The following is a 63,366-nucleotide window of genomic DNA, read 5'->3' on the forward strand; positions in this document are numbered from 1 at the left end:
GTTAGGGATTTTAGAGATGAGGCCAGAAACAGTAGAGTCTGATACTGGTTAATTGGTCGCAAAAAACTCAGGGAGTTTATCGGTTGAACTGTTATGTTAAATTTGTCAAAATTGTTTAGGTGTTAAAAGGCTTAAAATCTGTGCAGTTGTAAATATAAGACGTCTTTGTAATATATAAAAAAAAAAGAGAACTTGGTGTGAGAGGAGGCTGTGTGTCGAGTCAGCAATGCACTGACTGCCTGCTGCTATTTTTAGATGGAGAGTGTGTGTGCATGCAAATGAGGCAGCTGATGCGGAGTGCATGAGAGGATTGTGCTTTCGGTTTTGTGTGTTATTGAGCTCGATAACTATTGTTTGCAATTGTGGTTAAATGTCTGTGATTAAAATGCTGGCTTAGTACATAACAATACTGTGAATAGAGTTTGAATAACTGTTGTAAATATATGAATGGTGACGGCGTCTCTGAGTAGAGTATAAGAATTGTTTGTGTTTAGAACTAGCGTTTAAGCCAGAAGATTTAAGGTGGATTTGAAGGTTTAAAATAATAATAATAAAAAAGGCGTGATGTTAGCAAAAAGGGTTACAGCCTGAAAGTGCTGTTAATTTATGAGCTGTCTGGATGCAGAGTAAATGGAGTGGTCCTTCTGAAAGGATTGAATGATGCTCCAACTCTGTGGTCAAGTCAGACATAGGCTTTAAGCAACCATGAGCCACTAATAAGCGTGACAGATTAATGAGTATGTGTAAATTGAACTTGTTAAATAGCCTTAATAGAAGTAACTCAATGAACACGCAATAAAGTGGACTTTTTAGGGGTAGTTTACCACTGATACCATACAAAGCAACTTAATTAGTAGTTCAATAACAAATTTTAAAGATAACCTTTGTTATTTGATAAGAGAGAGAAAAATTCAGGTTACATATAGTAAATAAATAAGGGAATGTTAATCTCTGCGTCATTTCACACTGAAATTTCAATTGTAGGGGATCATTTGGAGGTGAATTGTGTAGGACACGGGGAGACAGAAGAATCTCCCCATGATTTTTCGGTGTGCATAGAAATTGAGGAGGCTGAACTGGAAGCCTGCCTGAGTCGTTGTTTTCGTTTATTTGAGGGTCTGCTGGAAATTTGTGAGAACGACCACCTTGATATGTGGGAGCCTTCTCGGGCAGCGATTTTTTTGTTAAACATGTGGCAGGCTGTGCAAAACGGAGAAAGCTTTGACATAATGACATAAAGGTGATTTCTTGGTTTTAGATTTATTAGTACGGGATAAGTTGAGGGACGCTTGAGGGTGTGTTGCTGTAAAGTGTATAAGGGACGCGCAGCGCCGTTAATGGGTTTAAAATAAATGAAAAAAAAAAACGAAAAAAAACACTAATCAGAGGAACTATTGGAGAGGTAAGTATACGGAGGTGAGCGCGTTGCGCATAAGGGTTGCTGGTGTCATATATTAACACTTTGAGGGCGAATAATTTTGATTGAGTGTCAACGCTTGAGAACGCGAGGACAGCGTCTAAAGTGCTGGGTTAAACTTTGTGTGTCACCGAGCAGGGGAAGAGGAGCCAGTGGTTGCGAGAACAGCGAGACGAAGACTGAAACCGAAAGTTAAGCGTCTCTGGGTGACCTAGACCTAGAAGGTGGAGTCGACCAACGTCATTGGAAGAGGTAAGTCTGTGTTTCAGAGAATGGCTGACAGCTCGGGTGCGACACCTAGTGGGAAAAGGGGATACAAACCTCTGAAAGATCAGCTTGAACAGCTTAAGAAAGCTATTCGTTTGGCTTCCCCTGGAGTATTAAAATCAGCAGAGAAGGAGTGCCAAGCGATGGAGGTTGAGGTAAGCAAACTTATTACATCCCAACAGAAAGGGCTGGGTGACAAAATAGCTCTGAGCTTGGTGTTAAAAACTGAAGGAGAGAGATGTGAACAGAAATTGAAACAATTAGAAGAGGAGTCCAAGGGACATTCAGTGAACAGGAAAGCCAGAGGAGAAATTAAGGACCTAAAAGAAACTCATGCCAAGTGCTGTAAGTGGCTGTTCCTGTGGAGGGCAGCCTCTTCCTGGATGACTGAGGAGGAGGATGACACAGGAAAATCAGGAGACATGGTGAGTATAATGGAGTCTTTGAAACATCTGAAGGAGGAAAATAAAAAGCTAGAGGACCAAGTGAAGGACTTGACTCCGAAGGTAGAAGAGGCTAACAGGTATTACACACCGAAACTATATCCTTGGGCCGAATTGACACGTAGTGCACCACCACCACCATATGTCATGCCTGTAATGACCCTTGGAGGGGGACAAGTTCGTGGTCCTGACGGACAGACTGGAGTTGTCCTTGGCGGAATAGCAGACGTTGAATATACTACTACTCCCCTAAATATCCCCGAAGAAGGGATAAGGGCAGTGGAATGTCAGTCCCAAAATATGGGAGGGAGAATGATAGCCTCAGCTGCAGATGAAGGCTCGACCTCGCCTCCCAGTTTGTTGGATAGTGGAAACATCATACGAGCCGAAGTGTCTACAGTGGAACAGCCAAAGCAGGACGGGGAGGCCAAAAGGACCCCTAGAATGAAGGACAAAATACCACAAGGAGTGATAACCAAGGGAGAACATTGGGAAGGAGAAGTGTATGGACAAATGCATGAGGCCCCACGTGCGTTAATAGAGGCATTAACGGCATTGGAGGTTATAAAGCAGAGAGTAATGAAGGGAGGGCCAGAAGAGGAGAATGAAGACCGTGCGAGGTCATCAGAAGAAGAGGACGATGAGGAGGACGAAGATGGAGGAGCTGAGCCCCAACCAAGTACAAGCCTAATTTTGAGGAAAAGAAGTGTGAAGAGAGACCAAGCACAGAGACGGCCCATATTTAAGAGCTCAAAGGGAAAAGGAAAGTTGAGGAAGAGTAGAAAAGTGAGTTTTGAACAAGGAGCTCCTGACCCTGGTTTAAATCTGCCTCTAATAGCAGGTCCAAAGAACGAACCAGTTTATCGCGCCTATAAGGTGAGAGATTTGGAAGCATTGGTTAAACAACTTCCACCAATAACTGAGGGAGGAGCTAGCTGGTTGAGAAGGCTGGGCGCGCTGACCGAAGGAGAAGAATTAGCGCTGGGCGATTTTCGCGCTTTGGCCGGACGTTGTATGCTGGGTGGTGGGTTAGCAGATGTAGAGCAGATAGCCCAAACAACCAGATATGCAAATGACCTGCCATACCATGAGGTGCAGAGTGACTTAGCAGATGCAGTTCGGGAGAAGTACCCAACTCCTAATACTGGAGCCATTCCAAAAATTATTTGGGATCCCAAAAATACACCCAGAGAGTTTTTAGCTAAAGCAAAGGAACAATGGTTGTTAGAAACAGGAATACATCCGGGGAAGGAGGGAGAAAGTAGAGCGTGGTTTCGTTCGGCAGTGCTGGCAGGGCTGCCCAACCAGGTTGCAGTTGACTTGGAAAAGAACCCAGATTTTGCCGTTGCAGACTCGGTGCAGTGGGAGAGACATGTGACCCACAGACTTCAGCAGGAACAGGATTTGACGAACAAACAAAAGAAAGAGTTAGATGAAGTACAGGCGCAGCTGCTTAGGCTGCAGCTGGGTGAGGCTCGCGAAAAATATAATGCGAAGAAAAAAGAACCGAAAGAACTAAATAAGACTATAATGGTGGCAAGGCCCCAGCCTGATCCTGTGCCTGACTGGCCAGATCAGGATCCGGGTCTCTACCCTGATGATCGTTGGCCCGCCAATGCACCAAGGCAGCGTCAACCAGTAGGGAATTGGGGGACCGGTGGACCGCAGAGAGGGCGTGGTGGATCCATGAGGGGAGGACAAAGGGCTCGGAATCCAGGGAATCCTAACAATGTGTCTTGGACTGGTTGTTACAGCTGTGGAGCAGAAGGACACTGGTCCCGAGAATGCCCTGAATCGCCGCGAAATTATCAGAGGCGAGGCTATCAACCCCAGGCACGAGGAGGCCCAAGACAAAGAGCTGCTTACAGGGGAGCACATCAAGCTCCAAACCCGAATGCAGCACCAGTCGCCCAGTACCCAGTAGCTGACTGGGGCTGGGAGGGGGAGCAATACTGACGGAGCCCGGAGAGACCGAACAGCGTGGGGATGGCAGAACCCATGCTGTCAATGACCGTGGAAGGCACTGAATTGCCCTTCCTGGTGGATACTGGAGCAACATACTCAACACTGAGAGACACACCAGACAGTGCAACACTCTCCTGTCACACAGTTAATGTGGTAGGCTTTTCCGGGGTTCCAATGACACTGCCACTGACAGATCCAGCATTGACAAAGCTGGGAAAACAGACTTTGAAACACCAATATGTGGTGTCCTCACAGGTGCCTGCAAATCTCATGGGCAGGGACCTGCTTGTGAAACTGGGAGCCACAATCATGTGCTCACCAGATGGACTGACTGTTACTCTGCCTGGAGGAAAAGAATTCCCGTGCCTGGGATCACCTTCAAAGACTCAATATCTAGTCCAGAACTCTGAACAACCCACTGCCGAAATCTACTGGGGGAGGCTGGTGGAAGAAGGCATTTTGAGACATTATCAGCTGTGGAAACCCTGGATAATGAGCCTGGCCGTCTATTCCCCCCCGCGAGATCCTTTCCACGTTACACTCTTTTATGATAGGGAAGATAACGATATCTATCGGGAACAGTTCCAGTCTGATCTTGAGGGACAGACGTGGAATGTGCGAACACATAACATTTATGTTGGACCAGAAGGTGTGGCCGCGGCTGTGAAATTTACTGATGAACAACTGCCTTGGTACAATGTGGGAGAGGATTCAGCCCCTCACATTACATTGGCGGTCCACGAGGGTCATGGGCCAAGAGATCTGGGACCGATGGTCAAGCGGGCGCTGGACAACGCCAGCTGGCAAAGCACCCAAATTCCAAATGTCTGGTATGCACCAAAATGTAAAATATATCGCATAACTTGTTTGTCCAACGATGCAGTGATCTTAGAACATAAAGAAATCTCCAGAATACATGGCAGGGAAAGAATGGATCATCCTGATGCAGTAGCTGAGCTCTCAAAATTGCCTGATACTTTGTGGTCCGCAGGGCCCACAGATGTAGGTTTAGCTAACTGTTTGCCTGTCCTGTTCCAGCTGAAGTCTGACACACCAATTAACAGACCACAATATAAGCACAAAACTGAAGCAGAGGAAGGTATGGCTGAAACCATTGAAGGGCTTTGGAAGGCAGGAGTGCTTGAGCCCTCATGGTCATTTTGGAACACACCTATTTTGCCAGTGGAAAAACATGGGACAGGGAAGTACCGTATGGCACATGATTTGAGAGCAATAAATGCCATACTGAGGACTGACACTGTGCCTGTACCAAATCCCTACACAGCTCTGACCGAAATTACTGGGGACCGAAAGTGGTTCACATGTATTGACCTAGCGAATGCATTCTTTTGTCTCCCACTGCACGAGTCACTAAGAGACATTTTCTCATTCACATACAGAGGCCGGAAATTTAGGTACACACGCCTACCACAAGGCTTTGCACTCTCACCAGGAATTTTCAATCAGGTGTTGAAAGAGGCATTGTCCCCATGTCAACTGCCAGAGGGCTGTACATTAATACAGTATGTTGATGATCTTCTTATTGCAGCCCCGTCAGCAGCGGCCTGTACGGCAGCATCGCTCGTGGTGTTGAACAGATTGGCGGAGTGTGGCTTCAAAGTGAGTAAAGAAAAACTGCAGTTGGTCCGGCCAGAGGTAACATTCCTGGGCCGGGTGATCGCACACAGATCAGTGGGGTTAATGAACACACACAGAGATCAAATTCTGACACATCCAAAACCAAGAACTGTGAAGGAGTTGCTTTCCTTTCTTGGCTTGACAGGTTACAGCAGGCAGTTCATTCCGAACTATGCGGGTAAAACTGCCCCTTTAAGGGACCTGATCAAGAAAGTTGGTGTTCGAAATCTGAAGGCTGAATTGCCTTGGACGCCGGACACAGTGACAGCGTTCATTTCGCTAAAACAGGATTTGTCAAGAGCCACAGATCTGGCCACACCTAACTATGATGAGGCATTTTATCTTGATGTTTCAGAAACAAAGGGAGTTGTGAATGGTGTGTTGTTTCAGAAAAAAGGGGGAGGTAGAGATGTACTTATGTATGTCAGCATAAGATTAAATTCAACAGAAGCAAGGCATCCCACATGCACACAACACGCAGCAGGAGTAGCAAAGATAATTCAGAAAACAGCACACATAGTGAGGGAACACCCACTGAAAGTGCTTACCACACACAGTGTAGTGGCCTATGTGAACTCACAGGTATTCACAATGACTCCACTGACGCAACAAAGGTTGAGCAAAATTTTAGAGGCGCCAAATTTGACATTCACACATGAAGGAATAAATATGGCAGACCTAATGGGGTCAGGAGAACCACATGACTGTATTAAGAAAGCCCAAGTTGAAGCAAAAATCAGGGAAGACCTGAAGGCAGAGCCCATACATGGAGCTGAGGACTGGTTCACGGATGGATGCTGCCACAGAGATGAAGAAGGATTGAAAGCGGGCTATGCTGTAGTCTGTAGAGTAGGAACTGAGTTTCAGGTGAAAGAAGCAGGAAAAATTGAGGGACAACAGTCGGCCCAGAGAGCTGAAGTGATAGCCCTAACTCGAGCCCTGAGGTTGGCTAAAAACATGAGAGTGAACATCTACACTGACTCAGCATATGCGTTTGGAGCAGCTCATGTGGAACTGGCTCAGTGGAAGAGAGCCGGGTTCAGAACGGCCACTAATGCACCCATCTGTCACAAAAAGGAAATGGAGGAACTGGAAAAGGCCCTGGAGGACCCAGACGAGGTAAGTATTATAAAATGCAAAGGCCACTCACAAGCAGACAGTATGGTGGCAAAAGGAAATCAGAAAGCTGATGAAGCCGCAAAGGAAGCAGCAGGCTACAAAGGACAGAGACAAATGGTGCAGGTAACCCCAGAAGAGGAGGTTAGCACTAACAGCATGGAAGAAGTTAGACAAGCGCAGGAGGAGACATCCCAAGAGGAAAAGGGGGTGTGGGAAAACAAAGGAGCCTGGCAAGATGGTGGTTTGTGGAGGGGGCCAGATGGGCGTCCCGCTTTAACGGCCAAAATGGCGGAACAAAAGGTGAATGAGGCTCACGGGCTTGGTCACGTGGGAGTGAAACAGATGGAGAGAAATTTGTGCCGATGGTGGCATCCTGATTTGAGAAGGATGATATTAGAAAAGGCCAGAACGTGCCTAATTTGTGGGGCACACAACCCAAAGCCAGCAGTAAAACCTGAAGCTGGTAAGTTTCTCATGCCAGAAAGGCCAGGAGAAGAGGTCGTGATTGATTATACCGACATGATTGATACAGGCCCAGGTGGGGTGAGGTATTTGTTGGTGTGTGTGGATGTTCTGACTGGATGGCCCGAAGCATGGGCGACCAAACGTGAAGACGCGAAAAGCGTGATTAAGTGCTTAATCAATCATTACATTCCAAGGCATGGGTTTCCCAAGAGAATTAGATCAGACAATGGTACTCACTTCAAGAACAAAGATTTGCAAGAGGTAGAGAGGATGTTGGGAGTGCAACATAAGTTCGGGACGGTCTATCATCCTCAATCTCAAGGAAAGGTAGAGAGGATGAACCTAAATTTGAAAAACAAGTTGGCTAAAATCTGTGCGCAGACAGGGCTAAATTGGGTCGCAGCCCTGCCCATTGCTTTGATGACCATAAGATGTTCTGTTGACCAATCCACAGGTTTCACCCCTTACGAGCTGCTGACTGGGAGACAGTTTCCAGCACCCTGGACAGTGGTCCCGGTGGAGCAGCCCAGGACAAGCAACAGGTCTCATGCAGAATATTTTAATGAGTTGAAAGCTCTTGTGTCCAGCTTTACAAAACAGGTCACTTGTGAGAGACCCACGGGGAACGGAGAGGTCCCGGACGCAAAGGCAGTGTGGCTAAAGGTCATTAAGCGAAAGTGGAAGGAGCCCCGCTGGACTGGTCCGTATGAGGTGACCGCCCGGACGGCTACAGCAGTCCAGCTGAAAGGGAAAGGCGACACCTGGTACCACTGGTCGCAGTGTGCACCCGCACACGAGAGCTTGGTGGAGGAAAATTCGTCTTCAAAGAACGCAAGTGTCAAGGAACAGAGGCAGAATAAACCTCTTCACCTGTGCAACGGGCCGACCAGTAGTCCACCTGGAAGGCCGAAGAAAGAAGAGCAGCCTAGGAGGAAATCGCCGCGCCTACAGAAAGGAGTGGTAACAAACTGAGAGTTTGAAAAGGGGTGGTTTAAATAAAAAGAGTAAAAGGGAAAGAGGAAAACAGAAACAAAGTTTTAAAATTTATGCTAAGTACAAATATACATAACACAATGCCATCCCGCGAACCGGAGACTCGTGAGGAGAGAGGACTGATTAAAATGTTGCTTGTGATTGTTAGTTTGATGACTGTAATGATATTGATAATGGCCCTATGTTTGCTTGTTTATATTTTGCAGGGAGGCCCCCGCGAACTGTCTGAACACAGGGGCCAGTTGAATCCAGCACCAAAAGAGAAACCGTTTATTGAAACAGGGCTAAAAAGGAGATCAAAACGCGAGGTTTCGGGAAAAAGGGATGAGTGCCTCAGTACATATGGTGGTTTAGAGTTGAACTATGTTAATGGGTCCACAACTTCATTCACCTTTGATTTATGCGATGTTTTAAAGTGTGAAGGAGCAGATAGTAGTTGGAGGGGATATAATGTGTGGGTTTGTTGGGATTATGCAGTAAGTACACATTGTGAAAGAGGGAGTAGGCCCTTTGCAAACTGGTGTCGGAACTGGAATCAGGTAAAGGGTTACACTGGGGAAAATGGGGAAACGTCAGGACAAGGGTCAGAGAACGTGTTAAAACTCCAAAGAGATTATAGTCCATCTAAGAATCCTTTGACTATGTCACTGGGCAACTGGCGGCGTAAAAACTCTTTGTATTTAGTCTTGGGTGTGGAGACTGTGGGAACTGACCCGAAGGGGTTAATTAAAATTAACTTTCTTGAAAAGGCCAATCCCGTAAATCCCGTAGAGCCAGTTAGAGAAGAAAAGGAAATACACATGATTAACAACCCAATAAACGCTGTTGTAAATTCTACAGGAAAAAGGGGAAATGGGTCGTCATATGTGGTACCAGAGGAACAGGAACTAAAGGATAGACGAGTCCTGGCGGTGGACTACACTAGACTGAAGCCTCAGGATTTAATTGAGCGCGCCACGGGGTTCAGTGACAGTAATCTCTGGCTGGACTGGATAGCTCTAAATGCTAGGGAACAAGAGGTATCCAATTGTGTTGCTTGTGCCTCTGCTAGACCACGGTTGTTCACAGAGCCCGCTCCACTCCATCCGGAGGACAAGTGGGGTTATGATTGCATGTTGCGTATGACTAGAGGAGCGGTGAGTACTGGAGACTGCACTGTGTTGTCCAGTTTGTTTCCTCCAGTTGACAAGCGGACAAAGGCAGGACCGTTTTTGCCGAAAAAAGGTAATTATACGTGTTTTAAGTTCTCCACAGATAAAGTAATATATAACGTGGGAGAAATCGACCCAAGTTGGTGCGCTGTTACCCAGACGGGAAGAACCACAAACAATGTAAGTGATCCCAACACTTTAATTGGGACTTGGGCTAGAAGTGGACTTTATTATTATTGTGGGCACAAGACTCTTTTGGCTCGTGTTCCTCTGGGAAGTGTGGGGACGTGCGCGATGGTGAGACTAGGAGCACCTCTTATGCTAATTGGAAATCAGGTAAAAAGCATTCTACAGCACGACACACGCACATTGGCAGCTAGGCGGAAAAGACATATCCTGTCCAAAAGCGGGATTGAGGGAACACACGCTTATGACCCTAGGCTGAACTCGCCAACCTGGATTGACTCAATAGGGGTCCCCAGAGGAGTTCCAAGTGAATATAAACTCGTAGACCAAATAGCTGCGGGTTTTGAGAATCTTCCAATAATTTCTGCTCTTTTTCCAGTGACCCCGAACAAAAATGTAGACAGAATCAATTATGTTCACTATAATTTGCTGAGGCTCTCTAACCTTATCAGAGACGGGATGGAAGGGTTAGCGGAGCAGATGGGTCCGACCTCATTAGTAGGGGTCCAAAATAGAATGGCCCTTGATATGTTGTTGGCGGAAAAAGGGGGTGTATGCTCGATGTTCGGAGATCAGTGTTGTACTTATATCCCGAATAACACAGCTCCAGATGGCTCAGTGACGCGAGCTTTGGAGGGGCTAAAGAGTCTCTCTAGAACAGGGGTGCTCAATCCCAGTCCTCGAGAGCTACTGTCCTGCAGCTTTTAGATGCATCCTTGTTCCGACACAGCTGAATCAAATGAATGGCTTGTTATCAGGCCTTCTCCAAACTTGATGGCATGCTGAAGAGGTGATCAAACATTTGATTCAGCTGTGTTGGAGTAGGGATGCATCTAAAAGCTGCAGGACAGTAGCTCTCGAGGACTGGGATTGAGCACCCCTGCTCTAGAACCATGCATGACCACTCGGGAATTGACAACTCGCTGGAGAGCTGGATGACCTCAGTGTTCGGACGGTGGAAGGGGCTTGCTCTGTCAATTATGTTTTCTCTATCTGTATTGGTGGGTATTTTGGTGACCTGTGGTTGTTGTCTCATTCCTTGTGCCCGAAGGTTGGTAGAGAAGGTGATTGTAAAGGCAGTGGACCCTGGGGCGGTGGCCCCTATGTCCATGATGCCAATGATGGATATGGAAGCAGTTGAGTGGACTGAGGAGTGAACAACAACATATGTATCAACCTCTGGTGTGCCAGAGGTTGAAAGGGGGATTGTGGGGATGAACAAAAAGTATTTTACCAGCATAATATAATCTGCAGTATGATCATTGCTTTAACAATGTAACAGATAGCTTTAAGATGGCCTTAAGATGTTTATGCATACAAGTTATTATATTAATTTTGTATTCCAGGTGCAGTTATAACTATTTTATACATATTGCATATCTGTGCTTATTTGAGTTGATGTTCAGGTTCATTAATGGTCTAAAGCTTCACCTAGTGAGAGTGTCTAGATGATCCATGCTGAGGGAAAATTAGAACATAGAAGGAATTGCAATACATGCTTACAAAACACTTATATCAGTTTATTTTAATATCTTTTATATGTTCATATTCTTGTATTAAGCTTTTAGTAGGGGTTCTTGATTAAAACATTTATTTAGCAGATGACATATACATAGTCTCAGTGAGCCTCTGGTCTGGTAAAAGGTCAGAAGTGCGAGAGGTGACATCGAGGCTGAGTGAGGTCGTGACACACACACTTTTAGTTAGATTTATTTAGAGGAGAGGTTAGTCATGTCTGGCTGTAACTGCAAAATTGTCTCGGTAAAAGAGGAACCGTTTCTTGGTGTCTCGGCAAGAAAGAGGAATAAGACAAGAACTGAAAGGTACACAGGAAGTGCCAGCCATGAAAATAGAAGATGATGTTCTGTGTAAAAGGTCATTGTGGTGTTGATTTGACGTATGTATAAAATGTATCTGTGACGCATGAAGGGGCGTCAGTAAACAAACCCTGATGTTATAAAATAATTGTTTGTGCTTTAGTAAGTCGAAGATCAATTGCTGTTTCCAGTGATCTTCCCACGTGTGAATTAAAATCTTCGTTTGACTTCACCCGGCCGGACCAGTGTGGTTATTTTTCGATCACCTCTTGTACCCTTCCTCAATTTTTGAACCTTAACACCACATACAGACGCACCCATACATGCAATGAAGAAACAGCTTACATACATGTGCACGTACATGCAAGGTTAAAGTAGCGACACTTAACATACACCTGTTTTTAAATGATATAGTTTATACACTACTGACAACTAAACTCTCTGGGTTGCAGGACAACAACTTAACTTCAAAAGAAAAGATACTGGTCTGATGATTAAGTGAGGACACGACAAATTTAGTGGTTAAAAGGGTCGAATTGGGACATGTTTTTGTTGATTGTTTAAGACAAATGACTACTCAATGGTAGAAAATTCCTTTTTAGGTTTCTAAACAGGATCTTAAGAATTTTAACACGTACCTGTGTTGTCCTGTCAACTTGAGGGGTTATGAGTTGATTATATGGTGAGAAAAAACAAAAAAAGGGGGGAGAGGAGACCCCGTTGTTTCTCCCCTCTCTGGATAACACAGCCAACACAACACAGCCAACACAACATCATTTTCCTGTTCGCCTGTTTTGTTTTGTTTTTGTTTTTTCTGAAAGCCGAAGCTGACCTGGACTCCTACCCTCCCCTCTACCATCGTTGCCCTCTCCGCGACCATCTTTGACCCTTTGACCCCTGAAGGCCACAGCAGCTGGACTCACAACAACAACTTGAGGATGTCAACAAACTGCAGAAAACAATCTCATACAGCGGAGATGGAGAACGCTAAAGCTTCAGCTGACAGAGCTGTGACGAGACGCGCATTAAGCCCGGAGGAAAAGGGAAGGTGAGCAAAAGAATGCTGACCTCTGAGAAGAGCCGAACAGCAGAGCTGCAGAAGGCCGTGGAGCAAAGTAAGGACAACATAAATAGACTCTGATCTGACGTGGAAGGAAAAGACTCTGAGGTTTTTGCCCTCAGTAAGAGCTCAAGGCATGAGAACAGAAATTGAGCATGGCTCCGGAGGAGCTGGCTGCTAATTGAACTCATCAGTCAGACTTGGAGTTTCACGTACAGGACTTGAAATCAGGCGGAAGCTTGCTGGAGCGGGAGGTCGTCAGACCTGACGCAAAGCTCCAACAGCAGGAGTAAACCCTGAAAGAGCTACAGAAGCAAAAGGGTCAAGTTACAAGGAGAAGATGCAGGCAGCTGCAACAACGGATGCAAACAGACCCAAAGAGGAGGGCAGGACCCCAGGGCATGCTTCAGGCCGCTGGTTTACCTAAACTACAGAACAGGAAGGTGATGAACACAAACATACACCAACACACAAACACACACTTCTGCATGCGCCGACTTAGAATGAAGAGAAACACACACATGAACACTTATGCACTCGTTGAGGGAGTGAAAACTGATACATACCCATGCACCAAAATCAAAATGTTGATTTAATTCACTAAGAAGTGACACACAATGCTCCAGCTGCTGCAATGAAGAATGCTTTACTGACAAAGGCTCAATGCTGCACACAACAAATTCAAAGACAGAATCTGTTACAATAATAAGCCCAGAGGGCATTTGTGTGGTCTGGTGTCATGGTCCCTGTGCCTCCCCGGCCAGCCCAGTGTGGCCACAAGTGTTTGTTGTTTTTCTCTCACTCTGTCTCTCCTACCTGTCTGCCTGGGCGGAGCTCTGATTGGGCTCCTGCCCTTGGCCCACGCACCTGCAGCTGATCTCGAGCGGATTGCAGTTCTCTGGCTCTTAAGGCTGGGGCTCTGAGCTGTTCGTCGCTGGAATATTGAGTAACTCTCGTTAGTATTGCCTGGCTTCCTTGCGATTCTACTGTTCCCGTGTTTGCCTTCGACTTACCCTCGTCTGTGTAAACAGGTTTACCTGGATCAGCCCTTTTGTGACCCCTGGACCCCGTGAGTAGGAGAGTGAGCTGAGCTGCTTGTGTGGAGACTGTTTGGACGAGGAGCAGAGCGAGTGCGAAGAAGTGTGTCTCCCCAGCCAAGTGATCCCCGGGACCCTGGTGTTTCCCCCCCCTTCACGTGTATATAGTGCACCAGTGTGATTAATAAAGTGTCGTTGAACTGTGCTACCTCAGTCTGCGCCTGAGTCCGTTCCACTCCCGTGACATCTGGGGAGCAGGGTCCGGAGCGGTTTGGTTATGAAAACGATGCCTGTGCGAGATATCTGGGGCTTAAGGCCTCGACTCAATTGTTTACTGTACACTAAAAAGAAAAGAAAACAGCCTGAGCAGTGGTGCAGAGTGAAAATGATGAATTAACAGTGTGAGTCTTATTTCAGAGCGCCACATCATTGTGATGGAGATTTAATAAAAGGAGGAACACACGGACAAAGAAGAAGAGAAAGGGGGGGCAGCCCTTGAACACGATTGCCTGAGGTATTAAAGTTCTGTACTAAATTCTGGTTTCCAGTGTGAGAAAAGTCACGCAGTGCCAGTAGTAGAGCTAGGTTGAGTGATGATTCTAAATTACTGTAAGTAAATCATCGTACACCCGTTCAAGTTTCATGATAACGGGGATCTAGACTTTGTTGAACTCTAGGCAATTTGAACAGCTAAGATTTGAGTGACCAAGTAGCAGTTGAATAAAAGTCATTGAATAAGTGTTGAAATAAACTGGCAGACTTAAGAGAATTAAAACATTTCAAGAGCTCAAATTACTTAATATGGAAACGGTTCTATTTTGTTTCACGAACGCAAAACATATAGGTTTATGAATATGAAAAGGTTGAGGTGGTGTTGATTTGACTCTGTGTAGGTTTAGGTTGGTATTTTTATTGAAGGGAGGAATATTCAGTGACAAGTCCTAAGACCCGGGCGTCTGCATTTTGTTTTTGTTATTTTTCATTTTATTTTGTTTTATATTTTGAACAGTGCACTGATTTTTGTTTGTGAATCTTTTCTTTAAGCAGATCTGCACATCGGAAATTACAAGCATTACACGTCGGCGAGAAAATTGTTGTAAGTGAGTTTCTCCGCATTGAAATGGGTTCTGGAGGAAACACTTATGGGGACAATTAGAAACGAGAGTCCCTGTCTAAAAAAGGATTCAGCGAGGTAATCCGATCTCAAGTTCTTGTTTTCTTTTTGAGATGACGTCATTTTGCTGAGGGCGGAAATCTAAATGTGGCGATGGTTTCCACAATCAGCAAAGAAAGAAAGAATGGAGGAATGGAAGAATGAATGGATGAAAGACTGGAAATAAAAACAAACGGACTGACTGGTAAAAGATGACAAGACTTGACCATGACTCAAGGTTAACCACCTCCACCTAGATAGGATAAAAGGGTGGATGAATTTATGTGTGTTTCTTTTTACAGGAGTAGAAGGATGACAAAATATTCGAGGATGAGTGAACCTGTAAATGCCATTTTTGTGTCTTGTGTTGCTTACAGAGGTAACTGCGCAGCGTTAACATTTACACTCCTCCTCTGACAGGAAATCTTTTTATAGCACCTCTGGAATGTGGATGCCTGACTGCGGTCAATGTGCTGCTAATGTTTGCTTTGCTTTGTTAAGAATGCGTGAGAAGGGTGCAGTAGAAAACAGACAAGTGACATGAAAACAAGTAATAATAACAAATAACTAATTTGGGGACAGTTTGACAGAGCTCACTAACTGGCCACTAGGGAGCTCTTGGTAGTGATACACAAGTGGAGTAACATTGCCCAAAGGGTGAATAAAACAAATTGTGGCAATAATAGTGATTTAATGATCAGAGAAATCCTAAACATGATACTTGTCTGTTGTGCTGAATCTTTTATTACTCTTATGATTTGCAGGTGGTTGTAAATAAGCTGTTTGCTTTAACAGGTTTGCTTTTTAGCTGAATTGCAAAATACAACTAGAACGATTAATTGAGACTAATCGCAACTAACCTGAAACTGAGGAGGTTCTATATAAGGAAGAATTAAAACAGGTATAAAGTGCATTTGATCTTTAATTGCAGGTGTGACCATGAAGATTTTTGGTACAGATTGCAGGTTGTTGCTCATTATTGAAGTGTGCTCATAAAGGCAAAAGCTATATAGGGGGTCTATGATTTGGTTTGTGTTTTAATAATTTAGGTATGGCAAAATTAAAGGTTTTTAGACAATTTAGGGGACCAGTGAGAAGCATAATTAGATGATCAGAAACTGAGTACTACACTTAAGTTGGAATTAAGAATGCCCAATTTGTTTTGAGGTCTGTTGTTCATTTTTATACACACATTGCAAATGTGCTTATAAGGAGCTGGCACTTAGTCTATGAAGGTCAAAAGCTTCATCCGACAACGGATCGGATTGATATATTGGAGCTATTGACTTCACGTGCAGAGGGTTAAATGCATGCACGCTTACACACATAGGCATAGCATAGGATTGGAATAAACAAAGTTAACAACATTAGGTTAGGAGAGCCAGCGCAGGAGAGGTGTTGGCTTTCTGTCTCTTGCAGAGAAGGGAACAGACACCAGACGGGGACACGGAGATATGGGGACCCTTCACAGCAACTGGGGTCAAGTGTCATGGCCTTGGGGCTCCTTGAGAAGATGGATCCCATAACCACAACAATAACCAAGAAGGGGTTGGTGAAAACTAGGAACACCAGAGACCAACGAGGTTCGAGAGGCTTTTGGCAAAAAGGGGGACACGGCGGTGACAACGGACAACAAACACACAGATCTTTGTTTGAAAGTGGGGCAGAATAATCCCCAGATCTGTGTAACGACTGAAGGGTGGTCTAACCCCGGAAGTCGAAGAAAGAAGCTGAGAATCACCCGACTGGAAGATACTGGTAGTTGCACCAATAAAATAAAGGTTAAAAGCCCGTTAGACAGAGGGGCTATTCTAAGTACATTTGAAGGGTATAAGTGGTAAAAAGGGGGTGAAAAACCGGAGCCCCAAAAATAAAGCTGTGGGAGAATTGGGGACTGATGGGAGTGTCATCTGTAACTGCTGTCATGGGTGTAAATCTAACTTTGCTTGTATCTGAACTGCGTAAAGGCAGAGGTCATCCCCCATACGGTCCACCCGTTAAAGGGGGACAGAGGGTCTCGGGACCAAGGAGATGTGGACATTGCAACATTAGAGTGTACGATGTAAGGAATCTCTTTGGGAGAAGAGATTAAAGGGGGAAATGTGAGATTATTTTGTTATCATATGTTACCTTATATGTGAGATCAAAGTAGTTGCATTATGATACTGTTCTAGATCATATTATACTCTTAATATAGAGGGGGTGATCAGTATGTAGTTTTAGTTTGCCTTAGACCTCTGACTTTAAAGAGTGTGAAAATCATTAGATCTGTTGGATTGACCTGTATTATTCTTTCTATTTGCTTTCTTTCTTTCTATTTTGCCTCATAACTTTTGCACTGTCCACTTCCTGCTGTGACAAAACAAATTTCCCACGTGTGGGACTAATAAAGGTTATCTTATCTTATCTTATCTTATAGGCTGTTGCAACATCACCACTCCACTCGAGCTAGACTGTTACATTCAGTTTTGCACGTAGTCAGGCCTCACTAACGTGCACATATATACAGACTTATGAAAGACACGCACGTTCCCTCACATACACACTTATTAACAAAGGGAGGTCGTCTCAGGACATCTCCTCTAGTTGGACTCACAGTTTCACAAAATGCACAACAGATCACACACTTGTTTTTCTCTAAAAGTACCATCTGATGTCTATATAAGGAGAACTTTTGGGATTGTGGGGACTTGATATCATTTCCAGTAAGGTCTGTGTGACGTCATCATGAATAATATAAAAGATATGGAGAGCCGCCGCCCGGCGGAGATCTGTGGCTGTACACTTGTCTTCCCATGCTTCTGTCTTAGAAGTGTGTAATAAAGATCACTATTCTGGCATCTACTGAGACCATGCAGTCGTTTGTCTTCTCCTCAAAACTCGAATCATGACACGTCACTGAAACCTCAGGTGAGAATGTGGGTGTGACACAGGATCCAAGGATGGACATGTCAGCTTTGCCGTTTTAGCAGTGCTTTTATTGACAGTAGTGATTAGTACGGTTTCGGGCTTCTGTCCAGGACACAGGCACTACTCTGACTGTCACTCTCCCGCTCCGTCTATCTGCAAGACATCAAAAGAGAGTTTCCATTCATCGATCCAGTTCAGCACACCTGCTCTTTCCCACCTCTGCTCCGCCCTGTGAGCTCACTGCGTCACCCCTCCTCTGCAGCAGGCCAAAGACCACACTTGCACAACAGTGGGAAAATGTGTACATTTTTTATCGTGCTGTCCACCTCATCTACTCCTCCATTCATCTTACATAGCATTATTTTTTTTAAACACACTTAAAATAGATATAAATCACAGATTCTTTAATGTTTTGGAAATCTTGTTCAACTCGATCCAGCTCTTCTATCTCAGAATGTGATGAAAGATATCAATGTTGGTCTGAAGCCCTGAATTCAACAGTTTTCTCTGTTGTTTAAGTTGTTGTTTTTCCCTCCGTTGGTTCTCAGCACCAACTTACTGAACAGCATCAAAACGGGAAACTTCAAATCTGGTTTATCATCAGGATGTTATGAAGCGTTTCTATTCACAGTCTGAGATGAGATGCTAATAGTCATGAACCTGAACGAGGTCCAGAAAGTCTTCATCAAGAACTTGTGGTTTTGCGTGAGGAAGCCCTCCTCTGTTTAAAATTGAAAGAAAATTGAAAGATTCACTGAGTTATACTGAATATGACAAGTTTAAGAAACTTTTAAACTGTGACAGAGCAAATGATTCTGACACATACTGTAAAAATGTCACGGTTAGGTGTCCTCACCGATTACCTTGCCACTTTTTGGGGGTGTTTGTGTGTACTGCGTCGTGTTCTCCTCTCCATCTTGTGCATGTGTTTTGCTGCGGAGACATGTACCTCCGGAAGCCGTGGCACGGCACGGCAGCTGGAAGCGTCGCACCTGTACGTAATTACTTCGCCGGCTACAACTGATCTGAAGCAGCCCTATCGAGTCACAACCAACGCTGGAACGTTGAACTAAACCGGGTAGCGTAATCGTGGCTAGTATACTCAGCTTGTGAAAGAGAGAACGGTTGAGTTACAGTGCGTGTGTTTTTCTCATCTGCCCCCAGGATACAGATATCGGAGGAGGAGCCGGCACAAGGAGCGGTTTTGGATTATTACAAGCACTGTCACTGCGGGGAGAAGTCAAGGAGCGGTTTTGGATTATTACAGCACTGTCACTGAGGGGAGAAGTCATAGGAGCGGTTTTGGATTATTATTGCACTGCTCTTTCTGGATTACAGACTCGAACTATTGACTCACCTTTTCACTGTGAATAAATTCACTGTCACTCTGCAAGAAGTCTCGCACCTGAGTCCTTTACTTCCATTTCACCATGACAGAACGTTCCAGCCAAGCGGACTCAGCGGACTCGTCATCCTGGCGGCGCGAGCTGTCGCTCCAGGCGGGGCAATTAGAACGCCACGAGAAGATGTTACACCATGTCTCCAGGGAGCAATCAGCGCTAATCCAGGTTGTGACGGAGCTAAAAGGTATGCTGCTATCTCCGTCTGGAGCTGCGGGGGGCCCTTCACCAGCGCCACCCCCGATCAGCGTCGCTGTTGCTTGCCCACTGCCTCCCTCCCCTCCTCCGCCACCACGGGAACATTCATTGCCTGTCCCAGAAAAATTTTCTGGGGAATTGGACAAGAGTAGGGGATTTTTGACGCAGTGTGCCCTCATCTTTAGGCAGCAGGCTCAGGCCTACGCCACTGATGGTTCTAAAATAGCCTTGATGGTGGAGCTGTTGACGGGCCGAGCCTTGCAGTGGGCACAAGCGGTCCTGAACTCCCAGCCTCAGATTTCTTACACTGAGTTTTTGAGCAAATTTCGTAGCGTTTTTGATAAAGGAACTAACCCTGACAGTGCTGCGCATAGGATGTTTACCTTGAAGCAGGGCCGGAGGAGCGTCGCTGACTTCTCGGTGGACTTCTGGATCCTCGCTGAGGAGACTGGTTGGGAGGAAACGGCGCTGCGGGGCGCCTTCTTGAACAGTCTGAATGAGGGACTGAAGCGTGAGTTGGCTACAAAAGACTTGCCTAACACTTTGAGTGCGTTGATTGATTTATGTATTAGGTTGGACGACCACCTGCGGGAGTTCGGCAGGCGGACACCGGGAGGCGCTAGGTGGCGGGCGGAATTGCCGGCTCTGGAATGGAGAGGGACGGACCCGCGACCTACGGAGGCGGAGGAGCCTATGCAGCTAGGCAGAGCACGATTGAGCTCCACAGATTGGAGGAGGAGACGCCAGACGGGTGAGTGTTTTGCATGTGGGAAGAAGGGACATTTTGCTGACGCATGCCCCTCTCGGGGAAACGACCAAGCCCGTCAGTAGCGGTGGGAATACTGACGGGTGCGACCATGAACACTGCCTCCCATCTGAGTTGTCCTGCTAAGTTGGTTTTTCAATCTCACCCCCATCTGTGCAGTGCGTTAGTGGATTCTGGGGCCGAACAGAGTTTTCTGGACGAATCGCTCGCTAGACGGTTGGGTTTTCCTGCAATTCCTCTCCAGGAGCCTCTTCAAGTCTCGGCTCTTAACGGCAGCCCGTTAGCGGAAATAACTCATCGCACAGCCGATCTGACCTTAGTTCTTTCTGGTAACCATGTCGAGAAAGTTTCCCTGTTTCTGTTTAGAGCCCCCGGCACACCATTGGTCTTGGGGTTCCCATGGCTCACACAACACAACCCGCAGATCGACTGGGCTCAGGGACACGTGACAGGATGGAGCGAGTGGTGCCATGAACATTGTTTACGTGCAGCGGTGCCCAGTTTATTGCCCCTAACTCCAGCGGCTCAAGTGAAGGCGCCTGATCTTTCAGCCGTCCCTCCGGAGTACCACGATTTGGCTCAGGTATTCAGCAAAGACCTGGCAGTGTCCCTCCCGCCTCATCGCCCTTACGATTGCGGGATAGATCTGCACCCCGGCGCCCCATTACCCACCAGCCGGCTTTACAGCATCTCTAAACCCGAACGTGAGACGATGGAGCGTTACATCACGGACTCCCTTGCTGCCGGTCTAATTCGCCCGTCCATGTCCCCGCTGGGGGCTGGATTCTTTTTTGTACAGAAAAAGGACAAGTCTCTCCGCCCCTGTATAGATTTTCGGGGCCTGAATAAGATTACAGTCAAGAACAGATATCCCCTCCCTCTTCTGGCCTCAGCGTTCGAACTACTCCAGGGGGCGACCATCTTTTCCAAACTCGACCTCCGTAATGCATACCATCTGGTTCGTGTTCGCGAAGGGGATGAATGGAAGACGGCGTTTAACACTCATCTGGGGCACTTCGAATATTTGGTTATGCCTTTCGGACTCACCAACGCCCCCGCTGTTTTCCAAGCTATGGTTAATGATGTGCTGCGTGACTTTATTAACCACTTTGTGTTTGTCTATTTAGACGACATCCTCATTTTCTCTAGGACCCGAGCCGAACACGTGAAACAGGTGAGACTGGTGCTGCAGCGTCTGCTGGAGAATCGGCTTTTCGTCAAGGGTGAGAAGTGCCAGTTTCATGTTCAGTCTGTGCCGTTTTTGGGGTTTATTGTGGAGAAGGGGCAGTTGCGAGCCGACCCTGCCAAAGTGAGGGCAGTGGTAGAGTGGCCCGAGCCCAAGACACGTCGGGAACTGCAAAGGTTTATCGGGTTCGCCAACTTTTACAGGAAGTTCATCAGAAACTTTAGTGCGGTGGTCACTCCTCTCACACGGCTCACCTCTCCCAAGCAGCCTTTTCTCTGGTCTAGTTCAGCACAGCGGGCGTTTGCCCATTTGAAACGTCTGTTTTCCTCTGCTCCCATTTTGATCCAGGCTGACCTCACCCGACCATTCGTGGTGGAGGTGGACGCATCGGACTCAGGGGTGGGGGCCGTTCTCTCCCAGTGGGTGGAGGGCAGGCTGCACCCATGTGCCTTTTTCTCTCGACGGCTGACACCAGCGGAACGAAATTATGACGTGGGCGATCGGGAGCTCCTCGCCATCAAACTGGCCCTGGAGGAATGGCGGCACTGGTTGGAGGGAGGAGAACACCCCGTTGTGATTTGGACAGACCATAAGAACTTGGCATATATCCAGGCAGCTAAGCGTCTCAACGCTCGTCAAGCCAGGTGGGCCCTGTTCTTTACACGTTTCCATATCTCTATAACCTACAGACCGGGATCACGCAACACGAAGCCCGATGCTCTGTCACACCAATTTTCGCCCCACATGGATGACGAAGAGAGGCAGAGACCCGTTCTGCCCGCCTCATGCATCGTGGGGGCCATCACATGGGAGATTGAGAGGACGGTCAGAGAGGCCCAGCAGCAGGAGCCAGACCCAGGGACGGGCCCTGATGGACGGTTGTTCGTCCCCACAACGGTCCGGGGCAGAGTTATACACTGGGCCCACACCGCAAAGTTCTCCTGCCACCCTGGTAAGAACCGCACCATTAGTTTTTTGCAACGTTTGTTTTGGTGGCCCTCTCTCCTCAGGGATGTTCGGGACTATGTGGCGGCCTGTCCTACCTGTGCTCGGAATAAGACCCCCAGTGCTCCCCAGGCCGGTCTCTTGCACCCTCTGCCCGTCCCCAAGCGCCCCTGGTCGCACATCGCTTGGGATTTTGTCACCGGTCTACCGCCGTCGTCAGGTAACACGACCATACTCACTGTGATAGACCGTTTTTCCAAGGCTGCGCACTTTGTGGCATTGCCTAAGCTCCCGACGGCCTTGGAGACTGCTCGGCTCCTCACTGATCATGTTTTTCGATTGCATGGACTGCCACGGGACATTGTTTCTGATCGGGGTCCCCAGTTTACTTCTCGGGTGTGGAGGGCGTTTTGTTCGGAACTGGGGGCCGGAGTGAGTTTGTCTTCAGGTTTTCATCCTCAGACGAATGGTCAGGCGGAGCGGGCGAACCAGGAGTTGGAGTCTATGTTGCGCTGTGTGGTTTCCTTGAATCAATCCACCTGGAGTGGCCAATTAGCTTGGGTCGAGTACGCTCACAATTCCAGCATGTCAGCGGCCACTTGGGTGTCTCCGTTTGAGGCGTCGCTGGGGTACCAGCCGCCTCTACTCACCATCACTGAAGGCGAGCTGGCATCATATGAGACGCTGCAGGCGAGCGTGGCGCGCCACCCGGGCGGCTCTGTTGAGGACGGCGGAACAGAATAAGAGGCTGGCTGATCGTCGCCGCACCCCTGCCCCTGCCTATCGTGTTGGGCAGCAAGTGTGGCTCTCTTCCAGGTATGTTCCTTTGCGGACTGAATCCAGGAAGTTGGCCCCGCGTTTCATTGGGCCCTTTTCGATCCAGGCTGTTCTGAACCCAGTGACTGTTCGCTTGGCCCTTCCTCGTGCCATGAGGATTCATAATGTGTTTCATGTTTCCCAGGTGAAACCGGTCCGGACCAGCCCTTTGTGCCCGCCCTCCGGGCCCCCGCCACCCGCCCGGATTATCGACCGCGTCCCGGCGTATTCCATCACCCGCATTATGGATGCCCGGCGCCGCGGTAGGGGCTTTCAGTTCTTGGTGGATTGGGCCGGGTATGGTCCGGAGGAGCGTTCCTGGGTGCCGCGGTCTGCGATTCTCGATGACGCCATGGTGAGAGAGTTCCGCCGCCAGCACCCTGACAAGTTTGGTCGGTCGCCGGGAGGCTCCCGTTAATGGGGGGGTACTGTCACGGTTAGGTGTCCTCACCGATTACCTTGCCACTTTTTGGGGGTGTTTGTGTGTACTGCGTCGTGTTCTCCTCTCCATCTTGTGCATGTGTTTTGCTGCGGAGACATGTACCTCCGGAAGCCGTGGCACGGCACGGCAGCTGACCGGAGGGGAGGGTCCGGAGCTGGAAGCGTCGCACCTGTACGTAATTACTTCGCCGGCTACAACTGATCTGAAGCAGCCCTATTTAACGGTGCAGTCGAGTCACAACCAACGCTGGAACGTTGAACTAAACCGGGTAGCGTAATCGTGGCTAGTATACTCAGCTTGTGAAAGAGAGAACGGTTGAGTTACAGTGCGTGTGTTTTTCTCATCTGCCCCCAGGATACAGAGATCGGAGGAGGAGCCGGCACAAGGAGCGGTTTTGGATTATTACAGCACTGTCACTGAGGGGAGAAGTCATAGGAGCGGTTTTGGATTATTATTGCACTGCTCTTTCTGGATTACAGACTCGAACTATTGACTCACCTTTTCACTGTGAATAAATTCACTGTCACTCTGCAAGAAGTCTCGCACCTGAGTCCTTTACTTCCATTTCACCATGACAAAAAATCTGTTAAATGTTCTGGTATTTTTACATTTACAGCTCTTACAAGAAAATCACAGACTTACGTGTTCTCTACAATTCTGATAAAACATAAATCCCCACGGGAACACAGAGATACAGATGAATACAGTCATGACGATTCTTCCCTGGCCTACAAAGACAATCCACAGTTACAAACACAGTACAAACATAATTCAGTGTTAATGATGTAAATGAGCACATTTTAAAGACAATAAGTGGAATTAGGTAATAACCAGTATTATTCTGAGAGGTGAACACCAGACTTTATTTACATGTTTCATTTAATTTATCTCCACTTAGGAGGAGGTGGATTGTCTGGCTGAGTGGTGCGACACAAACAACCTGCTGCTTAACACCGAGAAGACCAAGGAGCTCATCGTGGACTACAGGAGGAATGCTGACCCACATCCACCCATCCACATTAAGGGGACGGCTGTGGAGCGTGTGAGCAGCTTCAAGTTCCTGGGAGTCCACATCTCCGAGGATCTCACCTGGACGACCAACTGCTCCAAGCTGGTCAAGAAGGCTCACCAGCGCCTCTTCTTCTTGAGGACTCTGAGGAAGAACCACCTGTCCTCAGACATCCTGGTGAACTTCTATCACTGCACCATCGAGAGCATCCTGACCAACTGTATAACAGTCTGGTACGGGAACTGCTCTGCCTCGGACCGGAAGGCGTTGCAGAGGGTCGTGAAAACTGCCCAGCGCATCGCCGGAGCACCACTTCCTGCCATAAAAGACATCTACAGGAAGCGGTGTCTGAAAAGGACTGGGAAAATCATCAAAGACCCCAGTCACCCATCACATGGACTCTTCACCCTCCTGCCCTCTGGGAGGCGCCACAGGAGCCTCCGGACTAAGACCACCAGGTACCGGAACAGCTTCTTCCCCACAGCTGTCAGACTCCTGAACTCTGCCTCCTGACATCTGACCCACGTTAAACTCATGGACTGAACATACACACACCCACAATGGACAACTGTACCCTCAAACACACAATAATAACATGGAGTGAACCACCACTCACAACCACTAGCACTTTATATAGCCTCTGTAGAAACTATCTACACCCTCACTTATCTTAACTGCACTACTGTATAGCTCTGTGTAAATAATCATTCTGTACATTCAATAATCTTTAATCCTACAACTGTTTACAACTTGCATAGTTCCCATTTCTGTATAGCTGTATATCTCAGATTTCTGTAAAGTTATTTATTTCATATTCTGTATAGTTTTTCATATTTATATCCTGTTCATAGCCTGTACATAGCTTGTACTCACTACAGCCTGTACATACTTATAGTTATAGAATATTCACAACATACTTCATACCGTGTACATTATAACATACCATAATAGACCCATTTCTGTAATATACTTACATATCTATACTATTGCTAATATATATTGTAATATACCTATATCACTAAAGCACTTCTGGATGGATGCAAACTGCATTTCGTTGCCCTGTACCTGTGCATGTGCAATGACAATAAAGTTGAATTCTATTCTATTCTATTCTATTCTATTCTATTCTATTCTATTCTATTCTTACAGTCTGGTGACCTCCAGGTTACATCAGGCCTTTTGCCCCAGGAAAGACTCGAGGCCCCAAAACCCAGAACTGGATAAAACTGATATTTGACATTTTGAATCAGAACCTCAGTATGTTTACCTGAAAGAGCTGCAGGTTTATGGGAGGATTTTACTTTGTTGTTTTCCAGATTTTCAAAGATGATCTAAGATGAAAACTGTTTGTATTGTTAGCCTGATGTTTCATTACCTCCCTACCATTACCAGTGTTGGGAAGGTTACTCCGAACCATAGTAAAGGGACATCTGGCTAATGCGTCGGGTTCTGTGTCGGCTCGTAGCCAAAAACTAGCTTTACTTTGTTGTCTGGGTCAACTTTGCTAGCGAGAGACAGAGAGAGGCGTTGAAAGGCTGCTCCAACGGAACTTATTGTGTCGGAGGAAAACACAAACACAGTGTACAGTCGAGTCTTAATAGCTTACTTACAACTGGGCTCATCAGGCACTCTTCTTGGCTGCAGTGGTTATTATTATATTTACATGCTTCCAGCTCCCGTTTCTGCTCGATGACAACTCGTACTTTCCTACATTCTTTAGGGCTATGCCTGTAGCATTCTGCCTATTAGCTTAGCACAACAACAACAACAACAAAAAAGCGCAGAGAGAGAGCGTCACCCTGTAACCATGGCAACCGTAACGCTGCCGCCTGGAACAACAGAACATAGCTGTCAAACAAAACTCAAACAGTCCTGACCCGCCACAATATGAAACAGGAAAGTACCGCCGTGTAATCCATTTATTTCAACAAAGTAACTGTATTCTAAATACCACCTTTTTAAATGATAACTGTAACGGAATACAGTTACTCATATTTTGTATTTTAAATACGTAACGGCGGTACATGTATTCCATTACTACCCAACATTGACCATTACCTTTCATTAAGCCAACACTACACAGACTCAGTTTCACTTCTATAGAACGAGCCTAGTCTTGGACTCCTTTTAGTCTGAGACTGAACGAAATCCATTTCTAGAAAACTGCGTTTTCTGTTCTGGTAAATTAACTCAGTTCTCAGATTTGGCCCATATCTCCTGACTGTACTGTGTATAAGCAATACAATGAAAGAATGATTTCGTAAACTGTAAAGATTTACGTCTGGTCTCGTCGTTCAGATTTGGTGGTTGGAGACTTCCAGGTTGCTGAGTTGTTTCATTCTTCTCAGGCTTTGATTCTAAAATAAAGTAAAATAAAATATTGTTTAATAAATTGTTGAAATTGATGTAATGTAGCAGTGAATTAAGCTGCTCTCGGCTCTGTACACAGTTTTATTGCTACCAAGTGGAAACTGAACACTGAAACAAAACTGAAACATGAAACTAACAATGAAGAACCCAAAAACAAACAAACTGTTGTGATGAGAGAAACAGTTTGTAGCTCTTCAGTGTTGGTTTCATCACATGTCCTGATGAAGCTGCTCAGTAACAGTGTCACTGAGGTTGGACACTGTGGATTTCTGTGGTCGACTCAGACTCTGAGGCCTCCTTCAGGGATGTTACCTGGACCAGCAGCTCCATGAAGAATTAGCCTCACGTGTGTGTAAGCCACAAAGACTCTTGTGTTAAAAAGTCCAACTTAAAGCAGAAATGATCATGTTTACAGTCTTCTACATGAACCAGTGTTGGTCTCCATGGATAGTTTTACCATCATATCATCTCTGTGTAGACTTCCTATATGTCTGTTACTGTACTCAGCACTAATTAGCAGGTGTGTGTCTGTGTGATGCAGTTTATGGATGTAATTTTCTAACTACACAGTTTTTCTGGTCATTTTTGTCTGGAATCGGAAACTTCATCAATCAAACAGGATATTTATAAATACACAGTTTTTTGAAGGGGGAAACTATCTTAAGATAGCTTTTTTTCTTTTTCTCTCTTCAAAAAATCAAATGTTAGGTTTACAAAAACCAATCTCACGATCCAACCTTGATCCACTTTAACAGCTCACAGTGATCACATGTGTATAAATCAATCGTCTGACCAGATACGGTGACTCTGCAGCTGTTGTAGCCGCGGCCATAACCTGTGTCCACCTCACACAGGTACAGACCCGAGTCCTCAGTCCTGAGTCTGGACAGCTGGAGTCTGATTCGTCCTTCTCTGAGGGCGTCTTTGTCACTCTGGACTCGTCCTGAAAACTCTTCATCCTGAACCTCTGATAACTCGACACCACCATGAAGATAATACAGAGTTGAGTATGTTTGATCAGTATTCAGGTAACAGGAGATCTTCAGTGTTGGGATGGACGTGTCTGGTTTGGTGGTGAACGTCCACTCCAGTGTGATGTTGTGGTTCTCCTCTGCCTGATAGGAGCTCTGTGTCACATCCACTACAAATGATCCTGTTGAGGAGACAGAGAGGAGCAGACACACTCAAAACTTTAGACAACATCAGACAGTAAAACACAGGAATAAACAAAGCATAATTTCTGTTATAATCCAAAGAGCTTCAAGGCCCCCACAACACAGCCTGCTATATTCATTCATTCACAACTCCACAATCTGGTCCTGGTAGTTCTGGTTCATCCTAAAGATACTAGATGTTTCCAACAATCATGATGTAAAGAATCACATCACAAAATACTTCATAGAGTGCACTATACAGGTCATCGGATGTTCAAGATGGGCTTTACATCTTCCAACAACTGCTCACACTGTCAAGGCAATACACCAGACAATTACATCCACGCTCTTTGGTTCTGTCCACCAGTGCAAAAGTTTTGGCGCGAGATATGTGAAGACTTATCAAAATGTCTGAAATGTAACATTCCAACCTCCCCCTTAGTGTGTTTGTTGGGCAGCTTAGATAATGTCACTTCAGAAAAGAATATAGCCCATATGATCTTCACTGCCCTATGCATAGCCAAGAAAACAGTCCTCATGAACTGGAAAAATAAAAATAATCTTAATTCTAACCAATATAGAAATTATCTATTAGATTACATTAGTCTTGACACAGCCTCTGCCACCACATCAGATCAATTGCTCTGGGCCCCTTTTATCAGCTCCATCACCTAGTGGGGGTGGGGGGTCATAGTTTGGTCCCGCCTTCACTGTTGTGATTGGTGAGGGGGTAGGGACAGGCTTAGGGCGTCGGGGGGTTCCCCGGAGGCATCTTCCTTGGGGGGCTCAACCCGGGGTAGCGGTCACGTCCGGTTGAGGGCTCTGTTGGCTCTCAGGTGACTGTTTCCTCGCGGCTGCGTGCAGCGGGGCTAGGGGAGGGTCTGTGCTGACGGACGTGGGTTACTGACCTGGCAACCTGGCTGCCCCTGGGTGGGTCCGGGATGGGCGTGAGGTTCTGGGGGTGCTCCGTCTCTGGGCGGGGGCCCGGGCCGGGCCTCGGGGGCTCGGGTCCTGGTTGGTGTGTTGCCGGGGTTGTGGGCGGGTGGGTGCATGGGGGCCCGGCCCTGGAGCAGGGTGCCGCCGGTGCATCGAGCCGCCTGGGGGGCTCTTCAACTGGTGGGGGGGATGGTCACATCTGGCAGGAGCTTTCTTCTCTCAGGAACTCTCTGCAGGAGGGGGAGATACAGGAGAGGTGGAGGAAGATCTCAGCCTGGGCGTTTACCGTCTTATGTAGTCTGGAAGATGTGTGGTTGGTGGGGTGGGTGCAGTTTTCTCTGTGGTGGGGTTGGGTGGACTGTCCAGGGCTCTGTGGAGCCGGGGGGCGCTACTGCACTGGGCCCCGGTCTGATGGGCCTGGGCCCCCCTTCCCTGGCGGGTCGCGGAGGGTGGGAGTGCCTACTGGGGTCAGCGGGGGAGCTGGCCCCAGGGAGGGGTTACCTGCCCCTCCCTTCCTTCCCTCCCCATCTCCAGCTGCCTCCCTCTTCCCGCTCCTCCACAACCACCCACACATGCAGGGCCTTGGAGTGGGGGTATGTCACCAGGGTGCAGAGGAGGCTACCCCCCCCCCCCCTGTCCCCTTCTGGCTGCCTCTGCCTCAATTTTATCCCACATCTTAGACATTCACATTATTCACACTCTCATTACACATACATATAGGATCTTGGGGGTGGGCACAATCACGGAGTCCAAATCACCATCAGGGTGTATACCTCACCCCTGACGTCGTTGCCCACCTCTCAATTTTAAATACACTTAGTCATTGAGGGTTAGCAGGAGGGACTATGCGCTTACCTGCTGCTCCTTGGCAGGTAGCTCCATGCCCTCCTGGGTTTTAATTGCACCTTAGAACACATATGCATCAACACTACAATGAGCGGGTGGAGGGAGGTTTGGAGTCTTCTCCCACCCCCATTCTCTGCGGCCTGCTGGAGCGGGAGGGCTAGTAGGAGGAGTTGGCCGTCCGACTGCGGTCTGGGGTGTGGGGCCTCCCTGCTGCTGCGGAGTCGGGGTGGTCTGCCTCTCCCCACCGCAGGGAAAAGGGTAACACCACCTGGGTCTGGGTGCAATTCCCCCCTCCAGGGGCAAGGGTACCTAGACCCGGATTGTAGAGTACGCTTGGGGAGTGTGATTGTGTGTACAGCGTCTCTTTATGTCTGTCTCCACGTTGGTTGAGTGTGGAGTGAGTGCATATGAGAGCATGAGGGTGGGAATGGATGTTTGTGTCTGTGTGTGCCTGTATGTCTGTGTCTATATGTCAGGTTGGGTATCAGACGCCACCTCTCTGGGGACACCTCAGGCCCTCCAAGGTTTGGAGGCCTATCTCCACCCACCACCACTTCCCCTGCCGGTGGCGGACTCCCTCAGGTGTCGGTGTGTTGGTGGTTCTTTGTGTCTGGGGGTGGGCGTCCGGGTACACACCGGCTCACTCCTTGGCGGCCGCTTGTCGGGGCCTGGGGCCTGGGGCTCGCTCGGGCCCCCTTTGGAGGTGGGGTGCCCCCGGCCTCTCGGCCTAGGGCTCGGTCACTCAGGCGCAGCTGGGGGCCGGCGGAGCTCACGGGCGCGTCACTGCAACCCCCCCTGGCTTCTGCTCCGCGGCTGCTGAGTGAGCCCTCATCTGGGACTCTCCTCAGCTCTTACTGGAACAGTGGCGCGGCTGCCCCTCTGTTGGTCTTCCATGGTCTTTTGTGTTCTGGGGGCCTCTGGATGTCTGGAGTTTTGATCTCCTCCATACCCGCTTCACACCCTGGAGGACGGGGCTGAGGCCCCCCCACACTCCCTGGCAGATCATTACATGGAGAAACCTTTGGAATGCAAGCATGCTGATCCACACAGGTATGCACACATGGGTATTCACAGACGCGGACTAAAGCTTTCTTGGCTGCTGCCTCAAAGCACACTGTGCGCTGTCTATCTTGCGTGCTGCACAATATTGTTTATTACTTAGTAAATACTGATATCTATGACTAGCTAGTTTATTGTGATGGTGCTTTGTTTTCTCTATTATTATGTTGCTCTTTGTTGTTTGCTGTCTCCTCTGTTTGTTTGTTTGTTTGTTTGTTTTTTTTTTCTCCATACAGGTGACCCAGGAGTTTTTTTTTTTTTTGTCTCTCTTCCCCCCCCTTCTCACCGTCTCTTCTCCCCTTTGGTTTTCTTTCTTTCTCTCCCCCTCTCTCTCTCATTCATTCCCCCTGTCCTATTTATTAAAAAAAAAAAAAAAAAAAAAAAAAAAAAAAAAAAATGACAAAGGATGAACTGAAGCTCTGCCATCACGTAATGTCGCATACTGCTGTTTCTGATGTCATAAAAAAAAAAAAAAAAAAAAAAAAAAAAGAAAATCTTTATATATAACTCCTCATCCTAATTCCTTTTTCAAAATGTCCAGTCTAGATCTACGCTGCGAAACATAAACAACCCCCACAAACCTCTAAAACCCAGAAACAACTACTATCTGTATCACATTCTGTGTTTAACCTGTTGATTTGAAATTGTGGTGAAGTTGCCATGTTGGGTTATACTCAGCTCTTTATGCAATAAAAACTGTCCTTATACTCTGCAAATCCCTCAGCTGTATAAGTCCCCAAATCATGCTGCATGATTCTGGCTTCAACATATCACGCTTGGGAGTTTGGCAATTGTTACACTGCTGAGAAAAGGAAAAGAGTGATGTAGAGGTGAGGGCAGGTTGGAGAAGGGGCGTGAGACGGACGTCAGAAATCAAAGGGACCCTGCTGCCATGTCTGGTTGCAGCAGTGGCTGCGCAGTGAGAAGAGAAAAGGAGGGAGGGAGAGAGAGAGGGGGAGGACAGAGCCGTGTCTTTCTGGCTGCGGTGCTCTGTGCAGTCGGGTCTAGGTCCCCGACTGACAGCCCAAGATTGATGGATAGAGCTTTGTATTGCACATAACATCAATTCTGTCCTGCTTTCTCTTTCATTTGGAATCTCACTCCCTCATCACTCCTCCCTTCCCCTGTCTTTTTCTCTCCTGCTCCCCTCTCTTCCCCCTCCCTCTCCTCCTCCCTCCCGCTGCTGCTCCAGGTCCGTCGCCGGTCCCTCTCTTCCGTATTAGTTTCCATGAGGCATCCTTAATGCTGACAGAGAGCGCACCGTGAGGCAGCAAGAAAGCGGGGTGAGAGGATTGCTATCTTTGTGACAGCTTCTCTGCTTGGAAGGCTGCGTGTGAGCCGGGGAACTGGACTGGACTGTGGTGTTTCGTGGAGGAGGTGGGAGAAGAGGTGGAGGAGCACGAGGGAGAACTGTGGGGCAAGCTGGACAGATGGAGGACGGCACGCAGCACCTGGGACACTGCATGGTTGACATGAAGGAGCTGAGTGCGAGTCCTGAAGGACTGAGCGCTGCTGGTCACGTGCTTAAGAAATAGCAAAGACTTGACTGAGAGATGCTGGTCCATCTGCTGTTCGCTGAAGGGTCATTTCTGATGAAGGGTGGCTGCCAAGAAGCAATTCTTAAGGAAGGAAAACAGGGAGAAAAGGCTGAGGTTTGCCAAATTACACGAGAATTGGACTGAAAATCAGTGGCAACAGGTCTTGCACGGAGAGATGGATGGATCCGACTTTGGTTCAAAGTACTGGCAGTATTTTTGATGGAGATCAGAGAGAGGTAAAACAGTGAGCAAAACATGGTGGAGGCTCACATGGTTTGGCCCTGCATTTCACCTAGTGGTCTTGGAGATCTTGTCAAGGTTGATGGAAGTATACGAACACAGAAAAGACTTATCTTGATCAGATTTTGATCCATTAAGAAATACTATCAAGAAAGGGGCTGGCTGGCAATGGCTTCATTTTTCAGCATGGCAATGATCCCAAACACACTACAAACCCCTTAAAAAGGGATATCTGGATATAAAAACACACAAGGGAACATGATCATTCACGGATCAGAGCCTGGATCCTAACAATGTGGGATCATCTTGACAGAGAACAGAACAAAAGGCAGCCAACATCCAAAGAAGAGTTCTGAATGTCCTTCAAGAAGCCTGGAGAACGATTCGTGAAGACTACTGTACTTATAGAGATTACAATAAAGCTGCTTAAGAGAGTTCAGGCTGTATTAAAGAACAGAGGCGATCATGCTGAATACTGACTTTCAAGCTTTTATATACACTGTATAGACTTTTAATGCGTGTAAAAAAAAAAAAGAAAAAAAAAAAAAAAAAAAAAAAAGAATCACATTTTCTCGACTCATTTGTTTACACAAAACAACAAAAAGTAAACAGTACAAAATATAAATAATCATAAGTCATATACCCTGATCTGTGTCTGCTCTGAGCATAGATGAGTTTAAATGCTCAGCAGTTTCTGCTCACCTCTGCAGAGGACGAGTGTTAGAAGCAGCACAGCAGCAGAGAAGGCCGAGGGTCTGTGTGTGAAGATCACACTGATCTTCTGAAGAGCCATCACTCATTACTCTGAAAATCAACAAGCAAAACAAGCTTCCTGTTGCTCTCTGCATCTCACAGCAAGCAGCCCAGCAGACTAATATAACATCATGTGTTTTATTCTAAATGTTAATGTTTCTAATTCTTAAACAACATTAAAGAAATCTTACCTCAAATAAATATTTTAGTCAGCACTGGAAGTAAGTGCTGCATTCTTAAAAAACTTTCAATTACAAACAAACAAAAGAGAAAATATCGTCGGGGATTTCAAGTTCAGAGCTTCTCTGTGGCACGTTTCTTCATTTGTCTACTCTGAACAACATCTCCAGACTGCAGATCCTGTACTGTTGATCAATGAGTTCCTCCACTCTGTAACAATAACAGGAAAACAGGTTCAGTGCCAGTGAAGTCACATTCAAGAAGCTGTTTCAGTGTTGAGCAATTATGCATTTTTTAAAAATAGTTACTATGAAACTTTAGATCGTTACTTATTAAATAACAGAGTAATGATTTTAGATATATTCAGGTCGGGCTTGGACTGGGACAAAAAAAATCAGCCTGGAGGCTTTGGTCCAAGCAGGTCACCATTATTAGTCTAAATAAATAAATAAATAATATATCTAATTATTAATATCTAATTAAAAACTGCCTCTGCTTTCAATGAGAAGTGACGCCATCCTCACTATAACCCATCAGTGAACCTGCTGCTGCTGCTGCTGTGCTGAAGTCTCACACACAACCTGTCGAAAGGGGAGGGGCAGGCTGCTTCCAAATAAAGCACATTTCATTCATAATATTGTCAGTCCAAGCCCATTAGGGGGTGGCTGTGGCTCAGGTGGCAGAGCAGGTCAGCCACTAATCAGAAGGTCAGTGGTTCAATCCCAGGCTGCATCCTGGCTGCATGCCAAATATCCTTGGGCAAGATACTAACCCCATGTTGCCTACTGGTGGTGGTCAGAGGGCCTGGTGGTGCCAGTGTCCGGCAGCCTCGCCTCTGTCAGTGCGCCCCAGGGCAGCTGTGGCTACAATGTAGCTTGCCATCGTGAATGTGTGTGTGAATGGGTGAATGACTGAATGTAGTGTGAAGCGCTTTGGGGTCCTTAGGGACTAGAAAAGTGCTTTACAAATGCAGGCCATTTACCATTATGTATTCATTATTTTTTTCCTGGGTTGTGCAAAATCCCAGAAAAAAAAGTATACAAACCGAATCTGTGCACTAAGGTGTAGGTTTGTTGGGTTATGTTGTGGTGATTCTTGGGTTGGGGGATGGGTGCAAAATTGAAACCAGTGGAAGATGGGCAAGAAAAGCATAAAGCCATCAGGGATAAACCTGCAGGCCTGACAGAAGGTGTTTCACTGCGCCTGTTTCCCACCTGGATAAAGTGTTTACATTGTAGTCTGCCTTTGTGACATTCATTAGTACCCCCACTGACACACAAAACAGTACAACGAATACACTACCCACTAACTACACAAGACAACACCACACACAAAGTATACACTCCACGATAAATGTCTCTCTTGTTCGTTCGCTCTGTCTTGCTGCCGTCACTCCCAAAACTTAAACGTGAAAAGTTTAAGAAGCGCTGCACTGTGCAATATATTCAATTTTAGAATTTATATTCAGTGTTAACTGTAGCTAAGCTCAACGTGGTAATGCGCTTTAAGCTAATGCTATTCTTATATTAATAAACTACACTGTCATATGCAAAAAGGTGGTACTAGGGGTGGCAAGAGATGCCACCCTTCTAGACCCTGTGCAGAACAAACCTGATGACTTGTTGATGAATGTAACCATAATCGTCTTAACTAAAAAACCTAAAATAAAATTGTGTAACTGATGATTGTCACAATTCAGCACAGACAGGTCCATACTCAGTTAATCTTAGAATTATGTTTCATAAATTCAGTAAACCTGCTTCATCTTCTGTCGTTTCAGACAGCTGGGCTCCTGAGTTTGTGTCAATGAGTCTTTTTTAATGTAGCCATCGTGACAGGAAGAAAATCTGGAAAAAAAAACCCTTGCTGCTGCGGTCAGCTGTGTTTTATCTGTGTTTGATGGTGAATAATGAAACACTTACCAGGAACATCAATCAGCTCATACACCACTAAACACCAGCATCCAAAATAATTAGGTTGCACTTCTTTTTCTAAAGAAGCATCAGATACGATGTTCAGTTGTTTGAATGATGATCGTGAGATTAGTCAGCAGGGTTAGAGTGATGTTATGATCTTTTATTTTGAAATTACAATCCTCCATGTCAGTGTGACTTAAGCACATAACTGAAACTGAAAGCTCAGAGTTTCTTTTAAGTCACCTCAATGAGACAAAGTCCTGCATGTCTCTGCATGATTCCAAGAACAGTTCTTTATAAACATAAATATAGATTTTTCTCACACTTTGCTGCTACATTTGGAGCTTTGTGGGAGAATTAAATGACCCCCCCCCCCCCCCCCCCAAATAAATAAAAAGAGGTCTTACCACAGATAAAGAGCCCATATTCCGACACAGTGATCCAAACTTTTGTTATCAAAGTGAAATGTGTCACTGGAGCTGAGCAGGTAAACTGAAACAAGGATTAACGAGTCACTGCAGGTTTCTAACATTCCATGATCTATTTATCAGGTAAACACTGAGCATGAGGGATGCAGGAACGGCTGACCTTGATTGCATCACAGCAAACACATTAATGTGTCTTTACCTTCTCAACCACACAAACACCACTTTAATGCATCATGATTTTGCAGTATTTTATATATTGTATTTTTGTCATTCTCCAGCTCTGACTTGCCATTTCTGTCTTTCTGTCCTCCTCAAGCTGTCCCTCTCTCCCTTCACTATCTGTGTGTCTTTCTGTGTGTGTGTGTGTGTGTGTGTGTGTGTGTGTGTGTGTGTGTGTGTGTGTGTGTGTGTGTGTGTGTGTGTGTGTGTGTGTGTGCACATTCCGGTGTTCTCGTCTTTGAGGACTTTGAGCTTCAGTTTCTGGGCTGCACGTTCCTGCCTTTGATGATCTGGTTAAGAGCCAATATTCAGGAGAGTATCTAAGTTGTAGTCAGCGCTGGGTTGTTGTATAACAAACAGACAGTCTTGTTATGTGAGAATTACTTACCTGTGTTCTCCTATGGAGTGGAGATGGAGAAAGCTCAGAGACTCGTTGTAAATTGGAGGAGCTGTGGATGGAGTGTTTTTGTACGTGGAGCATCGCACTGAGAGCTGGGATTACACTGCTGTGAATGTCAAATTTTTGGAACGGTTGTTTTTGCACCATTTTCACAGTAAATAATTCACTGTCTCTGCTGAAGAAGTCCTGCAATTGAGTCCTGCTTTTCTGCAAAGTGGCAAACCCTTTAGTGCGCTTATCTGTTTTTTGTGACTGAAGCCAGACAAACGACACTTGCACCAACACAAAGTCATCTTAAACATCACACCACTGCAACAAGAATGCACTGATGTTTGCATAGGTGACATTACTATCATTGCTTTTAGCTCACAGACACATACTCAGTAGCACATGTTCATTATGCAACACTACTTGACTCTCAGTGACTCAATACTTCTGACCAGAGCTCATCAACTGGCACAGCAGTCTCAGTCATGGTGGACATTGTTAGTCACACTCAGTACCACACAAATCATATTACAAATGAACAATAAGTGTTATAACACTGTAACTCTACACATGAAGGTCAGAGTGAACCACGAGTCTAGCGCCCTCTGCCCTTCAGCAGCTACAAGATTTTCCTTTGACTAGAAAAAGCTAGCTCTCTGGCTCTGATTGACAGAGTGCAGAACAAACCCGATGACTCTGAAGCTTAAAATCAACCAAACACCTCCAAAAGTAGTTTATACCTTTTTTTCCCTAAAGAATCAGAAAATACAATGTTCAGTAAATTAAATGATCATCTTTAACTAAGATTTGATTGGTCAGTAAGATTAAGTTATGATCTTTCATTTTGAAGTTAACTTAATACTGAAAGTTCAGAGTTTCAAGTCAAGTCTTGCTCCAAAAACAGTTCCTTACAAAAATAGATGCAGCTTTTCTCACGCTTTGCTTCTAAATTTGGTGCTTTCTGGGAACTTTGTGACGACTAACAGAGACATTTGTTTCACCACATTTTTTAGTGCTTTGTTAGAAGGTTCGTGTCTGTTGGGTTCTCTGACACAAAAACAAAAATACAAACAAATAAAAGAAGACTCACCACAGATGAAGATCCCAGACTGACACAGTGATCCAAACTGTCACTGTCAAAGTGAAGTTAGACGCTGGAGCTGAGCAGGTAAGACTGAGACAAGGATTAATGTGTCACTGCAAAAGAGAAATTCTGGTCTGATGAGTTTCTAATGGTCATTGCTGCACATTTATTGGTTTATCAGTAAACACTGAGCACTACAAACACAGGGACAGCTTCACCTTATTGCATCAGGTCAGGACAGATCATGTGTAAACCAAAGAGGAGCTCAAAATGGTTTCAACAGAAAAACATTAAAACTTAAAAATGAGGATTCCTACAAGTGTGCTGTGTAAGGTCAACATTTAGAAAGTACGGTAACAAGATTTAAAATATCATGTCACATTAGACCTCTGACTTTGCCCTAAGGTCAATAGTTCAACCTGTAAGTCAAAGTGATGATAAGTCTCATGTCGCTATACATTCATTACAGAATAATGATAGAAGAAAAGACAATCACTGATTATGATACACATGTTGTCCAACATGATGGATGTACTGACATACTGTCACAGTCAGGCTCAACCTGAAGAGCAACGAGAGACGGGAAGAGGCTCAAACTCAGAAAACAACAATTTATTTACAGAAACAGAAACATCTGTTTATGAATTAGTCAGCCGTCTGATTCAGCTGAAAGGCAAACATCATCTCTCAGAATTAAGTTATCCGTTGGTGAGTCGGTCCTCATCAACATCAGCAGCTGAAGTTCATTCAGCAGACAGATGTGACAGAACAGCTGAACATAATCAGCAGCTGTTTTTAAACAGGTGAAAAATAAAATCATAATTCTGAAATGATACAGACATCATGAACATCTCTTCAGTATATTATGAACACACGGTTACCATAAAACAATCTACAGCAAAAAATATAAATAATCAAAGTGCTGATGTGTGAAGCAGATCTTGGTTTAGGAGATCGCTGCCATCTACTGGCTGATCTGCAGTAATGCTGTTTGATGAGACCTTTTTTATGTGCTGTCAGTTTCTGCTGCACCACCCACAGGAAGTGTTTCATCCATCAGTGGTATCAACATTGGTCTCCTTCAGACTCAGAGAAACATTTCATTTGTTCTTGATCACATGATGTAAAGTCTTCCTGACACAGGATCTATAAATTGGATTACTTCATAAAAACATAGTTTAGAATATAGTATATATTTAAACATTGTAGTACAAAACAAATACATTCACCAATAAAACATCATTTTTCAAAACACTAATTGAAACTCGAGTGTATTGTTATTGACTGTGTGCCCATGTGCAATGTTCATGCTCTGACCCTGGATCAGAGCCTATCATTCAGTAGTTAGCAACCTGTGTTGAGTTTGATGAGCAGCTCACAGCTGGAGCTCTGTGTGTTCAGTCTGAAGGTTTCAGGTAAACCAGCCTGTAGCTCCAGGTCGGCTGCACAGTTTGTGACAAACATCAGAGCTCCGTCTGTTCACATCAGGCTGCTCTCGTCCTTCCTTCTACTCCCACATTTATACTGTGAGCAGCTCTGACTGACAACATGCTGTCACACTGAAAACTTCACATTTGCTTCTTCCTCCTCAACAATTAATCTTTACAGTCTGATCTGCAGCTTCAAGGACCTCTCTGCTCCTGACTCTGTGCTGGTTTCATTCACATTTAGACCTTCTTCATCAAACCCGCAACACTTCTGTGTGTGAGGAGGAGTCACTCTGTTTAAACACAGAAAGACAATTTAAAGATTCACTAAGTTATTCTGAAAATTACAAGTTTAACAAACTACAAAACTGTGGCTGAAAAAAATATGTTAAAAGTGCTCTGAAAGTTTTATATTTGCAGCAGTTATAAAACTTAATGAAGAAAATAAGCTTTCTGTCTCTGATAAACTAACTCGTTCTTTGTGCTTCTTCATAAACAAACATCCACCTACTCCAACCAGGATGAACAAGATGAACACCACACCAGCGATCACTCCTCCTCCAACTTACAGTTAAAAAAAAGAAAGAAAACGTTACAGCAACAAGAATAAAAATGTGTTGTAAAGTATCTTCATGATATTTCACAGACAGAAGCAGGAATGAGATTAAATGTCTTCAAACTGAGTTTGTAGACATTTGAATATTATGAGCCTTTAAGTTTCTCTGTTCAGACTTCTACATGTTTCTCACAATATAAATCCACACTCAGCTCTGAAGTCACGAAGAAGAAATGCATAAAATCAATCAATTTATTATTCAATTAAATTATCATTAATTATAACGTGCTTGGAATAAACTTAATTTATATCAGTCAAGCACATTTCATTTTACATTTATATATATATATTTAGTTAAAGTCACAATTTTAGGTTTATTTCTTTATTTGGTTTTGTTGTGTTTTTTCTTTTTTTTGTTTCTTTTTTGAGTGAAGGACTGAAACAGAACCAAAAGTGAAACCAAGAACTGAACTTAGTGTCACTATTAGTCAAACTAAAACTTAAAAATAGAAATGCAAAGAAACAGGGCCATGCTGTTATTAGACAAATGAAAACAAACATAAAAATCATGACAATTTGAACTTCAGCTAAATCATAATCATTTTTATAACATATTATTCAATCAACTGTTTTTTTTTTTGTTTGCTTTTGTGTTGATACACAATAGTACACCATAAAACAATCTGTAATGTAATAATCACAGTTTGGCCATAACGAACACCCTGTTCGAACATAAGAGTGTCCATAAGTGCACGTGGCACCAGGACGCTCTAGGCCGTAGGTCGATGATCGATTTTGTAATCGTATCACCAGACCTGCGACCATATGTTCTGGACACTCGGGTAAAGAGAGGGGCTGAGCTGTCAACTGATCACCACCTGGTGGTGAGTTGGATCAGGTGGCGGGGGAGGACGCTGGACAGACCTGGTGCACCTAAACTCGTAGTGAGGGTGTGCTGGGAATGTCTAGCAGAGGCCCCAGTCCGCGAGATCTTCAACGCACACCTCCGGCAGAGCTTCAACAGCATTCCGAGGGAGACTGAGGACATTGAGTCCGAATGGACCATGTTCAGCATCTCCATTGCCGAAGCTGCTGCATTGAGCTGCAGCCACAGGGTGGTTGGTGCCTGCCGTGGTGGTAATCCCCGAACCAAATGGTGGACACCAGAGGTGAAGGGAGCCACCAGGCTGAAGAAGGAATCCTATCGGGCTTGGTTAGCCTGTGGGACTCCGGAGGCAGCCGACAGGTATCGACAGGCCAAGCGGAATGCGGCTCGGGCAGTGGCTGAAGCAAAAACTCGGGTGTAGGAGGAGTTCGGAGAGGCCATGGAAAAAGACTGTCGGACTGCCTCGAAGAGATTCTGGCAAACCGTCAGGCGTCTCAGGAGTGGAAAGCGGTGCTCTACCTGCACTGTGTATAGTGCTGGCGGAGCGCTGCTGACGTCGACTGAGAAAATTGTCAGGCGGTGGAAGGAATACTTCGAGGACCTCCTTAATCCCACTGACACGTCTTCCGAGGAGGAAGCAGAGTCTGGGGATGAGGGGAATGACCCGCCAATTTCCGGGGGTGAGGTCACTGAGGCAGTTAAACAACTCCTTGGTGGCAGAGCCCCTGGTGTTGATGAGGTCCGCCCCGAGTTCCTGAAGGCTCTGGACGTTGTAGGGCTGTCCTGGTTGACACGCCTCTGCAATGTTGCGTGGAGATCAGGGGCAGTACCTGTGGACTGGCAGACCGGGGTGGTGGTCCCCATCTTTAAGAAGGGGGACCGGAGGGTGTGTTCCAACTACAGGGGGATCACACTCCTCAGCCTCCCTGGGAAAGTCTATGCCAGGGTGCTGGAGAGGAGAGTTCGTCCGCTAGTCGAACCTCGGATACAGGAGGAACAATGCGGTTTTCGTCCTGGTCGCGGAACACTGGACCAGCTCTTTATCCTCTCCAGGATACTTGAGGGTGCATGGGAGTTTGCCCAACCAGTCTACATGTGTTTTGTGGACTTGGAGAAGGCATTCGACCGTGTCCCTCGGGGTGTCCTGTGGGTGTCTGGCCCATTGCTACGGGCCATTCGATCCCTATACAACCGTTGCAAGAGCTTGGTTCGCATTGCCGGCAATAAGTCGGACTCGTTCCCGGTGGGTGATGGGCTCCGCCAGGGCTGCCCTTTGTCTCCGGTTCTGTTCATAATTTTTATGGACAGGCTTTCTAGGCGCAGCCAAGTGGCGGAGAGCTTTCGCTTTGGTGGCCTCAGAATCTCATCTCTGATTTTTGCGGATGATGTGGTTCTGTTGGCTTCATCGGGTGAGGGCCTCCAGCTCGCACTGGAACGGTTCGCAGCCGAGTGTGAAGCAGCGGGAATGAGGATCAGCACCTCCAAATCTGAGGCCATAGTTCTCAGCCGGAAAAGGGTGGAGTGCCCACTCCGGGTCGGGGATGAGTTCCTGCCCCAAGTGGAGGAGTTCAAGTATCTCGGGGTCTTGTTCGCGAGTGATGGGAGAAGGGAGCCGGAGATTGACAGTTCGGGCATCTGAGGTGGTTCGGGCATCTGACAAGTATGCCCCCTGGGCGCCTCCTGGGTGAGGTATTCCGGGCATGTCCCACCGGGAGGAGGCCCCGGGGCAGACCCAGGACACTCTGTAGAGATTATATCTCTCGGCTGGCCTGGGAACGCCTTGGTCCCTGAAGGACTTTCCAGTCAGCAATGTGATGATTTTATTTTTTTAATGTCTGTACTGAATAATGCTACTCTAATTGCTTAACGTGAAACATATTGCCTCTATGTGGATATTAAGAAACTGAAACAATGCTCCACGTGTTACATTACATACGTCTTTAACTCTGGAAAGTACCTTTGCCTCAGGTTTGATAACTAAAGGGTTCATCTTAAAATATGTGCATTATAATTAAAGCTGGGATCATTCATTCTGAATCATTGTCAGACTCTACAACAAGTCATCCAACTATCCTTTTTGAAATTAACATTATATTGAGTAGAGTTAAATTTCGTGCTGTTATTAGAACTACTTTACTAGCTTTATGATCGCAATGTTGCGAGTGGCTGAAGCAACACAGTAACTACAACCCGGAAGAAGCACCGCTCTCACAGCAGTCAGGAGTTCTGACACTTTAAACTGGATACGTTTACATGTTAAACGTCACACAGCCCGTGGAAGCAGCTTTAGTCACATTATAAGATCGATCGTACCAAAACACTTGCATGCGAAAGAATCAGTGAAAATGTGGATTTATTCACTCGATTTTAAATCGAACATAACCTGGTCCTGGCAGGTCATGTGTTCACCTGCATGTGTTTAATAAACGGGTCAAAAGAGCCACTGTCACCAAACAGAAAACTAAAGTTTCAAGCTTAACACACTGCACGTTTTTCTCGCTTCGTAGAGGGGATTAATAATGTTAATATTTGTAAGTTGCTATCAAAGGTGCTGGCAAACAGGCTGAAGATGGTGATGGATCAAATTTTACATCCAGGGCAAACTTACTGTGTGCCGGGTCGACAATGTGTCATTAGTTAGAGGTGTTTTGGAAGTCTCCAGTTCACTGGGTTATGATACTGGTCTGATTTCTCTGGACCAAGAAAAAGCTTTTGGCTGAGTTGAGCATCGTTACCTCTGGAGTGTGCTAGAAAGGTTTGGTCTCGGCTCTGGTTTAATCGCTAAGATTATGGTTTTGTACGAGGAAATTGAAAGTGTACTAACAATAAATGGTCATTTGTGGAAACCTTTTAAAGTAACTAGAGGCATTAGGCTGGGCTGTCCACTGTCAGGTATGTTATATGCTCTGTCTATCAAACCAGTGTTGCACAATGTGAGGTCATACATTACTGGGTTGGTTTTATCTGATGTCAATATCCATCCATTTGCTTCCGCTTATCCTTTTCAGGGTCGCGGGGGGCACTAGAGCCTATCCCAGCTGTCATAGGGTGAGAGGCGGGGTACACCCTGGACAGGTCGCCAGTCTGTCACAGGGCCAACACACAGAGACAGGAAACTATTCACACTCACACCTAGTGCTAAGAGTGAGGCTCTGGCGGTGGGTGATTGGCTTACTGGGCTCCCACGACTTCCAGGTGAGCTGAAGTGGTAAAGGGGAGGGTTGAAGTATCTGGGTGTGTACGTGGGAGATGAGGCTACAGAATGTAAGAACTGGGAAGGGGTGGTGGAGGAAGTTGGGGGAAAATTGGAAAAGTGGAGGTGGCTGTTGCCCCAAATGTCATATAGAGGGAGAGTATTGATTATAAATAACTTGGCCACTTCTGTTTTATGGCATCGATTAGCTTGTATAGAACCCCCTCCTGGTGTGATACATGACCTTCAAGTTTTGTTGGTTTATTTCTTTTGGGACAATCAACACTGGGTACTCCAGGCAGTACTTTTTTTTTGCCCAAGAGGAAGGTGGACAAGGATTGGTTCACCTAGAGAGCAGAACTTTGTGTCTTTCTGTGATTTGAGATCATCACCAAAGTTTCACATTCATTTCCAGCTGAACATTGAACATTTAAAAAGTGCTCTTTTGTGCGTATAACATGTAAAAATTATGAAATAAATATGTGATGATCTCAAATCACAGAAAGAAAAACACACAAAGTGTGATTTAGTTATATAGAAGAAAGCGTTAACAAGCTTAAGTTGATGCGAGCAGTAAATAAAAGGGTTAAACAAACAGTATCGCTCTCTAACTGCTCCTCTTCCTGGAGTGAAGCACAGCCTGATAACCCTCCCTCTTCTTCCTGCTCTTAAACACAGCACCTCCTCTCTGTCCATGTGTTTCCTCGTTCCCTCCCCCTCAGATCTGCAGTTTGAAGATGGGTGTAACCAACATGTGGTGACGTGTAAGAGCTGACAGGCTCCATTCACTGCAGAAAAACAGGTTGTTGAGATCAGAGCTCAGACTAGTTTCAGTTATAAGGAAGAGAAACTCACACAGTCACTGACACTGAGAGGAGAAATGGCGCAGAAAGGAGTTCAGCTGGACCGAGAAACCTTCTCTTGTTCCATCTGTTTGGATCTACTGAAGGATCCGGTGACTACAGCCTGTGGACACAGCTACTGCAGGAACTGTATTAAAAGTTTCTGGGATCAAGAGGACAGGAAGGGAATCCACAGCTGCCCTCAGTGCAGGAAGACTTTCACACCGAGGCCTGTCCTGGAGCTGCTCCAGCTGATCACTGCTATGCTGGACCTGAAGATGTGGCCTGTGATGTCTGCACTGGGAGGAAGCTGAAAGCCATCAAGTCCTGTCTGGTGTGTCTGATCTCCTACTGTGAGAAACACAAGCTGGTGGCCCCCTCCAAGAAGCTCCAGGAGAACATCTGCTCTCGTCATGATGAGGTGATGAAGATTTTCTGTCGTACTGATCAGCAGAGTATCTGTTATCTCTGCTCAATGGATGAACATAAAGGCCATGAAACAGTCCCAGCTGCAGCAGAAAGGACTGAGAAGCAGAAGGAGCTCGAGGTGAGACGACTAAACATCCAGCAGAGAATCCAGGAGCGAGAGAAAGATGTGAAGCTGCTTCGACAGGAGGTGGAGGCCATCAATGGCTCTGCTGATAAAGCAGTGGAGGACAGTGAGAAGATGTTCACTGAGCTGATCCGTCTCATCCAGAAAAGAAGCTCTGATGTGAAGCAACAGGTCAGATCCCAGCAGGAAACTGAAGTGAGTCGAGTCAAAGAGCTTCAGGAGAAGCTGGAGCAGGAGATCGCTGAGCTGAAGAGGAAAGACGGCGAGCTGGAGCAGCTCTCACACACAGAGGATCACAACCAGTTTCTACACAACTACCCCTCACTGTCAGCACTCAGTGAGTCTACACACTCATCCAGCATCAATATTCGTCCTCTGAGCTACTTTGAGGATGTGACAGCAGCTGTGTCAGAGACCAGAGATAAACTACAGGACATTCTGAGAGAGGAATGGACAAACATCTCACTGACAGTCACTGAAGAGGATGTTTTACTGTCACCAGCAGAGCCAAAGACCAGAGCTGGATTCTTAAAATATTCACGTGAAATCACACTGGATCCAAAGACAGCAAACACACATCTGTTATTATCTGAGGGGAACAGAAAAGTAACATTTATGAATCAGCAACAGTCTTATTCTGATCATCCAGACAGATTCACTGGATGTTATCAGGTCCTGAGTAGAGAGAGTCTGAGTGGACGTTGTTACTGGGAGGTGGAGTGGAGAGGGGGAGAAGTTTATGTCGCAGTTGCATACAAGAATATCAGGAGAGCAGGGAGCTCAGATGAATGTGGATTTGGGTGGAATGACAAATCTTGGGTCTTAACTTGTAACACAGAAAATTTTCAATTTTGGCACAACAGCCCGCCGCCTGGTGCTTCACCTCAGCGGGGTCACGTCGCGTCACTCCTGTGGTGATTTCTCCTTTCAGTTGTGCGCATTTAGGAGTTTTTTCGTGGGTGTTTCTCATCGAGTTAACGGTGGAGGCTGGAAATGGAGACTGCTAACAGGCGTCTGCTGCTAGGTAGCCTGAGAGTAGTGGAGTGGAGCGGCTAAAAACAGATTTTTTTTTCTTCCGTGTGAAAAAAGGAGTATAAGCGAGTTAAACACGCTCCTGGTGGTTTTGCCTTGTAGCATGGTGGAGTAGGAGGCTCCAGCGTTGAAGCTGCCGGGCTCCTCCGACCTACCGACACACAGCTCGCTCTCACCCCGGGGAGGCTCGTCATGGCCCCGGGCTCGCTGGTGGCGGCCTGCCGCAGCCTGGCCCTCTCTACGTGGCTGCTCTCCTTCTGCTTCGTCCACCTGCTGTGCCTGGACTTCACCGTGGCCGAGCGGGAGGAGTGGTACACCGCCTTCGTCAACATCACCTACGTGGACCCGGCCACCTCGGAGCTGCGCACCGAGAAGACGGAGTGCGGGCGATATGGCGAGCACTCTCCGAAGCGGGACGCCAAGGGGGTGTTGGTCCTGCCCGCAGCACCGCTCGACCGCCAGGCCTGCGACCCCAACACCCGCCGGGGCCTGGGTGGCGCTCATAGCCCGGGGCAACTGCACCTACAAGGACAAGATCCGTCACGCTGCAGCCCACAACGCCTCTGCGGTGGTCATCTTTAATGTGGGCTCCACCAACACGAACAACACCATCACCATGCCTCACCCAGGTAGATGATGCTCTGCTTTATTCACCCCAATAAATGCGCATTTAACTCGATTTCCTCCCTCTGTGAAGTGGCTTTGCTTAGCTTTTCTAAGTTGGGTAGTTTGCTGCTGGGGTGAGTAGAATAGAATGCCTTTATTGTCACTATGCGGTTGTATAATGAGATACAGAGCATCTCCTACTCAGTGCAAACATGCTGGGGGGGCACAGTTCTGCAGCACTATATACATATGGACAGTATTAACAGAGGGAAAAATATATATATAAAATGTACAAATATATATATATATAAAATGTACAAATATATAAGCCGGTTTTAAAAAAGTAATATGTAATAAATAGTGTTGTGTATATACAGTTGGGTTATTGCACAGTGGTGGTTCATAGATGAAATGGGAAGAAAAAAATTGGGGGGGCTGTGTTATCGGTGCATGTGTGAGTTCAGGGTGGTTATAGCTTTAGGGAAGAAAGTGTTTTTGAGTCTTTGGGTTTTTGTGCTGATGCACCTGTAGCAGGTTGAACATGTTGAAACCAGGGTGGGAGCTGTCCTTGATGATGTCTGCTGCTCTGCTGAGGCAGCGGGAGGAATAACTCTCCATCAGGGAGGGGAGAGGGCAGCCGATGACCTTTTGTGCTGTCTTGACCACACTCTGAAGCCTCACTCTATCCGCCTTAGTGCAGCTGCTGTACCATACTGTCATGCAGTAGGTTAGCAGGCTCTCAATGGACGAGCGGTAGAAGGTCATGGGGATCAAAGGTGACATGGACAATGTTTATATTAATTTCTTAATACAAACGTCATGGAAAAAGTCCAACTGACGAGGTATTTCTGTTATAAGGGAAGTGTTGAGTCATCTAGTTTTATGTCAGTCCAAGGAGGTTTGGCACGGTCTTATATGCAAACTGTTCCCAGATTCTCCTTATTTGGAAATTGCATAGTTTAGACTAGAGGAACCACTTTTTGCTGAGCAGTGTATTTTTATATAATTTTAAAGTTGTGTTTCCCCACTTTCACTATTCTCCCATCTGTGGAGGCACTGTTTTGCTGCCACTCTCACTGGGCAGGGTGAAGCACTCACACTGGGGACTGCTTTACTATGGACACTGAGAAATAGTTGAGTGGAAAATGTAGATGTGTGTACAGGTTAAGTTGGTGTCGGGTATAAATTAAATGTAGAACATAGACACACTGACACCAGACATTGGTTTGACTCAGTTTTGGTCTCACCTGTTGGTGTGTTGGGGCAAGAAATTGCCTCATTTAGACTTAACAAGTCAACACTGTCTTCTTCATCACCTCATCTTCCTCTTCTGACTGCTGCTGAGCTCCAACCCTTTTTACCTCCTGGAGATGATTCATACTCACTGAAATTTCACTCATGTCACAGAAACTGTTCAGCTATTCCTCATTTATTAATCTGTTTATCAGGAACCTCTGTTGATTTTATATGTAAAGGATTTTCCTTCTATCACTGAACCTTTTAAGGGTTTTCTCATAGTAGTTTTGGGGAGTTTTTAATTAGATTTACAGCTTCAGAATAACTTTGATGTTAGATTAGAAAGTCTGTGTCCAACATTGGTGTTTGATCAGATGTTTGATCTCTGCTGGGTTGGATTGTTTTATATGAATGTTGAATTTGTTTTATTGGAATTGAGTTTGATTTTCACTGATGGAGGATTCAAGTGTAAAAAGTGGATCTACCAACAGTTTATTTCTTTGGTATTATGATTCAATGTTATGATTAAATATACTGTCCTTTTTTTGTGTGACAGAGGCAGGGATTTCTCTGTCCTGGATGTGAATTTGCCCAGTAAATTGTTGAAACTGTCAAATAAACCTTGTTTGTGTTTTGATCTTAAACACAACCCAGTGTTCCCAGGTAATGTAGAGAGGTCTGTGTCCACAACGCTCATGTGTGGAAATGTATCAATAGTGTGTGTTGGGAGCTGATAACAAGCAAAGACAGCCAGGAAATGTGTTTCCTTGATAATTGTTCTTTTATCAATGCTGGTTAATTCTGTCTCTGGTGTCTCTGGGGGAGTGTAGTTTGTGGCTCGGCTGCAGGGAGGGGTGCAGCAGTGTGTTCAAGGGAGGCTGGTTGTCACAGCCAGCAAGCATCATCTAAGCATACCTTCCCTATTTTAGTAGCTGCTGGGGCTGGAGGAGGAGAGAAGTGAGCTGAGGGTGAAGCAGCTGGACAAGCAGCAAAAGAGTGAGCATTGTGGGAAGTGTAAAAACACATGGTACATGGTACGATCCAGAGGATTTCTGAAACCGGTTTCCAGCCTTACGTTTCCAGTTTGAGTTAACAACACATTCCCTGAATGGCCTTCATCAGCTTCCAGCTGAAGCAGAATAAAGTGTAACACAACTGATGATGTGATGCACAATTCCCTAGATCACAGCGAGTGTGTTGCACATTGGTGTGGAAAGCATCAAATTTAACAGGCGTGCACTGCTTAGTGTTTGTGTGATGGGAATGAAATACGAAGATGTGTTAACACTTACAGTCTGACCATTTGTGTCTCATAGCGATCGTGGAAAACACATGATATAAATGATATCAGGACTCTGCTCACTCGGTGGGTTTGGGCAGTGTGAATAAGCTTCACATTGCTGCAGGGGAATCAGCAGGTGTAACGCCGCCAAACCGGAGGTGAAACATTGTTTAAAGGGGGAAGATACTTACACTCTTCATAACCAGCAAGAAGACATTTTCCCAGAAACAGAGTTTTGATTAGTGTAATCAACAAACAGTTTCAGGCTGATTTGGCTGATATGGGTGAATATTGTGCAGATAATGATAATGTGAGAAACTTACTGACATGTACAGATGGATTTACTAAGTATGCATGCAGGTGTCTTAAAACCAAGGCAGGAGCATCTGTTGCATCTGCTTTTGAGGATGTTCTGAGAGACGTGCACCCATTAACAGTGTTGGGAAGGTTACTTTTAAAATGTATTCCACTACAGATTACAGAATACAAGCCACACAATGTATTTTGTATCGTATTCCATTATGTTACTCAATCAGAGTAACGTAATGTGAATACAGTATGTTGGATTACTTAATAGCATGGCTTTTAGAACTACATGAATGTACTAGTGCTCTGGTTTATTACTTTTACTTAAGGTTATTCGGCTTAGCAATACCAACTAGATTTTGATATAATCTTGATATAAAATGAGTAACAGTAGGGTGGACATTAGGTAAGGCTGCACTTTTTGCAGTCATCTCGTATAGAAAACTATTCAGCACGTATATAAAACAGGTCCTCTGAACCGTAGTGAAGGGACCTCTGGCTAATACATCAGGTTCATGTCGGGCTTGTAGCCGAGATCTAGATTTACTATCTGGAAGTAGAATATGAGTGACTATAAACAGGTAAAGAGAGAAGGGCCTAATTTTTTTCTCTCTGTGTGTCAGTGAGCTTGCAGTGTGTTTATGATTTCAATTTAGGCAGTCCTTGTTTTTTTTATAGTAACAGCAAAGATCATTATTTTTGTCAGAGTATTTTATAATGTTGTAAAAAGATTTTTATTTTGTTTTCTTTAAATAAAAGTTCCTGACAATGTCATAATTTTAATTGTGTCTTTATTAAAGACTATATAAAGACGGACATGAAAAGTTATTTGGTGAAGAATGCAAAATGCATATATATAAAAAAAAGAAAAAACACCCAGCACGCCCCTGCGGGCGGTTTATCCTTCAAGCTCGGGTCCTCTACCAGAGGCCTGGGAGCTTGAGGGTCCTGCGCAGTATCTTAGCTGTTCCCAGGACTGCGCTCTTCTGGACAGAGATCTCCGATGTTGTTCCCGGGATCTGCTGGAGCCACTCGCCTAGCTTGGGAGTCACCGCACCTAGTGCTCCGATTACCACGGGGACCACCGTTACCTTCACCCTCCACATCCTCTCGAGCTCTTCTCTGAGCCCTTGGTATTTCTCCAGCTTCTCGTGTTCCTTCTTCCTGATATTGCTGTCATTCGGAACCGCTACATCGATCACTACGGCCGTCTTCTTCTGTTTGTCTACCACCACTATGTCCGGTTGGTTAGCCACCACCATTTTGTCCGTCTGTATCTGGAAGTCCCACAGGATCTTAGCTCGGTCATTCTCCACCACCCTTGGGGGCATCTCCCATTTTGACCTCGGGACTTCCAGGTTGTACTCGGCACAGATGTTCCTGTACACTATGCCGGCCACTTGGTTATGGCGTTCCATGTATGCCTTGCCTGCTAGCATCTTGCACCCTGCTGTTATGTGCTGGATTGTCTCTGGGGCATCTTTACACAGCCTGCACCTGGGGTCTTGCCTGGTGTGATAGACCCCAGCCTCTATGGATCTTGTGCTCAGAGCTTGTTCTTGTGCTGCCATGATTAGTGCCTCTGTGCTGTCTTTCAGTCCAGCTTTGTCCAGCCACTGGTAGGATTTCTGGATATCAGCCACCTCCTCTATCTGCCGGTGGTACATACCGTGCAGGGGCCTGTCCTTCCATGATGGTTCCTCGTCTCTCTCCTCTTTCTTGGGTTTCTGCTGCCTGAGGTATTCACTGAGCACTCGGTCAGTTGGGGCCATCTTCCCAATGTATTCTTGGATGTTCCTTGTCTCATCCTGGACTGTGGTGCTGACACTCACCAGTCCCCGGCCCCCTTCCTTCCGCTTAGCGTACAGCCTCAGGGTGCTGGACTTGGGGTGAAACCCTCCATGCATGGTAAGGAGCTTTCTTGTCTTGATGTCAGTGGCTTCTATCTCCTCCTTTGGCCAGCCTATTACCCCAGCAGGGTACCTGATCACGGGCAGGGCGTACGTGTTGATGGCCCGGATCTTGTTCTTACCATTCAGCTGACTCCTCAGGACTTGCCTGACCCTCTGCAGGTACTTGGTGGTTGCAGCTTTTCTAGCGGCCTCTTCATGGTTCCTATTCATGTAGCCCCTGGCGAAAGGGGCTACATGAATAGGATGATGGACCTATGGATATATATATATATATATATATATATATATATATATATATATATATATATATATATATCTTCTGGACAGAAGAGCGCAGTCCTGGGAACAGCTAAGATACTGCGCAGGACCCTCAAGCTCCCAGGCCTCTGGTAGAGGACCCGAGCTTGAAGGATAAACCGCCCGCAGGGGCGTGCTGGGTGTTTTTTTTATATATATATATATATATATATATATATATATATATATATATATATATATATATATATGACTTCTACACTCGGACTCCCAGGCTTCTACCATTCTACCTATAAAACCCGGAGAGCAGCCAAATGGCTTTTAGCTAGGCTTTAGCTTCAGCGAAGTGGAAGCTAAATTGGCTAGTCGTTCATATGTAAATTAGGTTGTTACCTGGGAATTCTGGAGGGAGGGGAGTGGGGGTGTGTGATTGAGGGGGTGGGGGAGCTGCTAAACGCTGTGAACTTCCTTTTGTGTTTCATCTTGATGAATTCTCAATCATCCAGGGAAATAAATCTCCAAAAGTCACCAACTTGGAGTGTTTCAGTTTGCCATCTTAGGGAGAAATCCACACACATGGGTGTATGTCCTTTGTTGCTGAGATTTATTGATAAAAACAGTACAAAAAACCAACCATTTGTACACATATTTACAAATAATAATAAAAAGTGAGTGAGTACATTTCAACATTATACCAGTGGCCTGGTTGATGCCACAATGGAGCAAATCGAGCAAAGACTGATAAGTTCGCTGCAATTTCCAGTGTGTGGGGATCATTTGTCACCAACTGCATCACGTGCTACAACCCTGGTCTACATATCACCGTTGATGAACAGCTTTTCCCATGAAAGACACAGTGCTGTTTCCTGCAGTATATTGCAAGTAAACCTGACAAGTTTGGGATCAAGTTTTGGGTGGCTTGCGACCTAAAATCAAAGTACCATCCAGTACTATCCATTTATCTTTTTTCTTAGGTGTTTTCAACCTCTGCTGCCACGCTGACGGCGTATGCTGCCAAACGGAAGAAGACAGTCTATATTCTTAGCAGCATGCACAGCGTGGTTCAGACTGATAACACTATCAAAAGGAAGCCAAACACTGTCACCCTTTACAACAAAACAAAGTGTGGCGTAGATGTGATGGACCAGATGGTTCGGGAGTACACTGTCCGCAGAGGAACACGGCGCTGACCAGTTGCCGTGTTCCTGAAAACACCTAAGAAATAAGATAAATTGTTATTTCCATAGCCCTTTTACACACAATGAAACACATAAACATAGAACCACAAAAGACCTGCAACATACCTGAGTGGTGAATTCATTGCGATCTGTCTGTCTAGTGGATTGAGGAATTTTCCTGCGAATCTTGTTGACTGTGCCGAGGATGGTGGTTTTCCGTCTAAGAAGTTTTTGCGCAAGTGAAAGCGATGTGAAAAAATTGTCCGTGGTAACATTTCTGCCCTTGTCTAGGAATGGTTCCATCAGCCTCATTACTACATTTTCAGAAAGTCTCTCCCCAGTGGGACGATTGGGGTCCTTGCCAAGATATGGGAAGACATTGCAAATGTACTTGGATTTTAGGTCGCAAGCCACCCAAAACTTGATCCCAAACTTGTCAGATTTACTTGCAATATACTGCAGGAAACAGCACCGAGTCTTTGATGGGAAAAGCTGTTCATCAACGGTGATATGTAGACCAGGGTTGTAGCACGTGATGCAGTTGGTGACAAATGATCCCCACACACTGGAAATTGCAGCGAACTTATCAGTCTTTGCTCGATCACTGCGGGTGGACTTGTCATCAAAGCGTAGGTGTTGCATGATGTCTTGGAAGCGGTTTCGTGCCATAGTTCCAATTATCTGTGGGTTTCCCAGGTTTGCTGACCAGCAGTCATTTAGAGATGGAACCCTGTTAACCCCCCGCAAGATGACAATTGCAATAAATGCCATTAGTTCAGGGAGGTCCATGAACCAATGAACATGCTCCATGCACCACTCAGCAGGCCATTTGTAAATATGTGTACAAATGGTTGGTTTTTTGTACTGTTTTTATCAATAAATCTCAGCAACAAAGGACATACACCCATGTGTGTTGATTTCTCCCTAAGATGGCATACTGAAACACTCCAAGTTGGTGACTTTTGGAGATTTATTTCCCTGGATGATTGAGAATGCATCAAGATGAAACACAAAAGGAAGTTCACAGCTTTTAGCAGCTCCCCCACCCCCTCAATCACACACCCCCACTCCCCTCCCTCCAGAATTCCCAGGTAACAACCTAATTTACATATGAATGACTAGCCAATTTAGCTTCCACTTGGCTGAAGCTAAAGCTTAGCTAAAAGCCATTTGGCAACTCTCCGGGTTTTAAAGGTAGAAAAGCCAAATGACTACTCTCCGGGGGGTTTAAGTGTTTTAACACTTAATAACAAGAAAGTAGTAATTTTTTGACCTTTTATTTGCATCCACTGGATTGGAAGAGATAGAAATCAGAGATATTCTCAGAGTTGCTGACTGAAGGTCTGTGATGCTTCTTTATCAGTTTTTTCCATTTGTTAAACGATGCTGTCAGTGGCCGTCATCCACACAGTGCCTCTCTGACAGAAACAGTCGTGTGGATCAGGGATTCGCAGCCCCGCTGCATCCACAGTGACTGATTATGGAAAACAGGCTCCTGTCATTCGATTATGTCCAGAGAAACTCCATGTGACGTTTGATGTTGGTCACGACTTGGCGCTGAGTTACATACGGGGCTGACTGCTCTGTAGCACCGTAAGTGGTGTTCTTTTGAGTCGCTCTGCTGCTGAGTGAAGTGGTTGGTTTGCTTTAAATCCAGCCTCAACTTTCACGGCCCGCTACCAAACAACTCACGAACCGGTACTGGTCCGTGAGTTGTTTGGGGACCGCTGGATTCGAGCCACATGAACTACATTACAAAGCCATACTAGTGACAGAGAAAGGAGACTTAACCAAAGGGAAGTGTTTTGGATTTTTAAATATAAGCCCACTAAATATCCTTGCTTCAATAATGTAGATTTATTTTTTATTCATCTTGATATTTGAAACCTATTCCTGATCCTAGTAATTGGTGGTTGTTGCTCATGGAGTTGTACTCCTTTTTTTAATTGACAAATATTTTAGGCCAAAATGATGACATCAATCAATCAATCAATCAATCAATATATATAATTGAAGTAGAAATCACAAAACAATAAAGAACCTGTCAGTATGTGCTGACATGTGTATGTGCTCACAGTTTGACTTTATTCAGAATGCATTCAGTAACATGTAAAAAAAATCCCAGTCTTTCATCACAAATTTTAATGTTTTGTTATAAGGTTCTTGTTTGTTTGTCACCTGACTGAAAAAACAACAACAAACAAAAAAAAACCCAGAAAAAGCAAACAAATAAAAAGAAGACTTACCACAGATAAAGACCCCAGACTCCGACACAGTGATCCAAACTGTGACTGTCAAAGTGAAAAGAGTTGCTGGAGCCAAGCAGGAAACAAAAACTGAGACAATGATTAACAAGTTACTGCAAACCAGACACTCCAGTCAGATCAGTTTCTAATGTTTATTGCTGCACATTCATTGGTCTATTCATCAGATAAACCCTGAGCATGACGAACGCAGAGACAGCTGGTCCAGTGGGTGATCAGGGAGGATCATTTCTTGTATAACACTTTATTTATGTGAAAGGGCTCAATAAATAACTTGGATGTGGCTTGAGTCTTTTTCTGGGGTGAAAGTTTAAAGTGTGTAGTTTCCTCAAGCAGAGTAGCAGTATACAAGAACCAGTCCATTTACCATTCCTTTCAGCAAGGCAGCTAGACTGGTAGTGATTGTTTTTGTGTGTCTTCATCCTCTGGATATTTCTGTTGAAAGAAGTTGAGTGATAAGTCATTCTGATGACACAAGAAGCAACAACATGGTTGTGTGTTTCTTTCTTACTTTTCGTTTTTTTTAAATGTGGCGAGAGAAATATGCAGCAAAACCAGCCCAAACTATTAATAAGGTGATGACAACGATGACCACAGGGACCCTGGATTGACCTGCTGATGTAAAAAAAAGACAAGGTCACCACAATTACACAAAAACCTAAACAGAAATGATGCAGAGAAAAGTTGGACTGTGTTACGACCCTAGACAGGTCTCCTCCTGAAATTGACCTTGTCTGGGTTTGTCCTGCCATATCTCCTGCCTTAGGGGCCACCTTTTTTTGTACAGCTGACTCCTATCAGCAATTAAAAATACTTAAGGGCAGAGAAAGGTGAGCTCTAGTACCACTGGGCAAGTCTACAAAGATATGGTCAAGATCATGCATAAAGGACAATTTTTCAACCCTGCTGCAAAAGAAAAAGAGAATTGAAGAGCTATGAAGAGCTATCACTATGGATACTCCCCAATGCGATATTAGATTTCACACTATTGAACAAAAGAACACGGATAGGGCTTTTATCTTAAACTCACATACACTGCATATCAGTGTTACAGTTATGTCAAAATATACACAGATGCATCAAGGAATACAGCCAACCAAAGTGGGATAGAATTTATTGTTCCTGAGTTTAACACAAAAGTAAGGAAAGGCTTTAGTGACTGTTTATCAGTATACATGGGGAAAAGGGTTTCAATACAGTTTACGGTCCAGTGGATTTAAGATGAAAGACCATTGAGATCTGTGATATGCTCCAACTCGAGTTCATCATTGCCTAGTTTGCAAGACGGTCACTCAGACCTGCAGACCTGACATTCTGATTGACGTTCAGCAAATATTATACAGAATTACTATGATGGGGCTTATGGTCACCTTCTTATGGGTACCAGCGCATCATGGAGTTAAGGGAGATCAAGGCAGACAGAACAGGAAAGGAAGCTACAAAGAGACCGACCTTTGTTGGATATGGATATCAGTGTTAGTAGGACAGATATTAAGAGTAAAACATGGCAAAAAATGAAAGAAAGGTGGCAAAAATAACAATTGCAAGATCGTGGCGAGAGCAGTTGCAGCGGCCTGGGACTCTCCACAATTTAGCAGCTTTCTTTTTATCTTGTGTATTTCATTTCACTTCTCCAATTAGCAGGAGCAGTACAGTAAAACTGAACTGCTCACGGTTCTAATCACACAAACCTGCACACTTTTCCCAACAGTGACTGGGACTCAATCCCCCCTGAGATCCAAAGGAACAGGGACTCCAACCTCACAATACAACATCTGAAGTGGTGCAGGTGAGGGAGGCATGGGAAACAGAAGAGGGGGGAGAGAGCGGGGCTGAGAGCTAAGCACTAACCGCCTACAGACCTGCTATTATAAGTCTCCTCCTCACCAACTCATGGTCAGTAAACAACAAGATGGATGACCTGCAACTGCGGATCACCTCACGCTGTTTGGATTACTGTGCTATGATTGTGACAGAGACTTGGCTGGTAATGAACTAATCATTCAGAGTGGACAGGAACAAAGAGTCCAGTGAGAAACGTGGAGTAGGTCTGCTAGTGTATGTGAACAATAACCCGTGTAACAACACCACAGTTAATGTTGCCCTCTGCTGTCCAAACATAGAATATATGCTGGTACAGTGTATGGTAGCAGAGTAGGGGTCTAGGGTGTAGACCACAGGTGTTGAACGCCAGGTCTCAAGGGCCGGTGTCCCTGCAGGTTTTAGATGTGCCCTTGATCCAACAAAGCTTATTTAAATGACTAAATTACTTCCTCAACATGTCTTGACGTTCTCCAGAGGCCTGGTAATGAACTAATCATTTGATTCAAGTGTGTTGACCCAGGGTGATAGCTAAAACCTGCAGGACACTGGCTCTTGAGGCCTGGACACCCCGGTGTAGACCCTTCTACTTGCCAAGAGAGCTCACAGCAATCACAATAATAGCAGTTTATGTGCCACCACAAACTGATGCTAAGCTAGCCATTAATAAACAGTTAACGACGCACCCGTACTGTGCTGTAATTGTGGCAGGAGATTTTTACCATGCAAGCCTGAAAGCTGTCCTGCCTGGATTCTGTGAGCTTTTCGATGAGGTAATATACTATAACACTGGACCTGGTATAGCAACATTCCAGATGCTTACAAAGCCACCCCCCAACCTCAGCATCAGAGAAAATGAACAAGGAAACTTCAACACATGTACATACAAGGCAGCTCACTTTACCATAAATCGTATAGGTGTGCATCTATTTCTGGATACAGTGTCCCCCGCTATAACATGCTTCACCTTTCATGGCTTCGCCGTTTCACAGATTTTTTTTCTTTCTTAACAGCGCATTATATTCTGCGTCCTGATTGTCAAACAATGGTTTCCTCCGTGCTGTGTCTCCTGAACAGTTAAAAAACAAAACAAAAAAGAAAACCCGAATCTGTGCACTAAGGTGTAGATCTGTTAATTTGTGTTGTGGGGTTGGATGTTGATACAGCAAAATTACTGATGGAAGATGGACAAGAAAAGATCAAAAATACTCAAATGGGCTGTCAAGAGTGACCATGCTTTCACCACACACACACACACACACACACACACACACACACACACACACACAAACACACACACACACACACACACACACACACGGCCTACTTTTTCAACAGCTCTCTTAAGTGGATCTATTTTAACAAGCTATCTTGTCAAACCAAATGTAGTTTAGCTTATTCTTCCATGAGAGCCCCCCACTGCATGACCCAAAACAAAGCATCTATCAAAGTGACCCGAAACATGATTCATGATATGACAACATCTTATAATCCGGCGCTCTTCACTGCTGATAAACACTCACATTTCAAACATATTGATGTGAGATGTTGAAATAGCTCCAGCAGATAAGGAGGTCAACCAAATAATCTGTCCCACTCAAATCCCTCTAGCGCTAGCAGTGATACGGTGGAATGGGCTTCTGATGGAGGAGATGAGGCGAAATAGTGAGCCGAGGTCTTTGAAGGGGCTTGTGATACAAATTTTGGACACAGCAAATTTTAATTAATGTTATCAAGACCTATAACTCTTCCAGCTTGCTTAAAAGTATCAATTATGCAAGGTAATACAGATGCTGGTTAAGTTTTTTTCTAAATGTAATAGCATGCACCATCACTTTAGCTATGAATTAAATCTGTTGGGTGATGATCTCTGCTCTGAACAAAAAGTGAAAGCAGCCAACCATGTGAGCTTTTTTGTGCAACCAAGTCAAAACCAACTGTTGGTAACCACTTCATCACGCAAATCTTGGTCATATTAATTCACCAGCTGTTTGTCAGCTAGAAATAGAAAATGAAGGAATACACAACCCAGCCACTTTATTAGGTACACCGCAGAAGTACTGGATCGGACGCACTTTTAGCTTCATGACAGATCCACCAAGGTGCTTTTGCTTCATACTGGCATGATACCATCACACAACTGCTGTAGATTTGTGAGTTTGACATTATGGATGTCTATCTCTTGTTCCACCATATCCCAAAGGTGTTCTATTGAATACAGGTCTGCAGACTGTGGAGTACAGTGACCTTGCTTTCATGTTCAATTAAGCAGTTGAATATGAGCTGAGCTTTGTGACATGGTGTATTATCCTGGTGGAAGCAGCCATCAGAAGATGAGTACCCTGGGGATGAATAGATGAACAGCAACAATACTCAAGTAGGCTGTGGTGTTTAAACAATTGGTAACAGTTGCTAATAAGGGCCTAAAGTTGCCAAGAAAACATCCACCACACTGTTATACCACCACCACCAGCCTAAACCATTGACACAAGGCAGGATGATCTAGTTATTGATACCATTAATACAAAAAGGAGGAGAAAAAAAAAGGGGAAAAAAAGAAGGAAAAGGGGGGGGGGGGGGAAGAAAAGGAAGGAAAGAAAAGGAAGAAAAAAAAAGATCAAAGCCATCAGGTCTGTTTAGAAAAGCAGACAAAAGAAGAGGAGAAACGAGCAAAAGATGAATGTAAGAAGATGTGTCTTTGGATAACTGCAGGTATTATGTATCCCGAAACAAGCTAACATTCATTAGTAGGAATAGTGAAAACTTCTGTTAACCTTAGTTAGCCACTTGGCTATGATAGTAAACACTGATGTGGCTTATTGAATCTTTTGGACTGTGTTCAGCCCAATATTAATTAGCCATTTATTGGAAGAGGTATATCATTGATTTGTCTGCTATTCTCAATGTATGATGAATTATATTGGCTGTTTGTTATCCATTTGCATACTCTCTCTCTCTCTCACACACACACTATATAAAATATTTATCTGGTTAAATTCAGTATGGTTCTGACAACAGGATTCACAATAAAATATCAGAATAAGCAGAGGGTGTGTTCACCCAGGGCACCAAACAGGCTAGGACCGCCCCTGTTGGTAACTAACCTTTTTTTTAAACTTGCTTTTCAGTTTATTGACCAACAGCTGAGTTTTGTTGTTTTCTTCCTTTAAAAGGTGATAGCAGCTTGTCCATCTCTTTTAGTTCGGTTATTATTAGAAACATTAATAAAACCCGTTGAGCATTTTGCCTCCCTGTCTCCTTTTTTCCCCCAACTTTGACACCATTTGTTACTTTCCCCCTCATCCCCTGGACCTTTTTAGGGGAACATAACAGACTGTGTTCTCACCATTTGTTGGAGTTGTGTCCTGAGGATCTGGAGTTTGCAGCGGCGTCTCTGTTGTTGAGGTTTTAGCAAAGTTTTGATCTAAAAGATAAAACAGTCAAAAAAAAAAATTTAAAATACAAATCGGAGTCTTTGACTTTTCAACCCCAAACATCACCAAAACAAATCTTCTCACCGACTACAAGTTCAACAACAGCAGCTTTCACTCTGCTCCGCAGCTTGGGGATGAAACATCTGTATCTGCCGTTGTCTTCCTCCGACACGTTCAGGATCTTCAGTGAAATGTTCCCGTGTTTCATGTCGTCCATGAACAGCTCCGTCCTCCTGAAGTACGAGGCCATCTTCATGTCGGGGACCTCCTGCCTGTCCCTGTACAGGTGAACGTACTCCACTCGGCTCAGCCGGTCCGACGGGTCGGGCTTCAGGTCGGGTTTGGACCACTCCACCGTCAGACCCTGGACATCGAACGTGGGCTCCAGGTGACACGGCAGGATGACATCATCACCCGGAGCAGCGATCATTGGAAGATTTGAACCAATCACCACAACCTCACCTGGAAACAGACAAAAAGTTAAACGTACTGAAATAATTTCAGTAGCTAGCCAGCTGATTGGAGACCAAAACAGCCAACCAGAAATTTTGCATCCAAATCTATGATTGGTTGGTTTGTGGAGCATTTATAACGTGTACAGAAAGAGTTGAGTGTGCAGGGAGCACAGATGTTGAGAGCGGGAAGGACACACTGAGACCAGGTCCACAAATGTCTGTCAGCACAGAGCAGAGCAAATGCCAACAACTAAGTGAGAGGGGCTGTTACTGTGTGTGTAATAACAAACATTGAAATACATTATTTGCACGCAGAAATGAATTTTGTTCACTCAAAAATAATTGTCTCCTCAAAATGCAACACTTGCACTCATGCGCTCAGAATAGAGGGACAAAAACAATGGCATGAAATAATGCCATAAATCATCTCCATCGTGTCCGTTATAAACAAACCTCTAAACTAAGAGCAGTCGCTTCACACAGTCAGAACCTGCCTGACAATCTTCTCGATTTAAGATTCTTCCGGTTCTAAAGTAACTCACTGACAGATGTCACACTGTTAGTGACAGACAACACAGCACAGCTGATAATACTCAATTCAGCTTTTCACACCCCCCCCCCAAAGTCGAGCACAGGAGAAAAGTCCAGAGTGAGAAAAAGGAAGAGTCCTTAAAGTAGAAGTTGTTCAGAGACATGATCGATGATTAAAAATTCCGTTTTCTGACTGAAGAAAGTTTTCTGGAAAGCTGCAGTCCAATCAGTCCCTGACTGCTTCGCTCTGAATGAATGACCTGTGAGGCTCACTCACTCTTTATATAAAACAGACTCCGCCTACTGCATTCAGGGTGGGGTTAGATGCTTATGAAGTCCCCCTGAATAAGTAAGGGAAAATCTCAATGTGACGCTTGCGTGCCTGTCATGCTTTTCTTTTCTTTTCTTTTTTTCGTTTCAAATATCTTTTATTAGAAGCAAGTATCACAGTTGTTACAAGTTAATAGAACATATGCCCCCCCCCCCCCCCCCCCCTTTCCCTAAACAAAACAAGGCAAAACAACATTGCCATTCATGGTATATCTTATTTTTTCAAGGTGAAGTGCAGGAACCTTTTTGCCTTTCCAAAGCTGCAGGATCAGTTTCTTTGCAATGATCAGTGCATATGACATAAGACTTTTTTGAACATGTTGTAGAGCTTTGTGTTTCTTTAAAGATCCCAAAGGTAATTACTGTTGAATTTAGATCAATCTTGACTTTAAGAATATTAGACAGAAAGGTAAAGATGTTACACTCAAAACTCTGAAGCCTTGGACGAAGTGCAAAACTATGTAACAGATTTCCATAATGTGTCATACATTTTTCACAGAAGGGAGAGCAGTCTGGATACATTTTGTGAATTCCTTCCCTTGAGTAATGTAACCTGTGTACAATTTTATACTGAATTAGGTAATGACGGGAATTGATAAAAAGCGTATTTTTGTTGCATAAGACCTCCTGCCTGTCGTGCTTTAATGCACCACCTAAATTACTTTGTATTTGAATTATTTCTGTAGAAACTCCAAGTCTCAGCTTCATGTAACTAATTCTGCTCTGTCTTACTTTCTGTTCAGTACTGAAGACTCAGACATTATAATGTGTCTGACTGATGACAAATAAAAACAAGCTAAGCTGTCAGGTGAAGTAGGTGACTCTGAACTTTCATAATGGAGAAACATGAAATGCATTAATGACACAACACAAACGTGCTGTGTCATTAATGACTCAGACTGAGAACTAGTCTAGTCTGTGCTTGACTGGAAGCAGATGACATTCAATAGGGATAAACACTCACTTTCACTTCCTCTTCCAGGACACGCATTTAGCACAGAATGGGCGTAGCTCTACTGAGAACTAATGTCACTGCAGGCGGCCTGGACAATCCTGGATTATTATAGTGAAATCAACTTCAGTGTTTTTATTGTAACACCTCGACTGGTTTACCTATATCTTGTCTCTGACATTTGCCCTGTAAACAAATAAAAGTAGCACTTAACCAATAAAAATGAAAGATTTTTAAGCAATAAAAACTAAGTTGAAATAAGAAAATCTGCTCTGGATGTGAATTGAAACTAAAATGAAATAAAAAAAACAATGCAGAAAAAAATGAGTTTTTTTGTAACTTTGCCCTGTAAGGCAGAGCCAACAGTATTGCCTCTGCTGGACCACAAATCCTGCTTAAGACAACACGTGTAATCAGTTTGTCTAAAATAAAGACGTGCTTCATCTCTTATCAGTTCAGCAGCTTTTTCTAAAAGGAACTTATCTGATTTGAAACAGACAGAGGTGATTTAAAGTAGGAAGCAGTGGGCGTTGCTGTGATAGTGGAAGAATATGAGAATGGAAGTGATACCATTTCCATAAGATCCTCCACACTCACAGTGCAGCTTTGTTTTAAGATCTACTGATGTAAGAGAACATGAGTTATACGGGGACGACCATGGTTCAGGGGGTTGGGAAGCTCGTCTTTTAACCAGAAGGTTGCCAGTTCGATCCCCAGCTCTGTCTGTCTTGGTCATTGTATCCTTGGGCAAGACACTTCACCTACTGGTGATGGCCAGAGGGGCCAAAGGCGCGATATGGCAGCTTTGCTTCTGTCAGTC

The 63,366-nt window shown here is 45.2% G+C and overlaps 3 protein-coding genes, 2 long non-coding RNA genes and 1 pseudogene across 5 annotated transcripts; 3 read left to right on the plus strand and 3 right to left on the minus strand.

Annotated features, from left to right (window-relative positions):
* Positions 1–13,810: 13,810 nt before the first annotated feature.
* LOC146713650 (uncharacterized) lies at positions 13,811–16,177 on the plus strand. The gene is made up of 2 exons (XR_014918232.1): positions 13,811–15,642; positions 15,677–16,177. It is a non-coding gene; the product is annotated as an uncharacterized LOC146713650 (long non-coding RNA).
* An 11,301-nt stretch (positions 16,178–27,478) lies between these two features.
* LOC146713651 (uncharacterized) lies at positions 27,479–33,535 on the minus strand. The gene is made up of 3 exons (XM_085438827.1): positions 33,471–33,535; positions 33,229–33,330; positions 27,479–27,906 (listed from the first exon to the last, which is right to left on the minus strand). Exons 2-3 carry the CDS (start codon positions 33,317–33,319, stop codon positions 27,479–27,481), a joined length of 519 nt encoding a protein of 172 aa, XP_085294953.1. The 5' UTR covers positions 33,320–33,330; positions 33,471–33,535.
* A 36-nt stretch (positions 33,536–33,571) lies between these two features.
* Positions 33,572–55,588, minus strand: LOC146713652 (uncharacterized). Its single transcript, XR_014918253.1, has 3 exons — positions 55,535–55,588; positions 55,006–55,458; positions 33,572–33,669 (listed from the first exon to the last, which is right to left on the minus strand). It is a non-coding gene; the product is annotated as an uncharacterized LOC146713652 (long non-coding RNA).
* LOC146713653 (tripartite motif-containing protein 16-like) lies at positions 44,437–45,883 on the plus strand (annotated as a pseudogene).
* LOC146713654 (RING finger protein 150-like) lies at positions 45,886–50,165 on the plus strand. The gene is given in 2 exon segments (XM_085449516.1): positions 45,886–46,465; positions 46,467–50,165. Coding segments are annotated over 2 exon segments (444 nt in total). The 5' UTR covers positions 45,886–46,175; the 3' UTR covers positions 46,621–50,165.
* A 4,739-nt stretch (positions 55,589–60,327) lies between the features above and the next one.
* Positions 60,328–60,736, minus strand: LOC146713655 (butyrophilin subfamily 3 member A2-like). Its single transcript, XM_085438838.1, has one exon. It carries the CDS (start codon positions 60,706–60,708, stop codon positions 60,328–60,330), a length of 381 nt encoding a protein of 126 aa, XP_085294964.1. The 5' UTR covers positions 60,709–60,736.
* Between the last annotated feature and the right edge of the window lie 2,630 nt (positions 60,737–63,366).

This window comes from Copadichromis virginalis, linkage group LG3 (genome assembly GCF_057382275.1).
Source record: "Copadichromis virginalis isolate Kocher_CV1m ecotype Utaka linkage group LG3, C_Virginalis_male_GT1.1, whole genome shotgun sequence".
In the NCBI taxonomy this organism is placed as follows: domain Eukaryota; kingdom Metazoa; phylum Chordata; class Actinopteri; order Cichliformes; family Cichlidae; genus Copadichromis; species Copadichromis virginalis.

Bases quoted from the DNA above. Each gene is read 5' to 3' on its own strand.
- LOC146713651 (XM_085438827.1), bottom strand. From the start codon at position 33,319: ATGGCTCTTCAGAAGATCAGTGTGATCTTCACACACAGACCCTCGGCC. The intron at 27,907-33,228 runs GTGAGCAGAAAC...TCTCCTCAACAG, and splicing joins AACACTCGTCCTCTGCAGAG to GATCATTTGTAGTGGATGTG.
- LOC146713655 (XM_085438838.1), bottom strand. From the start codon at position 60,708: ATGATCGCTGCTCCGGGTGATGATGTCATCCTGCCGTGTCACCTGGAG.